The sequence below is a fragment of the Martes martes genome (genome assembly GCF_963455335.1).
Source record: "Martes martes genome assembly, chromosome: 18".
NCBI lineage: Eukaryota > Metazoa > Chordata > Mammalia > Carnivora > Mustelidae > Martes > Martes martes.
Window position 1 is genome coordinate 8,762,233 of NC_137906.1, and position 70,625 is coordinate 8,832,857.

Here is a 70,625-nt window from a genome sequence, read left to right on the forward strand (position 1 = left end):
CCGGGGCGCCTCAGAGCTCTCGGGGCTTCCCGGGGGCGAGTCTCGGCGGCAGAGCCGGCGGCGGGGGCGAGCGAACCCTCCGCGGCGGCTCCCCGGCCGAAGCACACCTCCAGAGCTCTTCCTCCGCCTGCACCGGCTAGGAAGAGCTCTGCGGTGGGCGCCGCCGCCGCACCTCCTGGACGCTTCCGCAGGCAACGCGGGCGGACCCGCTCCGGAGCTCCAGGCAGGTCGTGGTTGGTCCCAGTCACAGACAGAGGCCAGAGACTCGCTGCCGCGCAGAATTGCAGTTTGGTCTGGAGCTGAGGCGCCAGCTGCCCCCACTCGCTGGCTCCCCATCAAGCCCGGCTGGCCGCTGGGCTCGAGTGGTCGGTCGGCGAACCGCTGGTGGAGGAGGACAGTTTTCGTTGTTTCTTGAGGGATAAACTCAAAACTCTACGTGGGGCTCTCCCGTTAGGGGCAGAGTCTTCGGGTCTGCTCTTGGTCTGCTTCTAAGTTGCCGCGGGGCGGTCCACCATCACCTACACGCTCTCAAGAGCAGAGACCTCTCCACCCAAGTCCCTGAGGGCTGCCTAGGTCGCCCATGATTCCTGGCTCCCCCGGGTGCGTACCCGAAAACCGTCTGTCATTAGCTTCTAGGCGGCGGGTTGCTTCTTCCCGCTTTCATGGCCCCTCCCCCATCCTCTGTCTTCAGGGATGAGAAACAGAGAAGACCCTGTGCAGTCCAAGTGTGATATACGACCAACCACATCTCAGCTTGTCGGTGAACTCAGAGCAATGAACACAGTAATTGCCGGCGAACAGCATCAAGTACCTTTGCAAAGCTTCTGGAAAGCGTGGGGGCGGAAAAACGCACTTGACACCTTTCCTTGTTCTGAAAAGCAGTAAAAAAAAAAAAAAAATCACATCTTTTGCACTGTATGATTTAGTTACAAAGGATTCAGAAAGTGCCTAAATGGTCACGTTGTCCATCAGCTGACTGAAGAGAATTCTGGCTAAGGTATTTTGCCCCAGAAAGATGTCAAGACACGGCCTCGGGAACAGTTGCTATTTTTCTGAAGATGACGACGAGAGAGTCGTTTCTGACATTCCGTGGTATTTACTCACAGGTCTGTGTGTAGAAGAGTCTATGCAGGCAGCTAGCCAGCGGCTTTCTTTTATAGTCAGGACAAAAAGAGCGCCAGACCCTGGAGCTGTGGCATGCTCGCACTCCCAAGGTCGGCTTCACAAGCTGGGCCAGGCTACCCTACTTCAGGTACTCACGATTGACACAGGACTTCACCGGAAGCGCAGAAGTCCTGCTGGAACGAGTGCCTCTTCCGTGTTCAGCACCGTGTCCAGTGCTGTCGGGATACAGAGCGATCCCGTGACGATCGAAGCATCTCTCTGGGGAGGGGGCGTGATGAAAACTCGCATACACGAGACAACGGAGAATTAAAAGACAGTCTATGATCGATCAAGCGCTAACTTGTGGAGAAATGCATTTCGGAGTGCGACAGTGCTTTCGGGATTTCGAGAAGGGAGAGAAGGGTTTCGAATCGTTGTTGCCATTTCAGGAGGATTTATCTCAGCGATGAGGATAGAACCATCTACATTTGTTGCGATCCTTTGGAACTGTAGACTGGTGCACATACCCTCTTTCAAGAAGAGCTAGAAATCTTTGGTTTGACACCGATCAGCACAGTCCTAGATTTCTATAGCTTTGGCAGGCTACCAGTGATCATATATATAACTTATCGTATATATAACTAGGTTGAGCAGCATGTCCCAATGCAGTTTATTTTAGCGATTCATTTTTTTTTTTTTTCTTTTTGAGAAATAAGGTATACCAAGATGTTGGCCAAGTAGGGCTTGTTTGCGGAAAGCAGCTTCAAAAACCCCAGTATGGCTTTCCCGGAGCCAATCTTAATCTTTCGATTCTATGTTGTGGTTGCTGAGTCCGAGAGCGCCTTAAAGGTATCCTCATTACTGAAAAGCTGGACGTTTGACTGTATGTGTGCTTTTATCTTGTGTGGATTTTCCATAGGACTAGCTTTTCCCTGCAGGGATCGTGTGGGAGGATTACACGCCCACCAGATGATGCAAAGGCGGAACACTGCTGATGGAACTACAAGGATCCTGAAGTGTGAGTTTTTTTCCTTTTAATCTGTTGAGGCCCTCTTTTTTTTCCCCTCCGTGGGCACACGTCTCTGAAGCAGTTTTGGAAACAAAAGGGGGAAATGGCTTGTTGACGAATTCTGGAACTCTCGCTCTACACACAGCTTTTCAGGAAGGCGCCAAACGCATCGAGGGAGGCGGGGCTGTACTCGGAGGCCCGCTCTCTGGTGTGGATCCTGTGATGCAGAGTGAGGGTCGAGCTCCGCGTGAAGGCCTTGCCGCACTTAGTGCACTTATAGGGCTTTTCTCGGGTGTGAATTCTCCGATGCAAAATAAGGTACGAGTTTCGGTTGAAAGCTTTCCCACATTCACTACATTCATAGGGTTTCTCCCCCGTGTGGATCCTCTGATGTTTAGTCAGGTCTGAGCTCTGGCTGAAGGCCTTCCCACATTCGTTACATTCATAGGGTTTCTCTCCAGAGTGGATCCGTTGATGGAGAATGAGATTCGAACTGTGACTGAAGGCTTTGCCACACTCGTTACATTCATGAGGTTTCTCTCCTGTGTGGATTCTCTGATGCAGGACCAGGTTTGAGTTGAGGCTGAAGGCTTTCCCACACTCACTACATTCATAGGGCTTTTCTCCGGTATGGATTATTTTATGGCGAATAAGGCTTGAACTCCTCGTGAAGCATTTACCACATTCATCACATCTGTGGGACTTCGCTCCTGTTGGAGCTTCTTCGGGGGCGTTAAAGTTTGAACTCAGGCTGAAACTTCTTCCCAAACCTTTACCCTTCTCCCTTGGACCTCTCTCTCCCGCGGTGGGTTTTTTTTCCTTGACCGTAGCTGGCCCTGAATCTTTTTTTTCTCTTCCAGTTTTTTCCTCAGGGTTTCTCTGTTGCCTTTCTACTGTTCTGCCCTGCTGTTCACGTTTTTCTCCAAAATCTTTCTGGAATCTTCCTGTGGGCTCCCCACGTGACGCTGAGTCTTCTGCGATTTCAGCCTTTGAGGTTGACTCCTCATTCTCACTCCTGTTTTCACAACCTGACACAACAGAAAATACAAATGGCACCATTTTCTTTTGAATATGCGGGTTAACCAACTGACGCTGTTTTCCCGGAAGCTTCTACTTGCCTGCAAAATGACCTCGCAGTATTAATCGGAGATGAAATCGGAGAAAAACAGGGGGAATGAACCAGGACAACAGGGAGCAGAGCTAGGGAAGGAGAGGGCGGCCTGAACGGGAGGATAGCAGCGGGAGCACGGGGAGAGGGTGGGAATGCACACACTGGGGGGCGGGGGGGTGGTGAAGTGAAGACCCAGAGGGAGCAGAACAAGTTAGGGAAGGAAGGGAGAGGAAAAAAGTAACATAAGAGGTCACAATTCACGGTTCTAGAATTTGATCATCCAGTAATTAATATAAAGGAATATACATTTAAAAAAATCATGTTCTGTTTCTAATATTAAGTATGAGTTTGAACAAAGGGAATAGAGAGGTCCCTCCTAGAAACGGTAAGTGGTACTAGCCCACAAAGGAAGGTATGTATATAGTTAATAAAGGACAAGTGAATACTCCGGTTCTGTGAGATTTTTAACAAGTCCGCAGTGAGTGGACAGCACAGGAGCTCTGGCCTGGGCAAGTTCCAGGGGTCTTCAGACAGGAGTTTCTCTCCTCCAGCAACGACAGTAGCACCGAGCTGCCAGTGCCCCATTGTCAGAGATGAGGGTGAGGAAGCAGCTGACTGGGGCGTTACTAAATGTAACTAAAACCTTCACTGACAGACCAGGGAGAACACCCGAGAACCGAAAAGAAACTGAAAACAATTCTGGATGTGGCCCATGAAGGAGATGATGTAAAAAACCCAAATTTTACAAATGCAAAGCTGATCCTGTCATTAAACGAGCACATTACAACACTGAAATACATCTTTGTTGCAGTCTGCTAGATTCAGTCTGTCATTATTTTTAAATTGAGTGAATTTTAAATTTTAATTTTAATCTGAATAGAGTAAAATGCACTATTTTATAGCTGTTCACATTATCTAGGAAAAAAAACCGAAGTTACTGCAATTCTCTTCTTTGTTTAGCGGGCTTCAAGAGCCCTTTCCAGGTGGGCCTGCACTACCCCAGAGAGGCCCCTGAACGCAACCCCGGAAAGCTGAGTCGTACCTATGCCCTGACTTTAGTGATGAAATCACCGGAAATACCGAACCAGTCTTAAGAGGAGGAAATCGGTCCACTTCTTTTGAATTCCAAGCCAAAGTCCTTGGTTACTGGGATAATTCCCAGACTGTCTGCAACTAGTGTTTGCTTTTTGAAGTTATCACGGGGTAGGTAATACCCAGCTCAGAAACACAGATCAGTTCTTTGGCTTAATTTTCAGAATCTGGTCCAAAGAGCAAGTACCAAGAAACCACCACTTGATTAGGTCTATGGTTCAATGTAAAACCTGAGGCTTCTTTAGTAACATTCTTTCTTCAGTTCCCTTCACTCACCCTCCCTCTGTCCTCCCGAGGCAGAAGTCTCACTGTGGACATCCCATGACACAACTCATTTGAGAGCCGCTTTGCAGTACGGTCTTCCGGGGATTGAGGGAAGGGGACAAATGGGAATGTCTGTCAATTGTGTCACCTTGTCTTATATGGTTGATGCCTCTGAGAGCTTGTTTTTGTTCTTACTACACGTCCAGGAGCAGACTTCTCCATAGAAGATCACCATTAGGTTTGGAAACGGGGAATCCTGATCGTAAGGGACAACTCAGGAGTTAACACAAAGCTGCCTGGGAGCAGTGCGCACGGGATGGAAGAAGACAGAAAGCCCATGGAAGGATGACTGTTAAGTCCAGGAATGCGGTCCTAGGTTAGGACTAGACTGATGATGATTAGGTCTCACTCAGACCTCTAGAATAGGAAATACAGAATCCATCCCCTTGACAGAGGCGCCTACACTACAACTGATGGGGACTGGAGAAGAACGGCTGAAGAGGTGAGAACTCAGAACTTAAGAGTATTTCTGATTTCGAACAGCAAAAACTACCTAAAAGTAAAAAATCCACTTGGAATCAGGGACTCACGGTATCAGGCTCTGAGGGTTAAGCGAACACAAACGTGCTCCCGCTCTATCTAGCCTGAAGAAAAGGGGCTCAGTAGCCTCTCAATCCTTGGCAACTCTCAAGTGAACACATCAGCGATCCCACAACTAACGAAAAAAAGAAGATGCAAAACAATCTTAGACAATAATCCTGCATCAGTCTTACCCTGGGAAAACACGTTCCCATAATTCTCCTGCCTGTTGTCCCTATTCAGATTCCTCCGGGCCAGGTTCTGACATCCCCATTCCTCCAGGATGAGGGACACGGCCATGTCCTCGATCTTCACCATTGCCTGAAATAATACGAGATCCCCACACTCAGTTCTCCCAAAGCTCAGGGACAATCCCATCACCCAAACTTGGGAGTCAGGGACAGTTGACTGCAAACCTACAGGATGCCGGGAAAGAAAAGGTGATCATGCCAGGCTCTGGTGGATGGGGAGGGCGGGACTGGGGCCACTCTGTGGGAAGGGGCATCAAGATGGTGTTCGGGGTGGAGGGAGCTAAAAGAGCTCCAGGAAGAGAGGCAGACACGAGGGTCTCAGGAAGGCAGAGGGGCCCACCGCTCACCTGGGAATCTGCCGTGAATAGTGCAGATGCCATCGCCTGGTCTCTGGGACTCCCCTCGTGATGAGGGGCAGGAACGTGGGTGGCAGGGAGAGCTGAGGGAGGAGAAAGGAGCTGTGAGTAAAACCAGCTCTGCTCTGGGCCTCCCCTCCAAGAAGGGCCCGGGGCCTCTCTTTCCTGCCCAGCATGTGTGATGTTCAGTGTTCAACTACAGAATAGGTAACTGCAGAGAATCTAAAAAAGAGAAAGTATGACCTCTGCTATTCCAAGTCACAAGGAGTCATAAAAGGGTCCTTAGAATCACGTGGTCCAATCCCTTTCGTTTAAAGAGGGGGAAACCAAACACCGAGAAAGTCAATGACTTGCCTAATGTCACACAGCGAAGAAGAGCAGAGCCAGAATTATAACCCGGCTTCCTAGTCTTCCTTATCTATGGAAGTGGGTAACTTCCAGTCCATGATTCAAGTCTGGCTCACCATTTAATTTTCTCCAGTCCAAGGAACAGCACCAGAGCATCACAATCTCATTCAGTTGTGGAAAATATAACACGAGCGTTAACAATCCTTAGTAGTATTATCTTGAAACACAGGGCACAAAAAGGGGGGTCTCTTCTGGCCATTTTTGGTCCTCCTACTTTTCTCCCTCACTTAGCCACAGTTTTCTGACTAAACGTTCTATAAGGTTCAAATGTCGATGAGACATTTACTAGTTCGCAGAAATGTGGGTCGACGCTGATCTAAGACAAGATGTCTATCAGACGATCACTGACTGACGATCACAAACTGCCATGTGTAAGAACAACTATACAGATTTTTAAACTGCAAAATTAAAATCTTCCCTTGCCAAGCAATATTAGATTTGGAAACGTTACTGGATAAACAGATGATGTTACTGAGCTGCAAAGACATAAGAGAAATGAATTTGAAACTGATTACTAAACCTTGTAACTATTTCAGGCCATACAGTTATAAAACAAGCTAAAGCAAAATGTGCAGAAAGACCAAGTATTTAGCATTTTTACCTTCTGAGAATTAGGAGAAAGACTCTGGAAGAACAGCCCTGAGAGGGACTTGAGGGTAAAGGCTATGGCTGAATTCCCCGCAGAACTATTTACTAAGCGTCAACGGTCCATGCCTGGGTTTCTAAAACTGCTATGCTGGGGACAGGATGCTCTAATCTGGCACTGAAAGCTACCAATATCCTCTTCAATTTTCTGATTCCCTCCGTGTAGAGCATGGAAAGACCTCCCAAACCCTGTACAGGACACGAGCGGGACTGGATGGACAGTGGTGGATCAATCATTGCAACGCACTGATTTACAGATTCCTCCAGAATGCACACAGGAGAATGTTTTCTGAAGTTCTAATATTCCCGCCTTAAATGTCATCACAAATGAACACATTGGTTGAGGAATGTGCCTTTATCAACGCTTCTTGACCAACGGGACTTTTAATATGTTCTTGTTTTTACTGATGGTCTATATACCTACTCTGATTTCTAAATTAGATAAAGTTATTGTTAATATTTCCCTCAAAGGAAAAATAATTTAAACTGATTTTTTTTAAGAAGATTTTATTTATCCATTTGAGAGAGAGAGAGAGATCACAAGTAGGCAGAGCAGCAGGCAGAGAGAGAGGGAAGCAGGCTCCCCGCCGAGCAGAGAGCCCGATGCGGGGCTTGATCCCAGGACTCCGGGATCATGACCTGAGCCAAAGGCAGAAGCTTAATCCACTGAGCCACCCAGGCACTCCTAAACTGATTTTAACATAGGACCTTGAAATGATTTTCCTCCTCATGTTCCTCAAACAAAAACAAAATATTTTTTCCATCCTTTTCTCACTGTTTAAAATTTCTAAAAGCTAGAAAAAGAGGCTATACAACATTTTTATACATTAATAAAATGTATTTTAAAAAATGATCCTTTTCGGGGTGCCTGGGTGACTCAGTGGGTTAAGCCTCTGCCTTCGGCTCAGGTCATGATCCTGGGGTCCTGGGATCAAGTCCTGCATCAGTTTCTCTGCTCAGCAGGGAGCCTGTTTCCTCCTCTCTCTCTCTCTGCTTACTTGTGATCTCTAACAAATAAATTAAAAAAATAAAATAAAATAAAATAAAATGATCCTTTTCAAGGTAACTTATGATATTAACCAGTGTTTCAAAACCCAGGCTGGAAATATATTACCTCTTCCCAGCAATTTTGTGTTAAAAAAAAAAAAAAAATCTGCTGGACATTCAAAATGCTAACAGCTCCAAGAATAATGTAATGTCCACCCAAGTTCACGACATACATTTCATTTACCTTCTCAGTAACATTATCTCCTGAGGTTGGTCTGTAAATTAGATTTTCCCCATATTTAGTAATACTGACAATAATGTATAATGATTAAAAAAAAAAACCAGCATTTTTTTTTTCTTTAAACTACAGGCGCTCAGCAACATAGTAAGGGCACCCCCACCCAGTTGGTTTTTTTTCCCACATGAAACCTTGCTTCTTACCGCGTGACTGTAAGAGGCGAGGTTTCCGAGATGAATGCTTGAAATGGGACTGGGTGGCCTCATGATGAAGGTCAAAGCTCGAGGACTCCTGCACTGGATCCAGAGGCACCATCCCCCTTGCGAGCATCTCAGGTCCATGAACTTGACCTGGCACCTGAGGACAAATAGGGTGGGCTTGTGGGTAAATCACTTTTAAAATAGGAATTTAAACAAACCAAAAGCTGGTAAGCAGACCCATGGAGGCAGGAGCAGGAGGCCGGCACACCTTTCATCATCCAAGCAGAGCAGAAAGTCACCACCACAAGGACGACGAGTGCCAGCTTTCCACTGTAACTTGCTCTTTGCTCCAGGCTTAAGGCCAGGCGCTACTTACAGAGAATCGGTTTCACCTCTTCTTACCTGCTGTCCTGATAAATCAAGCTCCAAATCTTCCAGGAGGGTCACGGCCTCCTCTCCACTATCGGGACGGTATTCCTGCAGCCAGACTTGGAGCTCCTTGGGCAGGATGGAAAGGAACTGCTCCAGCACCAGCAGCTCCAGGATCTGCTCCTTGGTGTTGATCTCCGGCCGGAGCCACTGATGACAAAGTTCCTTCAGTCGACTCAGAGCCTCCCGAGGCCCAAAAGTGTTCTGGTAACAGAAGTGCCTGAACCGTTGGCGGAAAATCTCTGGGTCGGGAGGAGGCGTCTCCTGCAGGCTGGAATCCTGCCCCCACATGTGGTCTTCTTCATCTTCCTCTTCTACCTTCACTATCACGATCCCATCCTTCTCCTGGGCAGCCTGGGGGGACAGACCTGTGGCTTCCCTTGACTCTGCAGTCATCCTTCAGGCTCAGGGGGCGGACTTGATCCAAATAGGGTCTGTGCTCTCCTTCCTGGCCTGGGAGATGTTTGCTGGTATGATTTGGTGCCGTTCCTGACACAGTGAACAAAATTATTAGTACTTTTATGAAAAGTGACCTGTGTTAGCACTTCACACAGAGCTGGACATCAGGCACTGAAAACACCTCTGAAAAGCAAAAGCAAAAGCCTCCAGAGGTGCACTGTTTTCACTGTCACTTTATATATTAAGGTTTTGCAGAGGGGTTCCTGGCTGCCTCGGTCAGGAGAGCAAATGACACTCTTGATCTTGGGGTTGTGAGTTTGAGCTCCACACTGGGTGTAGGGATTACTTAAAAATAAAGTCTTAAAGGGGTGCCCGGGAGGCTCAGTCAGTTAAATGTCTGAGTTAGGCTCAGGTCATGATCTCAGGGTCTTGGGATCGAGCCCCGCATTGGGCTCCCAGCTCAGCAGGGTGTCTGCTTTGCCCTCTCCCTCTGCCCCTCCCCCTGCTTGTGCTGTCTCCATCTCTCTCAGGTAAAGAAAATTTTTTAAAAAGATTTATTTATTTGACAGAGAGAGAGAGAGAGATCACAAGTAGGCAGAGCAGCAGGCAGAGAGAAAGGGGGAAGCAGGCTCCCTGCTGAGCAGAGATCCCGATGTGGGGCTCGATCCCAGGACCCTGAGATCATGACCCGAGCCGAAGGCAGAGGCTTACCCCAATGAGCCACCCAGGTGCCCCTCGGGTAAAGAAAATCTTAAAAAAAGAAAAAAATTGGTTTGCAGAGAGAAACCTCCACTAGGCCAATTCTAGCCTCGGGGTGTCTGCCTGAGTCCGAACACCTAACCTCCCGGAGGACGGCAGATTACGACACCAGCCCGGTGAGAGAAGAGCCTTAGCGGGTGCCAGGCACCAGGCTTCAAGCAGTCCTCGCATCATCTTATTTCCTCTGCCAGCAGCCCTAGCAAGGAGGCACAACCACTAGTGCCACTTTACAGATGGTGTGTTGCACCTGCCATCAACACCCTCCCTTGGTTCAATGCTGACCGGTCCCATGTCACTGAGTGCATCCCAAGGAAAAAGTGGGAGCCTCCCTCCCCCACGCAGAGCTGCTAAAGTGCCCTCGTTTCACGTGCCCACTCTTAGGTACTGTGGTATTTCCCAGTTTATCTGAGACCAGTTATGTGGAATAACAGATTATTTTATCTACATTGAATGAATCCTGCCTTCACAAAAGAGACAAGAACGGGGGCTGGGCAACTGGGTGAAGGGGGTCAAATGATAAACTTCCGGGTCTCAAATAAATGAGCCACAGGAATATAATACACACAGTGGTGACCAGAGTTAGTAATACTGTGTCGTGTTATCTGAAAGTTGCTAAGTGATCTTAAAAATTCTCATCACAAGAAAAAACATTCTGGGTGCCTGGGTGGCTCAGCTGGTTTAGCGTTTTGCCTTCGGCTCAGGTCATGATCGTGGAGTTCCAGGATCTAGTCCCACATCCGGCTCCCTCTCCCTCTGCTGATCCCTCTGCTTGTGCTCTCTCTCTCAAATAAATAAGGAAAATCTTTAAAAAAAAAAATCTTTATGTTAAAAAAAGCAAAAAAAAAATCTGAAATTTCGTGATAGATGTTAACTAGATTTACTGTGATCATTCTGCCCAAATATCAAATCATTACTTTGTATACCTGCAACTCACATATCGTTATATGTCAATTACAGCTCAAAAGAAAAGAAAAAAGACAAGCAGCTTAAAGACTCTGGCAGAGAAACTACAATTTGAGGAAATGCTAATGGTGCAAATACACGTGAAGAAACAAATTGCACAGATGAAGCTTCTATCTACAGAAGGGTCTTACTCACCCAGATTAGGAAGTAAAAACCAAAGTCAATCTAAAATCAAACAAGATGTCAACCAATAAGAAACAAAGTAGCTGCTTTAGGGAGGAAAAAAATGTTACAAAAGACTATTATGGGGCACTTGGGTGGCTCAGTTGGTTAAGCAACTGCCTTTGGGTCAGGTCATGATCCCAAAATTCCTGGGATCGAGCCCCACATCCGGCTCCTTGCTCAGCAGGGACCCTGCTTCTTCCTCTCTCTCTACCTACTACTCTGCCTGCTTGTGCTCTCTGTCAAATAAATAAATTAAAAAAAAAAAAAAGACTATTACGGTAACAGTCCTATGCTGGTAAACAGTCTCCACTGTTATGTAATTTTAACTGCCAAAAATGATGCTCAGTATCCCGGAAAAACCTCATCATCTATACATCTGAAAAACAAGTAAATATTTTCTACTGTTAAAAATCTTCCAAATGAAGAATTTTATGAATCTTAAAAATCTGTTTTTTAAAAACATAAAACACCCTTTGATTTTTTTTTTTTTTAAAGTAGGCTCTATGCCCAATGTGGGGCTTGAACTCATGATCTACAAGATCATGCCCTACTGACAGGGCCAGCCGGGCATCCCACCTTTTGATGAGTTTTTAAGAACAGGTGATTTAAAGGTATGGGAAATGGAGATGTACTAGCTGAATTTCAACAACCAAAATTTAGCACGGTGGACAGGACCAGTCATGAGTTACTAAGCAGAGCTGACAATGTGTTTCTTCCACCTGAATTGATAAATCTTTGTGAGGTTTTCTTTTTCAATTCAACAGCACCAAATTCAAGTTTTAGAGACAGAGCATCCAACTGCTGTACCATCCAAAGCCAGACATTTTATTTATTTATATTTTTGAGATTTTATTTATTCGAGAGAGACAACACAAGTGGTGTGGGGAGGGGCAGAGGGAGAAGCAGTCTCCCCGCCGAGCAGGGAGCCAGACACAGGGCTCCATCCCACGACCCTGAGATCATAACCTGAGTCGAAGGCAGACACTTAACCAAGGGAGCCACCCAGGCGCCCCTCAAGTCAGGAATGTTAAACTAGCAAGGCAATTTTAATTACATGGCTCTCGTGAAAAAGATTATTAATAATTTTGATGGAAAAGGAATCTCATGCATTTAAAGCACAAAAATTATTTTTCAATAGCACAATTTAATGTATTTTTTGTTTTATTATACAAAATGCTGGGATAAGAGTACATGTATACAATTTTTAAAGTAATTTTCACAGATAGGAGTGTGTGTCCAAAAACAGGTTTGGAGATGACTGTTTTTTGTTTCGTTTTGTCTTGAACCGTATGCTTCATGAACTTGCATGGCATCCCTGTGCAGAGGCCATGCTCATCTTCTCTGTATCATTCCAGCTCTAGCGTACGTGACGCCGAAGTGAGCACTGGAGAGGACTGTTTCAATGGCAAAAATCATGACTTTAATCTGAGATTTACCACATAGATTAGTTTTTCTATCTTAACTTTTTTGCCCTTAAAAAAAATTAAAGTCCTTATTAAAGTAGCAGACTATGAGGATGATAAAAAACACTACCTCCAAAAAGGCTTTCTATATAAACTGAGAGAATGTGGGGATTCAGTCATTTTTTCCCATGATCTTTAAGTTGGTAAAGCCCAGGGCAAATCATCCTCCAGCCCTGCCCGCTGATTTCCTTCGACCAGTTCTGCACCCACTGTCCTTGCTGCAGTAAACAGATGTTTTTCAACTTCAGAGCGACTTTCGTAAAGTCCTTCCAGCTACAATCATTCAAATTCCTAAACATCTCCAGATCTACAGTGGGCAGAGTGTCCTCCTAGACTGCGGGGAACACAAAGATGACTCCTATTTTTATATAAATAATTATAGTACAAAGCAGAACGTGCCAACATTTCTGAGGAGGTTTCAACACCAGCGCCAGAGGAGCCAAGGAAATAACTCATGTGTCAACAAGGCAGCTTCTAGCAAGAGGCACCCTGGAGCATCAGAATGGCCAAGACCTCCCTGGGAACGCTTCCTCCACCGGAAGAGGCAGTGAGTTGGCAGGCGGAGAGATCACTCCTAGCTTCTTCTCAACTAGAGGCTAAATAATTCCTACGAGCCTTAGTTTCTCTAATTTCATTCTGCAAAGTCAAAAGAAAGACTACCTTTTCCTGCTACGCCTCCCACGATTACTTTCCACCACCCTAATTCAGGCTCCCCATCTCCCATCTAGACTGGTGACAGGGTCCCCCGGTTTCCCAGCTGCAATCTCTCCCCAGTCCAACACAAACAACAAACCAAGGTTGGTACAATATTGTCAAAGAATGCTTCTGGTCATTCCCTCCTTCTCCTCAATTAGAGTCAGTGAATCCTTCGTTATCTACCAGGTTCATGTTCAAAGAATACACCCTAGTCTACTTTTCCAGTCTGATCTCCCATTACTTTTCTTAGTAGTGACCCCGCTTCTCCCCGTGCACGCACGTACACACACACACACACACACACACACACACACACTTCAGCCCATCTGGCCATTTATGTTCCCTATGCACAAGGTGTGATGTTCCCTCTTCAAGCCTCTGCTATGCACAATTTCCCACCATAACAACTTTGTTGGTCCAATTTGTACTTACTCTTCAAAATGTAGAATCTCTCCTGATATTCCAAATTAAGTAAGATACCTTCCTCTTTTGAACACCCTCAATCTTTCTTTCTTCCTATTTATGCCACGTATATTCTCCTCATATTATCTGGGCTGCAGTTTCTATCACCTCCCAACTAAATTCTAAGCCCCTCGAAGACAGGAAGTCTTCTTTGTACTTACCCGTTAGAGGACCTGGCAGTTTAATTCCAGAAAAAAGAAGTACTCAAAATATCACCTCTCCCCCTGCCACTTATTTCCCTTTAGTGGCAATTAGTGATCAGATATTCTACTAATACCTTAGTCACTAAAACCCAGGATCTCACCTTCCTGGATTCCTCTCCTTGCATGGATTCAAGGAGAACTGAATTCCTTGCTTGGTCTCCAAGCACCAGGGAGAATGATCACGTTCCATCAGGTCCCCCTTCTCTTTGACTCCCTGCCTTCCCCCACCTCCCCACTACTACATGCCCTACCTTACTCTCAGATTATTTTTTACCAAAACCCGATGGCCTTCCAGGCACCACCCCACAGTACCTGGTCTTAGCTTCCCCTCACAATTCACGGCCCATCATCGATTTCTTCCCCTCTCCCGTGTGAGCCTTTTCTAACCACAAAACAAGTATCTCCTAATGAGGCCTTGGATTCTGATCACCATCCTTTTCTCACAGCACAGTCAGTGTCTGGAATTTCCTCTCCCAGTCTTCTCTGCCTTCTCAAATCCTCCTCATTCTTCAGAGCTTAGCTGAAATGCCACGCCCCCCCCATCGTTGTTCAATTCAAGAACATTCGCTCAGAGGCATAACAGTAAGGGCGGGTGTTCGCTGAGTGCTGTCTGTGGAGCAGATATGAAGTCTTGCACGTAACAGTCTCGGCAGACAGTAGCTACAATTATCACCTCACTTTACACTGCCAAAACTAAAGTTTACTGACGTTAAAGAACACACCCAAGGTCATACAGCAATTAAAGGGTAGAGCCAGGATTTGAAATTCCGTCTGTGGGACCCCTCAGTTCAAGCTCTAACCATCATACCAAGCTCATTCTGTCCCAACACGTGCGGTAAGCAAGAGCTACCGTGTACACACAGATTCTTTTCAAGAGGGGGGCTGATGGAGGTGCCTGTGAAGGATGACGACCCAGAACGGGCCTCATCTGTCACCCACTGTTTTCACCAGAGAGCGGTGTGGCTAAGGAGACACAGCAGGAGATGCGAGTAGGAATCATGTCAAATCTAACGGGGCTGCGGGGGGGGAGGGGGTGATCCAACAGGATAACTGTGCAGGACAGGTGCGGAAACTAGCCTAGCATCACAAAACTCTATTTTTAGGAAAAATGTATCCTATCTCAGCTATACTAAGGAGGAAAAAGGAAAGGAATCTTGATCTGTGTCCCATGTAGACCAGAGTTTTAAAGAGTGGGATATTTTGGGGGGTAGCTGGCTGGGTCAGTCGGTGGAGCGTGCAACTCTTGATATCGGGGTTATGAGTTCAACCCCCATGATGGGTGCAGAGCTTGCTTGGGGGGGGGGTGTAAAAAAAAAAAGAGTGGGATACTTCTTGAGTCAGTGGGACTCAAAAGGAAGAGACTGAAGAGGAAGTGAGACCCAAAGGGCAGAGATGAGGGCGCGGGCACATTCCCTCTTCCCCCAGTTGGCAGGTCCTCTTCCCCAATGCTGGACATTTCTGCTCCTGCTCTGGGGAAAAAAAAAGTCCCAACAGCAGTTGAAGGGCTGGGTTTTATTTTAGGTTTCTCAGATAATCTCAGCAAACAATCTTTTTTCCTCTCTCTAAACTTCTGGCCCAAATGCTCTCTGCCAAGCATCTGCCATGGAAAGTTCTTATCTTTCTCTGTAATTTAAATTTTCATGCTCCTTCCTCAACTGGACTAGTGCTAGGGGTATGCTTCTTTGTTTCCTTACTAAAGTAAGCTCTACTCTACGCCCCAAGTGGGGCTCGGACCCACCAACCTGAGAAGAGTCACCCGCTCCACCAACTGGGCCTGCCAGACTCCCTAGGCCAGGCTTCTTTGTACCTCTTGGACCACTTAGTACCATTCCTCGGAACATTAGTTTTTAAGAATTAACTGACTGAATTTGTGGTGTTACTATTTTTGTGCCCACGCCTTCAGCACTCGATACTTCCCTCAAATTTTAGCCCCAGGGGCTACCTGGAAGAGTTTCAATAAGCTGAACCACCACTTACCAGCCGATAGTTTTAGGCAGGTTAATCTCTCTCTGTATTTGTGCAATGGGGATAAAAAATGTTACTCTCCTCACAGGGTTGTGCGGATTACATGAGTTAACAGATATAAAGCACTTATTTTTTTTTAAAGATTTTATTTATTTAACAGAGAGAGATCGTAAGTAGGCAGAGAGGCAGGCAGAGAGAGAGGGGGAAGCAGGCACTTTGCCGAGCAGAGAGCCGCCCTATGCGGGGCTCGATTCCAGGACCCTGAGATCATGACCTGAGCTGAAGGCAGAGGCTTTAACCCACTGAGCCACCCATGCACTCTGATATAAAGCACTTAAAACAGGGTCCAGCATTTGGTAGGCAAGAGAGAGGTGCTTTAATTTTTTCAATAAACAGAGCGGTAACTGTGCTTTACAATTCTCAGCCCGCTTAAAAGACTAAACAACAGGAGAATTCCTGTAATACTGAAAGTAGCGCAGGTTGGAATACCTACATTCTAGTCTCCCAAAATAAGTTACACACCCCAGAGTGAGTTATTTAACCTCTCTGGCACTTAGTATCCTCATCTGTCACATGGGGGAGGGGAGCAGAAAACCACCTCTGGGATCCCTTAGAGCTGAAAAACATTCTGACACCCTATCCGATTTAGATAAGATTACCCCCAGCAACTGGTTTTCACCGAGGATGAATATCAACAATTTTCTTACAAAAAGGGCTTGGAGTTACAAGCTCAGTTTATTTCAAAGGCTGTCTTCTAAACAGGCCAGTCTTTTCCAGGGCACAGTCTTGAAAGTTTAAACAAACTGCATCCCACCCCATCCCGATTTTTGAACAGAGCTTTAAAAAAAAAAAAAAATCTAAGATTTTATGTATTTGAGAGAGAGAATTCGAGAAAACACAAGCAGGGGGAGCAGCAGAGGGAGAAGCAGGCTCCCCACTGAGCAGGGAGCCCAACCGGGGTCTCGATGCCAGGACCCTGGAATCATGACCTGAGCTAAAGGGCTGAAGGCAGACACTTAACCGACTGAGCCACCCAGGTGTCCCCCAATTTTTTTTTTAAATACGAAAAAGCTCCCTTTAAAAGACAGCCACCTACCCGAAGAATACCGAGTACCTTAGAATGACAAGGTAAAATTTAACATAACCACTCACCTGTATTTAGATGCAATATAGTCGGAAAAAATTAAATGTTTAGATCAAGTAGAGAATCAGTAGAAGACTATGTATATTAAGTAGCTAGTTTCCTTGTTTATACATTAACACTGGTGAAAACGGCCTGAAATAACTAACGGGCATCTTGCACAATAATTCAGAGACAACACAAACTCGGAGATATATTCTGGGGCAAATTATCATTCTGGTTCCCTATGTAATGTAAGCTATTTCTCCACATTTGGCCAGCATATATACCAACAGTACTTCGTTGATCTGGTTACAATGAATTCTCCACAATTCCATTCAACAAGTATTTACTGACCACCTCCAATCCGCCTTGCACTGGCCTGTACAATAAATGCTTTCTTTGGTCCCAGGCCATGTAACAGCTACTCTCTATAATGAAAGTATCTTATTGTGTGCCAGAGGCACTGCAGGAAAGGGAGGGGAGGGGCGCCGTGTCAGGCTAAACTGTGACTGAATTTTTCAGTTACACTGACCAAATACTTTCAAAGTTGGAAGGGCCTTTGAGAAAATCAAGTTCATTTTATTCAAAGATGACAAAACTGAGAGCTGAAGAAGAGTACTATATCATCCAAGGTCACTCCGGCCATCAGTCTCCTAGTGGCCTGGTGCAATTTCCACAAACTCCCTTCACGCTTCACCCGCTCCAAGACAAGCAGCGAGTAATCCAGAACTGGGGAAAAGAAAAATCCACCTAATCTTCCGGACAGATCATTTTTAAAGGTCTTCAAAATATTCCGCAGGGCATAAAGCGAGTGGGATGTATAAAATCCAAATCACGTCTTTATCCACTCTAAGCTTCAAATACTCTTTTAATAACCGCTTGGGGGTGGGGGCGGGGTGAGAAGCAGGTGATCTGGAAACACGTAAGCGGCACCTCGAAACGTGTCCACTGCTCAGCCTTCCGCATTTTTCACCTCGAGGTCCTGAAGGACCCCGAAAAAAGAAAAACAACAACAACAAAAAACTCCCCAAACCCTCTCACTGGAATCAAAGCAAATGGCGACGAAGGGAGGGCAGTAATACCAGACAGGGGTCGGCTCGCTCGCGAACCCGGTTCCCAGAAACGTCAAATGACAATGATGACACGGCGGGCGAGGGGCCCGCGGACGGCTTCTCCCCAGGTCTCCGTGCACCCCCGGCCACTAGACCCTCGCCCCCTCCCCGCCTGGGCCCGGGGGGCGGGTTGGAACGGGTTGGGACGTCTCCCGGGGGACGGCGCTTCCAACCGCCGGGTCTGGGGACGGACAGGGGCTTGGGCTCTCTCCACATTCCGCCCGAGCCGCCTGGAGGGGACCCCGGGGCCGCAGCTGCAGAGCCCACCCTCACGCACACACCCTGCGGCGCCGCCCGCCCTCCCCAGAGGCCGGCCCCAAGTCTCACCGTGAGCCCCAGGAGCGGCCTGGGGGCGCTGGGCGAGAAAGGGGAGCTGACTCTGGGGCTCAGGCCGGCCGAAGGGCGCTGCACACGGACCTAGGCCCTCCCGACGCCTCGACACAGACACAATGAGTCACAAAGGCCGGAAGTGTGTCAGCACCTCGCCTTCCGGGACTGCGCTGCGCTTCCGGGTTCTCTCTAGGAGCGCGGGAGGAATTTGCATCTCGGTTCCCGAATCGCTGGACCCCGCTCCCGGCCTCGGTGCTCGGCTCGAGCTTCCAGCCGCGAGGCTCCCCCGCCCGGCTTGTGCGCCGCCGGGAGTTAACGCGGGGGACCGGCGCGAGGCGGGGACAACCAGGCTGCCCGGCTCACACAGCAGTCCATATGATAATTCGATTTCTCCTGTGCTTTCCATCCAGTAATTATAGTTATTATCAAGCAATAATAATTCTTAGTAATTGCATGCCTGTGGCAGAGCGGCTGAAGCAAGGGTGTGTCAACCGAGGACGAGCGAGATGAAGCCGGGGTGGCTGGTTCACAAAACTGCGCTGCTAGCTTCTCTCTGGCCCCGGGGACGTCGGCCAATGGAGTGCCCGGTGTTTTCAAATATTTTGGCCTGTGGACATAGGATGTCCACCATCAACGTAGATATATACATATAGCACGTGTTTTGTCCATGTGGCATATGCTACTACAGCAGTTTGAAAGTCTGAAAACTTTTGCCCTCCGGGTGCTTTCACAACCTACAACAACCCCGGCTTTCACTCTTCCCAGAGAAACTCTCAACCTTGCTTCACTTTCTGTGCTGCAAGCCTGACCGGGCTCTAAAGGCTGCCAATTTGCTCTATGGTCCAAGTCAAGTTCAGGAGAGGGACTGAACTTAGTAGTGGATGCATGACTCCTATCGCTTGGGAGGGATCACTTGAAAAAAAAAAAAAAACTTGAAAACTAAAAAGCAATTACAGGGGGCTCCTGGGTGGCTCAGTGGATTAAAGCCTCTGCCTTCAGCTCTGGTGGGTGGTGGTCTCAGGGTCCTGGGATCGAGCCCCACATCAGGCTCTCTGCTCAGCAGGGAGCTGCTTCCCTATCCACCCCCACTGCCTGCCTCTCTGCCTACTTGTGATCTCTGTCTGTCAAATAAATAAGTAAAATCTTTATTTAAAAAAAGCAATTACAGTATCATTAAATGAAAATCGCAAAGTGGAGAAACGAACTCACTCCTAATCCCTTCCCTGTCACCCCTTTTCCCTCCGCTTTCAGATATATGTCATATCTCTTTTGTTTATATTATTTTTTTAAAGATTTTATTTATTTATTTGACATGACAGAGAGAACAAGCAGGGGGGAGAGCAGAGGGACACAGACAGGCAGGCTTCCCACCAACCGAGGTGCCTAATGCCGGGTTGGATGCTAGAACCCTGGGATCAGGACTGGAGCTGAAGGCAGACGCATAACTGATTGAGCCACCCAGGCGCCCCATGTTTGGGGCTTTTTAATAACCTTTCTCTAAGCTTTCAGTTTTTTAATCTGTAAAACGATGGTAGTTAATAACTGATAATTACAATATTTGATAATCATTGATAATAACCTGTAGCTGATAATGGTGACGCCAACCTCACAATATCTCTGTGAGTTAAATGACTGAATGTGTATAAAGGTCACAGCAAAGCACTTGGCACACGGTGAACACTCAATGTTACTTATCACGATTATTGTTATTTGTATCATCATCTAGACCAGAAGAGGAAATCACAGCATTGACATCAGGATGGGGGTAAAGAGACAATAACCAAAGAAGACACTGTGGTGGTGGCATTACGGGAAAAGCAAAACATCTGTGTCCATGATCATTAAAGACATCTTGGATTATTTCCTAAGGATAGATTCCAAGAAATGAGATTGCTGGTCCCACACGTAGTCAGAGGGTCTACATGAAATCGTGTTGGTGACCCCAACGTTCTACACCTACTGGCAAACAGCCCTGCTCGTGAGATCAGGTGACATCCGCATAAGAGTTTCGACAGAACTCGAAGTACTACTAAATGTAATGATTCACTATTACAAAGAAACAATGTACTTTAGGCCTGGCAGTTTGCCCAGAACAATAAAAGTTTCGGAAGGGCACTCCAGAAACTGTGGGCTCTTGGCTTGAGAAAACTGGTGGGGTTAATTCTGAAGGGACACATCCCCAAGCGTGCTGCTGACACCAGGCACTAGGGCTCTTGGGGTGTTTTCTCAAGTATCTAGTGATTTCCTGTTGTGAGCTTCTCAGGGTTCTCCCTGTGGGAGCCAGGTGGTTGCTGGGTCTAGAATGAGAATCTGTTTGATTCAGTCTGTACCCAGAAACATGAATACGTTGGGGTCACTATAAGCTAAATTTAGCTAGAGGGCTGGCTCACTGATGGAGCATGCAGCTCTTGATCTCAGGGCTGTGAGTTCAGGTCCCATGCTGGGTGTGTAGATTACTTGAAAATAAGCTCTTTTAAAAAATATTTTATTGGGGGGTGCCTGAGTGGCTCAGTAGGTTAAAGCCTCTGCCTTCGGCTCAGGTCATGATCTCAGGGTTCTGGGATCAAGCCCCGCATCGGGCTCTCTGCTCAGCTGGGAGCCAGCTTCCCTTCCTCTCTCTCTGCCTGCCTCTCTGCTTACTTGTGATCTCTGTCTGTCAATAAATGAACAAAATATTTAAAAATATATTTTATTGGGGTGCCTGGGTGGCTCAATCATTGGGCGTCTGCCTTCGGCTCAGGTCATGGTCTCAGGGTCCTGGGATCAAGCCCCACATCGGGCTCCCTGCTCGGTGGGCAGTCTGCTTCTCCCTCTCCCACTCCCCCTGCTTCTCTTCCCTCTCTCACTGTGTCTCTGTCAAAATGAATAAATAAAATCTTTTAAAAATGTATTTTATTTATTTGAGAGAGGGTACGAGCTGGAGAGAGGCAGGGGGAGAGGTATGACCTGATTTCCCGATGAGCGTGAAGCCCGACATGGGGCTCGATCCCAGAACACTGAGAATATGACCAGAGCTGAAGTCAGATGCTTAACGGATTTTAGATGCCCCTAAAAATAAAATCTTTAAAAAAGTGTACTTAGAGATCTTTTTGGTCACTCAGTGTGATTTCAGGCACCAAACCTTTCTCAGGGTGGCCTTGTGCTTAGGAATTTTCCAAGACCCAAAATAGCCACATATTCCCATGGTCTTCTCTGGTGTGGGTTTTACTATTATTCACCTTTTGTGGTGTTGTCCTTTGAGATTCCTAGCTTTAGGCAGAAGACTCAATCCCTGGCTTTGTCTCCTATCCCCCTTACATGTGGCCTATTAAAACCCATATTCTGGGTGCCAGAAATGAGCAGACACTCCAGGGAAAAGTCTCTCTGAGGATGTGCTTATCCCTCTGGATTACGGCTTTCTTGTCATTTCTGGTCTCCAAGGAATTCCCTTACTTTCCCATCAGCTCATTCATGAGTAAGTAGAAGATGGTTTTTGCATGGAACCCATCATTTCTCAGTGCGCTATATGGGGAGGGTTTCTCTGCTCATCTTGGCTGCCATATGGCCAGAAGGGGAAGTCTGGAAGGATATATATTTAAGACTTGTGATTCTGAAAAATTATAGATGGCGTGGCTGGATTAAAACAGGCTTGATCATTATCTTGGAACAGTAGAATGAAAAAGCTCAATCACAGTACAGAGGACAAATACCAGGGGACCAACCATAAGAGACTCTTAATCACAGGAAACAAACTGAGGGTTGCTGGAGGGGAGAAGAGTGGAGGGATGGGGTAATTGGGTAATGGACATTAAGGAGGGCATGTGATGTCATGAGCACTGGGTGTTATATAAGACTGATGAATCACTGACCTCTACCTCTGAAACCAGGAATACATTATATATTAATTCATTGACTTGAACAAAAACAAAACAAAAAACAAAGGACAAATACCCAGAGATACTACTTTATAGAGAAGATAGTGTGTTTATGGATCTTATTCTGGGGGGACAAGCCCTCCATGAGTGCTTGCTGATTGGATGGAAGCCAGGGAAGGGCAGAGTTGGACGGAATTTTTAGTTGGTTGAATTACCAGACCCAAATCATATTAACAAACTCACAGCAACTTTGAATGTACTCTCCAGAGCCAGCTATTCCTGGGTTCTCTCCCATTTCCTGTTCAACAGGATCCTTTTATATGTACTTTATGCAAACTGTTTCCTGTTTTATCAATGTTATGTATGGGAATGTTGGTGACAGAAAGTTGGATTTGTACATGACCCTAAGCAAACAGCGTTAACTTGGACGTCGAAGGAAGAAAAGCAACCCTTGTCCCGACACCCATGCCCCAAACAAGGAATGGGTGAGTTAAAATGTAATAGGGCCGAATGTTCTGCATGCAGATGGAAAAGTCTACAACACATCCTGTAGCACCATCCACGATGGAATATCAATCTGGAAAAAATAAGTAGGAAAGGGCTGGATGTGGAAGACGGAGCTTTTGACAGCAATAGTGGTGAGCAAGGCCCAGGGCTCCTCATGGGCTATGAACTCCGAGTGAGCCAAGAGTGTAGTTCAATAGCAGTTGAACAAGTCTTGGCCATGGACAGCAGGACACAGTCCAAACATGAAGCAAGAGGCATGGCTTCCTCTGCAAAGACTAGGACACCTGCGCACAGGGCTTTGCCTTCCGGGCACCTGGACGAGCCAGAGGGCAGGGAGAAGGAGATTTGCAACACAGGGAAGGAGCCTTGGAAGCTTGTCCTCTAGGGTTCTGCAAGAAGAGCGAGGTTGGCTTGGATTGAAGTGGGAACCCAAGAGGGAGACCGTGTTAGTCGGCTGGGGCTGCCATAACCAAGTACCACCACTAAGCAGCCTCAGCAATGGATACGTATCATCTTAGGTCTGGAGGCTAGAAATCCAAAATCAAGGTGTCAGCAGGCCTGGTTCATTCTGAGGCCTCTTTCCTTGGCTTGTAGATGGCTATCTTCTCTTTCCTGTCCATGTGCCTTCACGTGGCCTTCCTGCTGTGTGTCTGTATCCTTTTTTTTTTTTTTTAAAGATTTTATTTATTCATTTGACAGACGGAGATCACAAGTAGGCAGAGAGGCAGGCAGAGAGAGAGGAGGAAGCAGGCTCCCTGCTGAGCAGAGAGCCCGATGTGGGGCTTGATCCTAGGACTCTGGGATCATGACCTGAGCTGAAGGCAGAGGCTTTAACCCACTGAGCCACCCAGGCACCCCATGTGTGTCTGTATCTTAATCTCCTCTTCTCTTAAGGACCCCAGACCTTCTGAATTAGGGCCTACCCAGTGATCCCAAATACTTGTTTTTTTAGATTTTTATTTTTAAGTAATCTCTACACCCAAGGTAGGGCTCGAACTTACAAGCGAGAGACCAAGGGTCGTGTGCTCTATGGACTGAGCCGGTCACGCTCCCCTGTCCTTAAATAATTTTTAAAAATTGAGATATAATTGACATATAAGATTATATTAGGTGTGTAACATTATATTAGGTGTGTAACATAATTGCAAAATGATCACACCAATAAATCTAGCTAACATCTGTCACCATAGTTACATTTTTTTCTTGTGATGAGATCTTTGAAGATCTACTCTCTTGGCAACTTTCAAATATGTAATACATGCAATTAACATTAGTTGCCATGCTGCACATCATGTCCTCATAACTTACTTATTTTTTAATTAATTAATTTATTTGAGAGAGAGTGAGCGCATGCACAATTGGGGGGAGGAGCTTAGGGAGAGAAAGAGAGAATCCCAAGTAGACTCTACGCTGAGTGTAGATCCTGACACGGGGCTCATTCCCACGACCCTGAGATCATGACCTGAGCCAACATCAAGAGTTGGTCGGTCGTTCAACTGACTGAACCATCCAGGTGCCCCCTCCATGACTTATTTATTTTATAACTTGAAGTTTGTACTTTTGACCCCTTTTACCCATTTTGCTCAACCCCCTACCTCAGCCCCCTCTGGCAACCACCAACCTGTTCTCTGTATTTATGGACTTTTTTTACCCCTTGATTTCACATGTAAGTGGGATCATACATATGCCATTTGTCTTTCTCTGTCAGACTTATTTCACTGAGCATAATATCCTCGAGGTTCATCCCTGTTGTACCAAATGGCAAGATTTCATTTTTTATGGCTGAATAGTATTCCATTGTAGGAGCATATCTATCTGTGTATATAAATATATATACATATAAGTACATTATATATTACATTATGTAATATATATACATATGTACATTATGTATACAGAAATGTAATATATATACATAAATGTACATTATATATATACATCAATAAATTAGGTTATTTCCATGTCTTGGTTATTGTAAATAATGCTGCAATGAACATGGGAGAGCAGATATGTTTTGGAGTTAGTTTAAAAATTTTTTAAAATGTATTTTATTTATTTATTTTTATTAACATATAATGTGTTATTAGCCCCCGGGGTACAGGTCTGTGTTTAAATTTTAAATGTAGGGATTCTGATCCATATGCTTAGAACAGTGGTTGGACTGTAACAAGGTGACCCAGAGGGAGGAGGAAGCCCAGGCCAGCTCGGTTTTGCTCAGTCGGGACCACTGGTGATTCTCCTGCAGGGGAGCTGCCCCCTCTTGACAGGCCCATTCACATCAGGGAAGGATGTAAGGGGACCCACCTGACCAGTGGGTCCCAGCAGAAGGTCACTCTAGAAGGTCACTGTAGGGTTCAGATGGCGCTGGTTCTAATCTTAACTGTACTGTGTTCTCTCAGGCTAGTTATGTTACCTCTTGGAGCCTCAGTTTTTCTGCAGAACTGGGATTATACCAGCATCAGGCTGCAACGAGGCTCTAGCTGAACGGATCCACGTCAGGCCACAGGCAGAGTGCGTGCCCTGCTGTGAACCAGGTGGCTAGCAGAGCCTCTGTTATCAGGATTATATTTTCAGACTCACACGGAACACAAGATGGGTGGAGGGCTCTGGACTGTTGAATGACCCATGGGCTTAGGCTGCACGTGTAAGCGCATCCGCCAGCCCTTCCTGCCTGTATGTCAGCAACAGGCAGCCCCTGTCTACCGCACGCAGAGGGGGCAGGGTCGTAGGAGAGCTCACTACAACTCCAGTGGCTCTGGCCAGCAGCCAGCCGGAACAGGGTGGCCTTCCTTACCCTTTAAGAACCAAAGTAAAGAAGACACTGATACCACTGGGCAGTGTTCCCAGGTCTGGCCTTTCATTTGCCCAAGGCATATGCAAATTTTGCACGACCCTCTTTGAAATTCTGGGACTCAACCTGAGGACATAATACTAAGGCTTCTCCGATCATCATAGGAGAATCAATCACAGGCAGACTGAGAGTCATTATAACAGTGCCTCCCCCCCGGGGGGCCCCTGGGTGGCTCAGTGGGTTAAGTGTCTGCCTTTGGCTCAGGTCATGATCCCAGAGTCCTGGGATGGAGCCCCGAATTGGCCTCCAAGCTCAGCGGGGAGTCTGCTTCTCCTTCTCCCTCTCCCTCTGCCCACCCCCACTCCTGTATCTCTCTCTGCTCTCTTTCTCGAAAAAGAAAAAAAGAAATAAAAAATCTTGACAGGGCCTCCCCCAAATTGCCTTTGGTATAGGGCAAATGGCAGAGGAGAAAGATACACACATAGAGATGCATCTCGGAGTCAGGCCAGAGCCTGGAGAGCCGCTGAACCAACCCCAGAGCCCAGAGCTTCCTCTAAACTTCAGAGCAGTCTGTCAAGGGAGAGGATCCTCCCCCTTGCAGGGACCTTGCCGGGTGAGGAAGCCCACTGGAGGAACTGACTTCAGGGACCTGCCATTCCCGGCCAGGTGATCCCTAAAGCTTCCGGTTCCAGGAGTCACAGCCCGATTTTAACAATCGATGACAGGCACTGAATGTCAGGAAAGACTAAGGAAGGATCCAGGAGAGAGTGAGTTGGAATTTCTGGAGGAAGCGAAGCGAGGACTTTGCATTAGGAAGAATACTTGAACACTTATTTTTTTTTAAAAGATTTTATTTATTTGTATGACAGAGAGATCACAAGTAGGCAGAGAGGCAGGCAGAGAGAGAGGAGAGAGGAGGAAGCAGGCTCCCCGCTGAGCAGAGAACCCGGTGTGGGGCTTGATCCCAGGACCCTGAGATCATGACCTGAGCTGAAGGCAGAGGCTTAACCCACTGAGCCACGCAGGCGCCCCTACTTGAACACTTATAAATAGCATCTTATCGGGAAAGTAATGACAGGCAGGTTGGTTGGAGGGAGGATGGCAGGCCGAGTGAGAGGCATTGAACGCAAAGACAAAAAGAAAACCGAGCAAGTTCGGTAGCTTGGGCAGAGATGAGCGGAGATCGGGTGGGGAGGAGGAGCTAACTTCGGCACCGGACTCCTCCGTGCGAATGGATGTCCGTGTGTACGCATGCAGATGTGCTCTGCGAGCTGCAAAACTCAGGAACGCACCAGTCGTTCTAGAAAGGTGGTCACTGAAGGATAAGCTGGCAAGAAGAGAGGAGGGCCAGGGTGGGACAGTGGGAAAGGAGAGCCCAGAAGGCGGGGCTGGTGGCTGAGTCAGGTGCAGGGGCTGGGCTAAGGGTGGCGGGGACAGAGCGGAGGAGTATTAATCAGTCACACATGTGACAGTAGTTTGGCTTGAGCTGGACTTAAGGGACAGAGATGAAGAGAGAAAGGGAGGAGGCTGGGTAGTTTGGTGTCTGGGGTTATCAAAGGGAGGATAAAGGGCTGGGAAGAAGTAGCCAGGATGGTAGGTGGCACCCAGCTAGTGGCTTCAGGGAGACACGGTGGGGTTTGAACGCAGGGAGCCACAGCCCAAGAGGAGATGGGGGAAGGAACGTGGAGGCAAGTTTCAGGGATTCTGTACCTCGCATGCTCTCCTCCATGAGTCTGTTGGTGGACATGTACGGTGTGTATGTTACACAGAGTTTCATGCGGTTGGTCCCCAGGCTCTCCATCCTTCTGGCACCCACAGAACGCCCCATCAGGGTAGCCCGAGACAGACCAATGGTCCTTGCACAGGGCCCTTGAGGCTCATTGCTAAGGCTTCCACCGTGACCCCTGCCATGATGTGGTTACAGGTTAGAACAAGATGTCTGTACATCTCGATTTATAGTTAAGTGGGGAGGCGGTGGAGGGGGGTACTCCATGAAAAAAGAGCGTTCAAACTTGTAGTCACTTGGCCTCTACCTCTTGCTCGGTGTGTGGTTTTGTGCAAGCAACTTGACCTCTCAAAGTGTCCATTCCTTCTCTTTTGGCCACAGCTACCTACTCTGCTCTCTTGAGGATCATGGTGGATATGACAATGCTTTATAAATTATTTTTTAAATTCATTTTTTTAAAGATTTTATTTGCTTGTTTGACAGACAGAGATCACAAGTAGGCAGAGAGGCAGGCAGAGAGAGAGAGGAGGAAGCAGGCTCCCTGCCGAGCAGAGAGCCTGATGCGGGGCTCGATCCCAGGACCCTGAGATCATGACCTGAGCCGAAGGCAGAGGCTTTAACCCACTGAGCCACCCAGGCGCCCCTTAAATTCATTTTTTAAAGTAATCTCTACACCCAACGTAGGGCTCAAACTCTTGATTAAGACTGACTGAGCCCAGCCAGGCAGCCGTGACCATGCTTTTTAAACCACAAGTCACCTTATAGGTGGCAAACATCACCATTCTTTACGTGCTGAAAACTGCCTTTCTCCCAAACTTGCAAAATGCAACTGAAGGAAAGATCCTGGACAATTTGTCTGGTGTAGGTCTGGATTAAAGGGGAAAAAAAAAACCCTAAAACAAAAAACAAAACCCAGTGCTGTTTTTACATTTTTTTTTTCCCAAATTGTCCACATTCACGCTCAAAGAAGAGACACCCATCTCTTCAGAAAGCCTGTTGTCAGGGGGTTGCCTCCCTAGAGACCTTAGAACACAGCCCGTGGTGACCTGCAAATGCCCCCCCCGCCCCCCCCCGCCAAAAGGCTCTGCTAGAGAAGAGCCAGATGGCCAAGGCCACCTCCCTCCCTGTGCAAACATCTGTCACCCAGCAGAGTAAACAGGCCTCCCTGGGTAAGAGGAGCCCCCATGCTGCTTCTGTGTGGTGTAGCCCAGAAACAAGGAGGCTCAGCCAGGGGCTCTGCACTGGGGCTCTGTCTTCAATCCGGGCCCCCAAGCAACAGGGTCATCTGTTTTGGCTCCTTCTCTGTGTAAACAGGGCTGGCAGCCCATGTGGTTTGGGGAGGCCAGGCCCTGCTCTCCCTCCTTCCCATGCAAACACATTACAAAGAATCTTTGTAACTGTCCAGCAGAGTGGCCCAGCCCAGAGGAAGGGAGCCTGCATCCGGGAGGGGGTGAGGGGAGAGGGGGCTGCTGGGGGGGTGGCAAGGGGAGGTGGCCGAGGGATGGTGCCCAGCAACTCCCCATACTGTATGATGTGGGGGCATCAGCTTTTCTGTGTCTAACCACCAGAGGAAAGGGTCTGTCGCCCGCAGCAGAAACCATGGGGCTAAGAGAAAGGGAGGGGGCGGGGGGGGGTGCTGATATCCCGCTGTTCCAACACCTTTTTCAAAAAAAGGACTAAGCCCGGGGCCCCTGGGTGGGGCTAAGCCCTCCAGCTCAGGATAGAAGAAAGAATATTAATTGGAAGGTTGAGAAAACAGATTATATTCCTGCCTCCACCCTGCAATGAGCTGTGTGCCCTTTGGATGGTGCCTTAACCTCTCTGAGATTCCTTGCCTGGATAAATTAGAATTATACTCTCTGCCATTCGTTGAGCCCCCTCCATGTGACAGGGACTTCATGGAAGTTTGTGTATGAATCCACACTGCTACCCAGCGAGGTCGGAGTGGTTATTCCCACTTTCGAGATAAAGAAAGTGAGACTCGGCAAGCAGAACAGACTTGCACAGAAAAACACACCAAGTGGCAGAAGGAGCTCTTCTCTCTGCCAAACTCCATCCTGCCCCTGCAACTCAGAAAGGTAGGACAGCTTTCCTTGATGTGAAAGTCGAGACTAGACAGGTACTGGCCTACCTAGAACTGGCTTTATTGCTGGAAACAGAGGCTCTGACTCAGATAAGCCCGTGGCCCGGGAGTCAGGGCTCTGGCTCTGAGCCTCCACCTTTCCCAGAGATCTCCTCCCCCGGTCCTCATTTATCACCTTGGTTAAAATCCAGGGAAAGAGAACAATCAACAACTTGTTCCACCCCGCGGAGAACTTGGCAGCGGGTCTTGGAGTTCCTGTTACCACAGCTTCCACTCCGAGGCATTTCATAAATGTCTAAATTTCCATGCGTGGGGGAGGGAGAAAACCTGTAACGCTTATACCTGCAGACAAAAATGAGCACTGGGAGACTTCACTAAGGGGAAGAATAAGACAGGTTAAGAGGATTTTTTTAAGACTTATTTATGTATTTGAGAGCCCATGGGTGGCTCAGTGGGTTAAAGCCTCTGCCTTCCGCTCAGGTCATGATCTCAGGATCCTGGGATCGAGTCCCTGCATCCAGCTCTCTGCTCAGCAGGGAGTCTGCTTCCTCCCCCTACTTTGCCTGCCTCTCTGCCTACTTGTGATCTCTGTCAAATAAATAAATAAATAAATAAATAAATAAATAAATAAATAAAATCTTAAAAAAAAAGACATGTATTTGAGAGAGAGAGAGAGAGCGAGCGCACGAGTGGGAGGGAGAGAGAATTATCAAGCATACTCGTGCCTAATATGGAGTCCGATGGGGGTCTCGATCTCACGACCGGGGGATGATGACCTGAGCCAAAACCAAGAGTCAGATGCCTAACCGACTGAACCCCCCTGGCGCCCCTAGGTTCAGAGGATTTTGACGATAATCTCTTAATGATGATATTCTAGGAAGGGGGGGGGTCCTTAAACTTCTGCCCCTGGGCCAAAATCAGCTCACCACTTGTTTCTGTAGTCGGACAGCTAAGAATTCTATGTTTTAATTATTGAGAAAAGGGGCACCTGGGGGCTCAGTTGATGAAGGGTCTGCCATTGGCACAGGTCATGATCCCGGGGTCCTGGGATCAAGCCCCGCATCGTCAGGCACTCTGCTCAGAGGGGACCCTCTTCTCCCTCTCCCTTTGCCTCTCCACCCTGCTGGTGCTCTCTTTCTCTCAGATGAACACATGAAACATCTTAAAAAGAAATTGTTGAAAAACAATAAAAAGAATTGTGACATGTGAAAATTATATTAAATTCAAATTTCAGTGTCCATAAATAAAGTGATTCTGGAATGCAGCCACGATCGGTGGTTCACAGAGCGGCTGCGGTTGCTTCTGCCCTGCGGTGGCTGAGTTGGGTAGTTGTGACATCAACCATGTGGCCTGAAAAGCCTAAAATATTCACCATCTGGCCCTTTCCAAAAAAAAGTTTGCCGTCTCCTGTTCTAGGAAGAGGCACGTGCTTGGGGGGGGGGGTGTGCCACCATCCTGGAGGTAGATATTCATTGACTCCCTTGTTTTCGATGTAGCACCCACCCCTCTTCTGGGCCTGGTGTCCCCAGGGCCAGCAGGGTCTGGTGGGTAGCCTGAGGGGCGTGGCCTCTCAGACCCACCGTCCCTCCATTGGTCCCGCTCTCCCTGGTCCCACCCTTCAAAGGTCAAGCCCCCATCCCCCAATCCAGAGTGCTGGCATCCAGCCAGGCTTGGGCTCCTGGGGAGGGAGACTGGATGGTACCCGCCCCCCTCGAGACAGACCAAGAGACAAGATGAAGACACTGACAGTTGGGAGTCAAGTTCCCACCAGATCCTCTAAGGGAAGCTCATAGGGGACAAAGCCTGCCCACACGCAGAGCCTTGCAAGGGAGCCTCCCCAAGTCCCACGCCAACATGTGTGAATGGACAGCCAAGACGTTTGAGGAAAGCCCTTATTTTAAGGCTGGGTGTGGTGAGCGCCCCGCTTGGGGCTGATCCAGAAGACAGGACACCACGTGACAGTGCCGTCCAACGTGTTTTACTGGGTGGACGGTGCACAGGATTGCATGAAAGGGACCTTGCGGACACAGCGGCAGCATGGGGTGGGGGTGGGGAGTGGGAAGTAGGGCAAAAGAACACTCAGAGAGGGGACTAGGAGAGAGGACTTGCCTGTCTAGGTGAGGTCGCCCAGCAGCACAGTGGGGGGTCTTCTGGGTCCGGGAATCCTAAGAGCAGGATTGGCTTGGGGGCTTTTATTGCCCTGGGGTTGGTCTTATCTAGAGCTAACTGGTGTTGGCTTTTGCAAAGCAGGCAGGCTCTCCATGACTAAAAATACGTTTGGGTGTCTATGTTCAAACCAATAGGATGTGTAAGAATTTGAGTTAAGCACTGGTGGGCTTTGAGCCTGCCTCGAGGTAAACAACCCAGGGGCCATCTTTAGCCCGTTTCTGTATCAGCAGTCCACAGCAAGAGAAAAACCGGGAACCGTGACAGATGTGGGAGCAAAAGGGAACATTTAACCAAACCTCTGCACTTCTGTCTGCAGAGATAGGAGAAGAAATTGCAGGATGCTCTATAAAAGGAACATTCAGAAAACAGAAGGAGTATCTTGGGAAATAATATTAGGCAAAGATGAACGCTTAGGAGAGGTGAAGGAAATATGCCAGCAATTAGAATGAAAAGGACTTGGGGAGCCTGGGTGGCTCAGTAGGTTAAAGCCTCTGCCTTCAGCTCAGCTCATGATCCCAGCGTCCTGGGATCGAGCCCCGCATGGGGGCTCTCTGCTCAGTGGGGAGCCTGCTTCCTCCTCTCTCTGCCTGCCTCTCTGCCTACTTGTGATCTCTGTACGTCAAATAAACAAATAAAATCTTAAAAAAAAAAAAAAAAAGAAAAGGCCAAGGGGTTGGACACATGAGTGAAAAACATATAAAGAATGAGAAGTCAACCCAGGAGCTCCCATAGCTGAGTTTCAGAAATTTCGGAAAGAGAATGGAGGAAGCGAAGTGGGGGGAAATCCTCAATAAAAGAATTTAGGAAAATGTCAGAGAAATCCAAAACAGGTACAGCCTGCTGCATGCTCAGTGAAAATGAATTTGGTGGAGGGGGTGCCTCGGTGGCTCAGTCGGTTAAGCTTCTGCTTCATCTCAGGTCAAGATCCCTCACTGGGCTCTCTGCTCATCGGGGAGTCGGCTTCTCCCTCTCCCTCTGCTCTTACCCCCTCTGGTGCACATTCTCTCTCTCTCTCACTCTCTCACAATTAAATAAATAACATCTTGGGGCACCTGGGTGGCTCAGTGGGTTAAGCCTCCACCTTTGGCTCGGGTCATAATCCCGGGATCCTGGGATCGAGCCCCGCATCGGGCTCTCTGCTTGGCAGGGAGCCTGCTTCCTCCTTTCTCTCTGCCTGCTCTCTATTTGTGATCTCTCTCCATCAAATAAATAAATAAAATCTTTTAAATAAATAAATAACATTTTTTCTATAAATGAGTTTAGGAAAGAAAGAAATAATACCTACTCATCGCCGTGACATTTACTATCCAAAGGTTTCCAGAAATTAAAAAAAGAAAAAAAAAAAGAGGTCTTGTATGGAGAACTAAGAATCAGAATGCTCCCGGATTTCTTAATGGCAATACTGAAAATTAGAAGACAAAATCCCAAGGAAAAATAGTGTCCAAACTAGAATTTTATACCCACACTGGAAAAAGGGTGATGAGAGCAGAAGGACATTTTCAGATATGCAAGGTCTCAAAATATTTATTTACTCGGGGGCACTCTGTCTTGGGAAGCTTATGGAAGGATGTGGGTCACCCAAAGAAAGTGTACTTCGGAGAGATATGGGCTCCAGCAGCAGGGGACCCAACATGGGGTGGGGCTGGGGCTGACGTTGGGTCTAGGGCTCCCTGAGTGCTGCTGACCGGAGACAGATGTCCTGAGGCGACAGGTGTGAGGGAGCTGGGACGGCAGCCTGCGCATTTTGGAGCAGGAAGAAAGAGCTCTAGGATTTTTCTTCTTCCCCTTCTTCTTCCTCTTCCTCCTCACTGCCACTCCCTCCTCATTTCTTTTTTTTTTTCCTTTAAAGATTTCATTTTTTAAAAAGATTTATTTATTTATTTGAGGCAGGGAGGGGCAGGGGGAGAGGAAGAAAATCTTAAGCGGACTCCAAGCCCAGCATGAAGCCCAACATACGATTTGATCTCGTGACTCCGAGATCATGACCTGAACCAACATCAACAGTTAGACACTCAACTGACTGAGCCACCCAGGTGCCCCGAAAAGATTTTATTTTTGAGTCATCTCTACACCTAACATGGGGCTCGAACCGACAACCCTGAGATCAAAAGTCACACGCTCTATCCACCGAGCCAGCCGGGCACCCCAAAAGAGTGCCAGGATTTTTTTAAAGAGTAAAATATATAGCTGTGCTCGGGATATAGATCAAATTGTTCTCAAAACCTAAAAAAGAGGGGCGCCTGGGTGGCTCTGCCATTAAGTGTCTGCCTTTGGCTCAGGTCATGATCCTAGGGTCCTGGGATTGAGCCCTGTGTCAGGCTCTCCGCTCAGCAGCAAGCCAACTTCTCTCCCTCTCCCACTCTCCCTGCCTTGTATAGCCTCTCTCTCTGTCAAATAAATAAATAAATAAATAAATAAAAATCTTAAAAACAAAACTAAACTAAACTAAAAAAGACATTGTACCCCTATGGAAAAGGACTTTTTTTTTTCTAAAACCCCCCTCCCCCATTTTTTTTGTTTTGTCATTGGTGTTTGGCAATTAAAAAAAAAGATTTTATTTATTTATTTGACAGAGAGAGTGGAAGCACAAGCAGGGGGAGTGGTAGGCAGAGGGAGAGGGAGAAGCAGACTCTTCGCTGAGCAGGGAGCCTGATGCGGGGCTCGATCCCAAGACCCTGGGATCATGACCTGAGCCGAAGGCAGACGCTTAACCGACTGAGCCACCCAGGGGCCCCTTAACTTGAAATAATCTTTATGCCCAAGTGGCATATTTTGTGCATCTCCCCCTGCACCCCTGCACTGCCCTGGAAGTTCCACATGTTACAAGTTGAGCTGGTAGATAGCTGGTCTCACTGAGCCAGTCTCAGTCCCGACGATAGGTCAGTTTAGTTACACTCATTTTAAGAGGCGGTATCATTCGGCAATTTTCAAAAAGCAACTAAGTCCTTCAGGTTTGCCACGTCATTTATCATTTGTGCATCTACTTGGTAAGAGGAAGAAGACAGAGCTTCTTGGAAGGAATATTCTGTCATCTCTGGCTGTTCCCGAATGCGAGATCATACTACCCTTTATCTCCAACACCTTAATTTTCCTCTTCTACATTATGTAGCAAAACTTCCCCCCAATGCGCACGGCTCAGGGACTTTCCGGACAGGCTGGAGCTTGTTCTAAAAGGCACGCGCAGGTCTGGGAGACGTGCTGTGCCTCGCAGCCAGCCTCCGGAGCCCTGATGAATTCCTGCCATGCCCTCCGCTGGTGGTTAAGCATCTGAAAGACAGCTCTTGTCTTCATTCTCGGTAGAGAGGAAAATTAGAGCCTCTATCTGGAGAAGGATTTTAGCGAAAAGAGCCCGAGCCTTGAACCTGAGCTGGCTTGACTCACTGGGCGAGCTGTCTGCCCCTCTGTTTCCTCATTAATGTTCCGGGCATGATGATGCCAACCTCCCAGGGTTGTTCTGGGTTTTAAAAGTGATCGTGTCATGGATACAAAGTATGGAGTAGCTTTCCTGGTTCCCAGCAGGTGCTTAACACTTTGTGGCTGTTAATGTGCGTTACTGCTACACAGTTTCCAGGGGGGTTTCCTCTGTCTTATCTCACTGATCCCTCAAGTATTTTTTTTTAAGATTTTATTTATTCATTTGACAAAGGGAGAGAGATCACAAGTAGGCAGAGAGGCAGGCAGAGAGAGGAGGGGAAGCAGACTCCCCGCTGAGCAGAGAGCCCGATTTGGGGCTCGATTCCAGGACCCTGGAATCATGACCTGAGCCGAAGGCAGAGGCTTTAACCCACTGAGCCACCCAGGTGCCCCTGATCCCTCAAGTATTATGTCCTATTTAAAAACAGATAAACCAGGGCTCAGCGATAGGCTAGTAGTATAGGATTGCTCCTTTGGGGCATAGCCTGACTGGGCAATGTTATAACACAGACAGAGCCCTTGGGAAAGGAACTTCCTTCAAAGAGCAGTCATCTGCCAGTGTTTTTTTTTTTTTTTTTTTTTTTTACCTCCAGTCCCTTTACAGCAGCAGAACCCCGTGGTTGAGAACAGACTGCGATTACAGACCTGCTCCCACAAAGAGGGCGTTTTAATGTTCCAGGTGGGACCAGTGGGATAAGCGATGACAGGGGACAGAGTGGATTCACCGAATAATGTTTTTATAACCATTGCCCAAAAGGAAATTGGAAAACAAGTGTGTATGTGTCACTTCAGTCTTGTAAATACACTGACTACATAAATGGGGTCAGAAATACCAGGGAAGTTTGCAATAAGGTTTGAGAAATAAGCACTAAGTTCCAAGCAAAGGACAGAGTTTATTTCTTTTATTTTTAAAGAGGCTCGGGGTTCCTCTTTGAACATTACAAGGTAAATATTTGTGTCAAACCATGTTTTTAAAATGGTGGGCGTATGGAAAGGGTTGTGCCAAGGGTTGAATTTTAAACAAATTCAGACTTCTTGAATCACTAGAAATAACTTTTAAAAACCCGAGAGACTATTGTAGTAAGTGACATGAAAGCAGGATTCATGTTTAATTGAGCAAATTTTCTGAGTATATGAGGTTTCAGCTTACATTTTCTTTGAAAAGAAATGTACAGAGAAACTAAGAAACTTATGTGGGTAGGATCACTTCATGTTGGGCAAAGAACCCACAATGTCCCCGAAGACGTCACTGTGTAAAGGTTGTGTGTCATGTTGACTGAGGCAGGAGAAATGAGTTAAATCATGTCCCTACAGGAAAGCGTCATAAATTTTAGCCAGATTCCATGCAGAGTGATTAAAAGTGTTATTTCTCAAAACATTAGCAAGAAGCCAATAAATGCGGGTTGCGTGCAGAAAAAAATTACGTCCGACAGCAAAGTATTACAAGAGTAAAATACTAACATATAAATGGTTATTTAAAATAAATGAGGTGCTCGTAGCCGCCCCCCTTCCCCCGCCCCCCCCCCCCAGTCATTTCACGTGGGTGTTTGTGGCCTCTCTCTTCCCAATATCTTTGTATCTCTGGATAATCCTTGGTCAAGTCATCCATGATTAGTGTTATAGTGAAATTCACAAACGAGGAAAGAGTGTGAGATGGTAGAGGGCAGCACCTTTCCTAAAGTAAAGGCAGGTGATGGAAAATGTCCCTGTGGCAGGGACACAAGGAGGGGACTTGTGTGCCTGTGTGCGTGGCTGCCTGGCGTGGCACAAGGGAATAGTTAGCAGTGACAGGCAGGAAAGGGTGGCACTGAGGACAGGGGTGGGGGTGTGGAGTGGGGGTGTGGGGTGTGGGGTGGAGGGGTGGGGGGTGGGTGTGGGGGGTATGGGGGGTGTGGGGGTGTGTTTCCATGAGGTGGTGACAAAGAGGTGCCAGATTAGCTGTATCCTGCTTAGCTCCTGCTTTCGGGTCAGAGCCTTCAAGGGTAGTGGATGGGCAGGTGGGGGTGGGGCTGGGGCAGGGGGAGGGTGGGAGAGGAGGAGGCAGGTGCGTCTGGCTGCTGTCCTCAGAACACGCCATTTAGGCGCTGGTAACTCGAGGACTCCCTGTATAGTGTATACTTCAATCTCATCTGCCCACCCTTCTCTCCCACACGTTTTCCCGGTTTCTGATCACTGCGCATCTCCGCTCTAGAAGCAAAAATTATTATCCATCATACCCGCTCCTGATCATTTAAGAAAAAAAAAAAAGTAGCTTGAGAGGTTACGAAAGGACCAGAAGAAAGCGGGATAATCTGCTTCGCTAGAATATGTTCCTGGGGGGTGTGATTCGACGCTTGGTAAACGGGGAGAATCGTGTTAGCGAAATGGCAAGTCTTGTTGTTTCTGTGCAAGTTTTCTCAGCATGTTAACGTCTTGTGCTGCTAGGCAACAGCACGGAAGCAAAGCACGGGAGGAAAGCTGAATTCGGGCAAGCGGTGGGCAACTTGAGGACAGCACACACCCTTCCTCCCTCCTGGCAGCTCAGGTAGCTACCTGCTTTATTTCGGAAAGACTTATTGCCCGGTTGGCTCGTGTCCGTGTCTCCCTAACTCAAAGGCCTCAACCTCACCTCTCCGCCTGTGAGTCAAGCTATCTGCTCCTGTTTGATTATACCCCTTTTTTCTTTTTAATTTTAAGTAGGCTCCGTGCCTAACGTGGGGCTTGAACTCATCACCCCAAGATCAAGACTTGCCACTGACTAAGCCAGGCAGGCACTCCATACCTGCCTTTTTTTTTTTTTTTAAGATTTTATTTATTTATTTTAGTGGGGGGAGGGGTAGAGGGAGAGGGAGAGAGAATCCCAAGCCAACTCCTCACTGAGCACATGGAGCCCAACTCGGGGCTCTACCCCACTACCGAGATCACGACCTGAGCTGAAATCAAGAGTTGGATGCTTAACTGACTGAACCACCCAGGCCCCCCAGCTTCTTTTATTTTAAACGATCTTCCCAGTTCTACTGGGATATAACTGACACACTGTATTAGTTTAAGGTGTAGGATGTAATGATTTGATACATGTATACATTGCAAAATCGTCACCACAATATCTTAACATTCACCACCATACATAGTTACAAAAATTTTTTTCTTGTGATGAGAACTTTTAAGATTGACTCTCTCAGCAACTTTCAAATATACAATACAGTATTGCTAACTATAGGCACCATGCTGAACATTACACTGCCGGAAATTGCCTTATAACTGGAAGTTTGTACCTTTTGACCACATTTACTCATTTTCCTCAATCTCCAAGCCTCTGGCGATCACCAATCTGTTCTGTTTCTAGTTCTTTTTTTTTTAGATTTTACATATAAGTAAGATCATAAATATGTCTTTCTGCATGTGACTTGTTTCACCTAACATAATGACTCAACGTCCAGTTGTATTGTTGCAAACAGGATTTCCTTCTTTTTTATGGCTGAATAATACTCCATCATATATACGCGTGCATGCGTGTGTGTGTGTGTGTGTGTGTGTATCTCACATTTTCTTCATCCATTTATCTACAGGACACTAGTTTGTTTCCATGTGTTGGTTATTGTAAATAACGCGGTGATGAACACATGGGTATAGATAGCTTTTGGAGACAGTGATTTCATTTCCTTTAGATAAATACCCAGAAATGGAATTGCTACATCATATAGTAAAAATAGGTAGCTATTCAGCAATGCCCACAATAGCCAAACTACAGAAAGATCCGAGATGTCTACTGATGAATGAATGGATAAGGAAGTTGTGGGGTGTGTGTGTGTGTGTGTGTGTGTGTATACATATACATACACACACACATATATGTATGTACACACACACACAAGGGAATAGTATTCAGCCATCTGAAACGATGAAATCGTATCATTTACATAAAGATGGATGGAACTAAAGGGTATGATCCTGAGTGAAATAAGTCAATCAGGAGCGACTGGGTGGCTCAATGGTTAGGCAAGTGCCTTCAGCTCAGGTCATGATCCCAGGGTCCTGGGATCAAGCCCTATATCGGGCTCCCTGTTCAGCGGAGAGCCTGCTTCTCCCTCTCCCTCTGCCTGCCCTTCTGCCTACTTGTGCTCTCTACCCCTCTACCAAATAAATAAATAAATAAATATCTTTAAAAGAAATAAGTCAATCAGAGGAAAACAATTATCATATGGTTTCACTCATATGAGGAATATAAGAAACAGTGCAGAGCATCATGGGGAAAGGAGGGAAAAACGAATGGGAGGAAACCAGAGAGGGAGACCAAACCGCGAGAGACTCTTAACTATGGGAAAGAAACAGGGTTGCTGGAGGGGAGGTTGCTGGGGGGAATGGGGTAACTGGGTGATGGGCATTAAAGAGTGCACGAGATACAATGAGCTGTGGGTGTTATATGCAACTGATGAATTATTGAACTCTACATCTGAAACTAATGATGTTCTATATATTGGCTAATTGAATTTAAATTAAAAAATTAAAAATAATAGATAGCTATTTTAAATTTTTTGAGAAACCTCCATACTTCTCTATTCTTCATAGCGGCTGCACCGATTTACGCTCCCACCAACAGTGCATGAGGCTTCCCTTCTCCACATCCTCACCAGCTTGTTAGGTCTTATCTTCTTGTGGATAGCCATTCTAACAGGTGTGGAGTGATGCCTCATTGTGGTTTTGATTTGCATTTCCTAATAATTAGGGCTGTTGAGCATCTTTTCATGTACCTGTTGGCCATGTGTAGGGGGTTTATTCTTTTAATTACTTATTTATTTTTTTAAAGTAATCTTCACACCCAATGTGGGGTTTGAACACATGACCCTGAGATCAACTGTCACATGCTCTACCGACTGAGCCAGCCAGGCCCGTCCTTTATTTATTTATCATTAAAAAAAAAAAAGATTTTGTTTATTTATCTGACAGAGAGAGATCACAAGTAGGCAGAGAGAGAAGGGTAAGCAGGCTCCCCACTGAGCAGAAAGCCCGATGCAGGGCTTGATCCCAGGACCCCGAGATCATGACCTGAGCTGAAGGCAGAGGCTTAATCCACTGAGCCACCCAGGTGCCCCCTATTTATCATTCTTTAAAAAATATTTTGAGGGATGCCTGGATGGCTCAGTCGTTAAGTGTCTGCCTTTGGCTCAGGTCATGATCCCAGGGTCCTGGGATCGGACCACATTGGGCTCCCTGCTTGGTAGGAAGCCTGCTTCTCCCTCTCTCACTCCCCCTGCTTGTGTTCCCTCTCTCACTGTGTCTCTCTCTGTCAAATAAATAAAATCTTGAAAAAAAAAAAAGATTTATTTTGAGAGAGGGAGCGAGCTCGAGCCCGGGGGAAGGACAGAGGGAGAGAAACTTTCAAGCGGATTCCCCTGCCCTGGCCCCACAGTGAGGGGCTGGATGTGTGGGTTGATCCCACAACTCACGAGATCATGACCTAGCCCAAACCAGGACTTGGACACTGAAGCAAATGAGCAATCCAGGTACCCCTTCCTTTACTTTAAAAAATATATATTCCTGTACATTATAGTATCCCTTTACTTACTAGGAATTCAATGTCTTTTTAAACTGTGCCAACATTTTATTTTATTTTGAAGTAGGCTCCACACCCAACATGGGGCTTGAACTCACCACCCTGAGATCAAGAATCCCATGCTCTACTGACTGAGCCAGCCAGGTGCCTCTGTGCCAACATTTTAAATTAGGATTGTTACTGTTTTCCCTGAAGTTCTGATTACAAATATATATATATATATATATATATATATATAGAGAGAGAGAGAGAGAGAGAGAGAATGTGAGTGGGAGGGGCAGGAGAGGGAGAATCTCCAGCAGATGCCATGCTGAGCACAGAGTCCAACATGGGACTCAATCTCAGGACCCTGAGATCACGACCTGAGCCAAAGCAAAGAATCGGATAACTTAACTGTGTAACCTAAGGCACCCCCAAAATATATAGTTTTGAGGAGTCTCCCCAACTCTATTAGCCTTGGTCCTATTTTGAGTGATTTTGGGAGGGGGGCATGAAGATTTGCAGAATATCAAGTTCTTAGGAATGCAAAGATCACAGTTCAGCAGAAAGTTCTGTATATAAGCCCAAAGAAGAAAAAGAATACACTTGACTTCAAGCCTGAAAAAGAAATGAAAGGAGAAAAAAAAAAAAAAAAAGAAAGGAGAAAGTATAGTCAAAGAAACAAAAATCTTGAAAAGGCAGAACAGAAACAAAGACACCAAGACACAGACCTGTACCCCTGAAACAAATAATACATTATATGTTAGTAATAATAATTAAAAAAAAAAAGACACCAAGAAAAGTGCCAGATGTCTGGGCTGATAACAAGAAAAAATAAGGAGGGCCATTACTTCAAATCAAGTGCGGAAAGATATAGGACTATCCTGTCCTATCCCATCTGATCAGATCCTGTCCTATGCCATCCTATCCTAGGAGGACCTTGAGAACCTGCCACACATTTCAGGCAGGTGCTTATAGTTATTACCTCATTCACTGGTCCCTATTAAGTACTATCATTATCCCTCCTTTAGAAACAAGGACCTGAGGGTCAGAAAGATTAAGAAAATTGCCCGAGGCCACACAGCCTGCTAAGTGGAATTCGGATATCGTTTTGCCACACTACCGCTAGAAAACAAAACCAGGTGTTTTTATTTATTTTTATTTTTATTTTTTTTTTAAGAGTCTCGGCTATTTCCAGCAGACGGGTTTTACCAATCTCCAGGGCGGGGCCTAGCGGTCATACACATTCTGTAATCTCCACAACCCATCACAGAATAAACATTTATCAGGATGGTGTTGAAATATTCACCCCTCTCCCGGCAGCTCCCCGCCCCCGCCCCCGCCCCCCCCCCCCCACCTTTGTGCTTTCGCTCCAGCCCTAACTGGAACGTTCCAGGCCGGTAGGTGGTTCCACAGCTGCGCTCCCAGCCCCCCTCGCACTAGCAACCGCCTCACCGAGTTTCCCCGCCCGGATGTCCGGAGAGCTCCGCGCCAGCTCGGGTGCGTCTCCCGTCGGGTCAGAACGCACGGTCCAGGGGCGCCTGGGTGGCTCAGTGGGTTAAAGCCTCTGCCTTCGGCTCAGGTCATGATCTCAGGGTCCTGGGATCGAGCCCCGCATGGGGCTCTCTGCTCAGCGGGGAGCCTCCCCCCCCACCCCGCCGCCTGACTCTCTGCCTACTTGTGATCTCTGTCAAATAAATAAAATCTTAAAAAAAAAAAAAAGAAAATAAAAGAACACACGGTCCATGCCCGTCCCTTCCCTTGCTAGGGTCCCCAGGCTGGGACAGACAAGAACCTAGTGAGTCCTCACTCCTCCTCCCGCCCCTAGCCCAGAGCGCGGGGTGCTAAGTGTGCCTTGAACCATGAAAACGCGGAGTCGAGGGATCCAGAGCCCGTTTCGCAGTTCAACAACCGTTTCTTTTCAAGAGGACCCGCCCTGCGCAGCAACACGGATCAGGCAGGGAGCGGGTTTGGCCCGAATTCTGGGGCAGAACGAGGGGTCAAACCGCGGGCCCCACCCCCACCGCATCCCTAGTCTTGGAAGGTTCCTCGCCGGCCCGCGGCACAACGGGATGGCGGGGCCGGTACGCGGGGACAGGTAGAGACGCGGCCCCCGCGGCGGACAGCCGGGCCTCCTCAGGGGTCCCCCAGGTGACGCCAAGCCCGGCGCCGCGCGTCCGCCTCGGCCCCGGGGGGTGGGGAGCTCCGAGCCACGCGTCAGCTGAGACCCCTGCGGCCGAAGCTCAGAGCACTGACCCCCCCGGGCCGCCGTCACCCGCAAACACACAAAGGCCGGAAGTGCGCCCCCGTCGGCCTGCGGCGGCGCCCTCTCTAGGACCCGGGAGGTCTCGTCTCTCGGTGGTTCGCCAGGCTCGCTGGACGTCCGGACGCTGGACCACGCCAGACCCCGGCCGGTACTCCCAGGGGGGCGTGTACCCCACCCAGGGGCAGCAAAATGAGTCAAAAGGAAAAAAATGGAGATCGAATCCAGGAACTCACCTGTGGGAGAGAATGTCCACTTCGCATGTATCCAGGCCTGCGTTTCAGCGGAGGGGTTGGAGCGCCCTGTATTTATTTATCTCGCTGGCTTCCCGCAGAGGAGGAGCAAACGAGGCCTGGAGAAACTTCTCTCCGGCGCAGGGTCTCCCGGCGACAGTTGAGTCAGAACCCAGGACTTGTGCCACCGCGGGTGGGTGCTTGCCACTGCCTGGGGCCGCCTCTCATCCGAAATGAACACTCTGGAAATGTAAAACCTACGTGTTCAGAATGGCAGGAAACATCGAACAGTTTCAAAATCGATCAAATGGGGGAAAAAAACCCCACAAAAATTTAAAAAGATTAAAAACAAAACAAAGCACCACGATCGACCAAATGGAGTGTGCAAGAATTCAGAGAAGACCATCTCCTACTCATGAGGATGGCTACTAGCACAAAAAAAAAATTTTTTTTTTTGTGCATGGCTGGTGGGGAGGTAAAAACTGCACAGCCGCTGTGGAAAACAGTGGACAGTTCCTCAAAAGATCCAGAACAAAGTTACCATGCGGTCCCGCGATTCCACTGCTGCATGCCCCAGAGAATTTAAACCAAGGGTGTGAAGAGATATTGTATACCCATGTTCATGGCAACATGATTTACAGTAGCCCCAAAGTAGAAGCAACCTAATGTCTACTGACCAATGGATATAAACAAAATGTGGCCTATACCTACAATGGAGTATTACTTGGCCCGAAAAAGGAAGGAAAGTCTGACACTGATCCTACTGTGGTAATACATTTTGCGATATACAAGTGTATCAAACCATCATACCGTACTCCCTGAACTTACACTATGTTATATGTCAATTATACCTCAATGGAGGTAGGGGGATCTACGTATTTTCTTAAAAAATTAAACAAATGGGGTGTCTTACTGGCTCAGTCAGTAGAGCATGCAACTCTTGATCTCAGAGTCGTGAGTTTAAGCCCCATGTCGGGTGTGGAGTCTATACTCAGAAAAAAAAAAAAAAATTACATTGGAGGAAAACCCAATGAGCCACTCAAATCAGGACCCTCCTGAAAATAGTAAATGTGGCTAAAGGCACACAGGCATTTATCAGGACTTCTTACACATCTGAAAATTTTACGTTAGTCAGAAATCCTGGCACACGGGGGGGGGGGTGCTTCCAGTTGTCACTCAAGCCTAAAGAAACATTAGAAAAGCTATCCTGGAGAAAAATACATTTAAAGAAGGTTCGAGACTTCATTGGAGCGACGGGAAGCACCTGGGTGGCTCAGTTGGCTAAGCGTCCGACTGCTGGCTTCAGCTCAGTCTCAGGGTGCCGGGAGGGAGCCCCTTGTCGGGCTCTGTACTCAGTGTAGAGCGGTCTTGGGATTTTCTCTCTCCCTCTCTGTCCCTCCCACTTAGGCTCACGCATGCGTGCTTTCTCTCTCTCTCCCCCAAATAAATAAACCTTAAAGAAAAAAAGGACTGGGGCGTCTGGGTGGCTCAGTGGGTTGAAGCCTCTGCCTTCAGCTCAGGTCGTGATCCCAGGATCCTGGGATCGAGCCCCGCGTGGGATTCTCTGCTCAGTGGGGAGCCTGCTTCCTCCTCTCTCTGCCTGCCTCTCTGCCTACTTGTGATCTCTGTCAAATAAATAAATAAATAAAATCTTAAAAAAAAAAAAAGACTTCATTTGGCTTTAAATAATTTACAGCAGAGGAAAACGGTCACCCAAATATGTGAGAAAGCCTTCCTTCCTACCTCAGCTCTTGCCACAGTAGGACTAGAAATGCAGCTTTGTGAAAAATCATTGCATTCTGTTTGATCAGCAGGGGTTTGGATTTGGCAATGTTCTGCCTTAAATATCTTCTTTGGCTTAAGATTCTAGTCCTACTTTTACCAACAGGGTAGGCATTAGCCCCCACATGTGGCTACTGAACACTTGACATGTGTCTAATCACATCTCAATCAAGATGTCCTTTGATGTAAAATACACACTGGGTTTCAAAGACTTCATGTGTAAAAAAGGAAGGTAAATGTAAGATATATCAATAACACTTAAAATGAATAATTTAAATATATTTTTAAAGATTTTATTCATTTATTTGACAGACAGAGATCACAAGTAGGCAGAGAGGCAGGCAGAGAGAGAGGAAGGGAAGCGGGCTCCCTGCTGAGCAGAGAGCCCGATGCGTGGCTCGATCCCAGGACCCTGGGATCATGACCTGAGCCGAAGGCAGAGGCTTTAACCCACTGAGCCACCCAGGCGCCCCTAATTTAAATATTTTAATTAATTTTAACGTGCAAAGTATATCACTGAATAGCTTTAAAATAATTTTAAAATGTGTATGTGGAAGTGATATTTTGGACATACCACGTTAAATAAAATACAGCATTAAAGTTAATTCCACCCCTTTCTTCCTGCTTGTCAAAATGTGGCTACCAGAAAATTTAATGTTTCGTACGTGCTTGCATTATATTTACATCAGGAAGCACTATTTTAGTTCTTTGGGTCCTGATGGGCTAAACAGACTCATGACAACAGCAGCAGAACTGCAAGCTTGTTGATAGCCGATATTTTATTTTATTTTAAAGATTATTTATTTGAGAGAGAGAGCTTGAATGCATGCAAGCGGGAGAGGGGCAGAGAGAGAGAGAGAATCACAAGCAAACACCCCCCCCCCCACCGCCAGCTGAGTGCAGAGCCTGAAGAAGGGCTTGATTCCAGGATCCTGAGATCATGCCTTGAGCTGATCATGACCCCGCTTGTGCTTTCTCAAATAAATAAATAAAGTCTTTAAAAAACAACAACAAAACCCAAGAACATAAATAATTTGCCTAGAGTGCTCACATAGGAACTGTAAGATCCAGCAGCGACTCCGGAGCTGACTAACTCCCGGCTGGTGTGTCCTCTTAGCGGCATGAAGCAACTTCAGACAAATTTGCAGTAACCAAAGCCAAAAAGCCTTGTTTGGAAACCTGAATGCCAGCCTTTTACTTTTTAGGCGAAGCTATTCCCAAGTAGAGAACGAAGATGGAGAACTTCCCCTGCTTTCAGGAGAAAGATCTACTCAGAAAAGTAAACTCAACCCAGAAATTTCCCTTCATTAAAAATGGACATTAGAGGGGCGCCTGGGTGGCTCAGTGGGTTAAGCCTCTGCCTTCAGCTCAGGTCATGATCTCAGGGTCCTGGGATTGAGCCCCGCATCGGGCTCTCTGCTCAGTGGGGAGCCTGCTTCCCCCTCTCTCTCTGCCTGCCTCTCTGCCTACTTGTGATCTCTGTCTCTCTGTCAAATAAATAAATAAAATCTTAAAAGAAAAGATTTTATTTATTTATATGAGAGAGAGAGTGCAAGAGGACAGAAACAGTAGCGGAGGCAGAGGGAAAGGGAAAAGCAGACGCCCCTCTGAGCAGGGAGCCCGGTGTGGGGCTCCATCCCAGGACCCTGAGATCACGACTTGAGCAGAAGGCAGCCACTTTACTGACTGAGCCACCCAGGTGCCTCTGAAATTTCCGACTTTTTAAAGGTTGAATAATATTCCGTTGTACCAGCTAGACCACATTTTGTTTACCTAGTCCCTCTTCTATGGACACTTGGGTTTTTCCACCTTTCTTGACCTTTAAAGAAGGAAATGACATGATCTCACCTGTTTTGTCAGGGTGTCAAGGATGTTAGGAAAGGCCAGAGACTGGGGAGGACTGCACACTACCCCAGGGAGGCATAGTCCGACAGGAGCAATCTGGGTGGAGAAAAGGATGGGAGTGAGAGCGTGTTTTGGGTTTGGTGACATCTAGGCTGTCTGGGACGAAAGGGAGGGGACAGGAACGAAAGGTCTTAGTTTGGATGGTTAGGAGGGCAAGAATGCCCTCAATGGAGATGGAGAAATCAGGAGGAGGGGGAAAGGGAGGAGCGGGAGAAGAGAGAAGAGGAGAAGGGGGGAGGGGGAGGATGGAGGTGGGGAGGGAGAGGGAGGGAGGGGGGAAGGGAAGAGGGGAAATTGTTCTGGTTTCCTCTAGGGATGGGTTGGAGGGGGAAGTTCACGCTGGTATTTGAATTCGCGATTCTGAGGGGTCTTCAGGATATTCAGGTGGAAATGTTTGGGGGGGGGGCAGCTGAGAAAACAAAGTGAGATGACCTCCTAATTATAAAAGGGATCAGCAAACATAGTTGAAGAGCCGCGCCGACCAGGCTTCTCATCAGCCCTACAGGTTCTTAAAGCTCCTGGGAGAACCTCTCCCAATCCGTTAGCATGGTACGTAGTGCCCTCTCGTGGCAATACCGTGCAACTGCAGTTGAGCCTACCGCCTAGATAGAAAATACCTTTCTGAATCCTGACAGGGGCCAGTTCTGCCGCTTAGCCTGAGAAGGAAATCTGACATTGACACTGACTCACCCAAGTAAGGACTGGGTGCTCAAGGGTCCAGGGAAGCGGACTGCTCCCTCAGCAGGTGTTGTGAGCTTAGGAGGTACCTGTGGGACAGCAAGGCTGAGAGAAGGCAAGACAGTTAATGGGCTGGAGTGAAGTGAGAACACCATGTATTCGGAAACTATTTTGGGGTCACCCTCATGCTCCTACATTTCCTTTCAACTCTCAATATACAGTTATTAATATTTAATTTTCCAGCCAGGCAGCTTTAGTTAAAGGAAATTGTCTGCCTGGGTAGTCCCTAAGCAGCATTACTACCTGGGAAACATTTTGCTTTTGCTTTGGGCTTCTTTCTTCTTCTTTTTAAAAAAAAACCCTATTTATTGGCTATCAGACACATGAAAAAATGTTCATCATCACTAGCCATCAGGGAGATTCAAATTAAAACCACATTGAGATACCACCTTACACCAGTTAGAATGGCCCAACTTAGCAAGACAGGAAACAACGTGTGTTGGAGAGGATGTGGAGAAAGGGGAACCCTCTTCCACTGTTGGTGGGAATGCGAGTTGGTGCAGCCACTTTGGAGAACAGTGTGGAGATTCCTCAAGAAATTAAAAATAGAGCTTCCCGATGACCCTGCAATTGCACTACTGGGTATTTACCCCAAAGATACAGATGTAGTGAAAAGAAGGACCATCTGTACCCCAATGTTTATAGCAGCAATGGCCACGGTCGCCAAACTGTGGAAAGAACCAAGATGCCCTTCAACGGGCGAATGGATAAGGAAGATGTGGTCCATATACACTATGGAGTATTATGCCTCCATCAGAAAGGACGAATACCCAACTTTTGTAGCAACACGGACGGGACTGGAAGAGATTATGCTGAGTGAAATAAGTCAAGCAGAGAGAGTCAAGTATCATATGGTTTCACTTATTTGTGGAGCCTAACAAATAACATGGAGGACAAGGGGAGATGGAGAGGAGAAGGGAGTTGAGGGAAATTGGAAGGGGAGGTGAACCATGAGAGACTATGGACTCTGAAAAACAACCTGAGGGTTTTGAGGGGGCAGGGGGTTGGGAGGTTGGGGGAACCAGGTGGTGGGTATTAGGGAGGGCACGGATTGCATGGAGCACTGGGTGTGGTGAAAAAAAACAATGAATACTGTTACACTGAAAAGAAATAAAAAATTTAAAAAAAACCCTATTTATTTGTTTATTTAACGTAGGCTCCACACCTATCATGGGGCTTGAACTCACAACCCTGAGATCAAGACCTGCCATGCTCCACTGACCCATCAACCCCGAGGAAAACATCTAGTCTTTCCTGGGCACTTTATTTGTACTCTTTTTCAAGAGATTGTGGTTGGGTTCCCTTTTTTCTTTACTATTTCCCAACTATGTGTTGTTGGTATATACGCAATCTATTGACCTTGTGTATTTGCTTGTCGCCCACATTTCTGAAGTCTTTGACTTATTTCAGGGAATTGGCCAATGATTTTCTTGAGTGTTGTGGGTAGGAAGGCAGAGAGTCTGCTAATAAGTGCCAATTCATTTCATGGTGGTTAATATTTGAACTTCTCATTTCCTCTTGTGTTAAGGAATTAACTTAGAAGTTCCAGAAAAATCCTGAATAATTGTGGAAATAGGGATTCTGTTTAATTCTTGACATTAATGGGAATGTGTTAATGTTTCATGAAGTAAGGTAACTCCCTGAAGTTGGCAGTGGGGTTTGAAGTTCAAAGCCAAACGCAAGCCCTTGAACCAGAGCAGGCGAGAGCGGAACGGGTCAGGTCTGCAGAAGGAAACAGAGTCTGGGGCAGCCACCGGCAGGAGCAGGGTCAAGGGGGCTTCACGGGAGCGTTCAGTTGCATCTTTTCCTCTCTCTGCTGGCTCTTAGTTTAGGAATGATCGATAACAGTTATTCACCGACCATGTCGAAAGCATTTCTGCTTCTCGGAGCTCTGCTGTTGTCAGGGATATAAATCCAGCCACCTTGGCTTCCTGCGTTCCAGGGGTGCGCGTACGTTTCCTCGCACTCAGGCGTGGGGGAGACCCCGCCCGGGTGAGCACGACCAGACCGCACCTTTGCCTCTCCACCACGAGGGGGCGCGTGGACCACGCCGAAGCCGCGTCTGGAGGGCCGGGGAGGAGAAGGGTCTGGAAGGAGCAGCTCATCCGAGAGTGTGCAGGCAGGGTGGGGCCCGGTAGGGGGAGGATGCCAACGTGGGGCGAAATTGGGACCTTAGCTTGCAGCTCGGGCTGGTGGGAGAGAAGACAGAGATCTGAGCCGTAAGAACGAGGAAGGACGCAGAAAGGACTAGCACGGATTGGTTTGGAGGCTGGCTCTGGGGGGGAGTTACCCTGGGAACCCGGGCAGGGACTGGGAGTATTCTATTCCGGGTGGGTCATCTTGAAAATGTGTCCTCAGATGAGAAGCAGGAAGCTTCCAGGGGCAGTAGGGATCAGGTGCAGTGAGAGCCATCCAGGGGGGCTGAGGCTGCAGGCTGCGTGAGACACAGCCAGCCAGGAGGGGACCTCCAGAAATGACTCAGATCCAAGACCTGGGATTCGAATTTGAGTCACCGCTCCGGGCTTCTCCGCCCAGCTCATAGCTAACCCCTCGGCAAACTCAGGGCTCATTGGGTCCATCTGCGAGTCCTGCAGGCTTGAACGTATCCTGAACCCTGGCTGCTTGCTGCCTTCACAGCTGCTCCCATCCCAGTCCATTCCAGTGCGAGTCCTTCCCCCGGACTTGTTTCTGGTCTCCCTGTTTCCATCCTTGTGTCACCATTGTCCCTTCCTCACACAGCAGCCAAAGCGATGTTTTAACACCCTTAAGCAGGGGTACCTGGGTGGCTCAGTGGGTTAAGCCTCTGACCTCGGCTCAGGTCATGATCTCAGCATCCAAGAATTGAGTCCCTGCTCAGCAGGAAGGATGCTTCTCCCTCTCTCTCTGGCCCTCTCCCTGCTCCTGCTCTCTCTCGCTCTCAAATAAATAAGATCTTAAAAAAAAAAAACAACAACAAAGAACTAAAGCAAATCCTATTGCCATCTTGGTTAGAACCTACCAGGTGAAGCCGTTTGCCGTAGAAACTCCTTCCCAAGGCTAAACATGACTTCCTTGCAGGATCTGACTGCTACCAGCCTTTCCCACATCTTCTGACTCTCCTCGTGTTCATGATGCTCCCCCCCACTGGTCGTTATTCTGCCTTTCAAACACCATGATTGTTCCTGCCCTAGGGACTTGGCATTTGCTGTGCCCTCTGCCCCAAATTCTTTTTCCCCACATACTCCCATCTTTGATTCTTTTCCTTTCACTTGGAAAAGGAACAAACAGGAGAATGGTCTGGGATGCTGAGATGGTGTGGTCATTGGCTTTACTCATTGTCTTTCTGGAAATCTTTCCTGATATTTCTGAGAGACATCACAGCGTGGACGAGTCTATATTGGAACTAGTGATCATGGTGGTGGTCACGGGAGGAGGTAAGATGTGGGTTGAACCGTGATGGGGGGTATTGTTTCAATAAGCAGAAGTGGGGTAAACGCCATGCAGGGAGGGGAGGCACCCACTTGTTCTGCTTGGTCTTTATTAGAGTACCAAGCAGAAAATTAATACTCAATATAGAATTCTTGAGTGGGGGCGCCTGGGTGGCTCAGTGGGTTGAAGCCTCTGCCTTCGGCTCAGGTCATGGTCTCAGGGTCCTGGGATCGAGCCCCGAGTCGGGCTCTCTGCTCAGCGGGGAGCCTGCTTCCCCCTCTCTCTCTGCCTGCCTCTCTGCCTACTTGTGATCTCTGTCTGTCAAATAAATAAAATATTTAAAGAAAAAAAAAAGAATTCTTGAGTGAATGCACCAATACATGAATAAAGGAAATGGAGAACTCTAAATGTATCTGTTTGTCAAGTTCTAGTGACAAGCCAGGTTGAAAGGCAGCATTCAGCCAAATTGGAGAGGACCTTAACAGCAACTATGGTTAAGTCCTGTATCCTGGTGACATCTCCTGCGTAAACCCGAGCCCTCCGTCCTTACAGTCTAGCTGGTGAACTGTCTCCAGAGGAGTCTTCTGGTGACTGAGTGACTGAGGAATGGCCAAGGAGAGAGTTTGTGGCAATGAGGTCCTCCTGGGGTGGGGCATCTTCAAAGAGCATTTGAATTGGTTCTGCCTGCAGATTTGTTGCTGGCTCTCTCTCTCTCTTTTTTTTTTTTAAAGATTTTATTTATTTATTTGACAGACTGAGAGAGATCACAAGTAGGCAGAGAGGAAGGCAGAGGGGGAGGGCGAAGCAGGCTCCCTGCTGAGCAGAGAGCCTCATGCGGGGCTTGATCCCAGGACCCTGAGATCATGACCTGAGCTGAAGGCAGAGGCCTTAACCACTGAGCCACCCAGGCGCCCCCATTGGTGGTTCTCTGTTGGGCGGGCAGGAGGTGCTCGTGGAAGGATCCACATTTGCTCCTCTAGGCCCCTCATCCTCCCTGGTGTGCCCATTGATGCCCACAGCCCATCCCCACCATCACTCATGTCCCTTGTCAGGCCCCTGTGGCCCTCCCCTCAGCCATCTCATGGCCCACTGGTCAGGAACAATCTTTTCTCTCTTCTTGGCAGCTGTCTTGGACTTCACTTCCTCCTCTGAAATCTGAATCCCTCCAGGAAACTTCTCTGGGTGTCTGAGTGACTCTGGGTCCCTCTCCCCTTCCCCCACAGCTGGCCAGGACTGGGGTCTCCAGAGGTTCCCTCCCCCTGCCCACCCCACCCCATCTCTCCTGCTGTGGTGGGGTGGGATCTCGCATTCCATCCTGCCTTAGCCTGGCCTGTTCCTGTGGACTTTGGGTTTCCTTATTGATCTGAAATTCTTCTCCAGTCACGTGGTTTTCTTTATCTGTTCGCGGCTATGTTTTCCCTTCTTGACTATGTGGATTGTTTTTGTCCACAGCCTCTACTGTTCGACCAGGAGTTTTGTTTTTTGTTTTTTGTTTCTTCCCGTCCGGTTCCAGAGGAGAGGAATGTGGATTCCGCACAGACTGAGGAGTTATTTCCTCGGCTTTGATTTCCGTACTGGGTCAAAGTATCAAAAATAACAAGTCGAACCTTCACATTCAGGCTCTCAAGAAAGATTAAGGGTTGGCTCAGAGTTCTGGACGCTCGGGGCGATTTCCTTAAGGAGCCCAGCTTGGAAGCCGGGGCCAGGGAGGGAAGGAAGTCTGCGTCACGCAGATGGGCTTCATAGAAAGGTCAGGTGTGGGAGCCCTGCTGTGTCTTTTGGGGTTTTCAAACCTGTGGAGGGTGGTGGGTCACTGGGTTAAAAAAACAAAACAAAACAAAAACACGTTTAAGTGAATTTGGAAGGAAACCAATTAGCTATGGTCTGGGGAGTTTCCAAGGCCCAAAGGTGTGCAGAAGGTGGAGCCCCTGGAGTGGAGGGGGGCTGCCTCTCAGGGAGGAGGTGGGTCTGGGCCACTGAGGCACAGAAGAGACGTGGGTTTGTGTTAAAGAGGGTCTACGACCTCACAACAGAGGAGACGTCCCCAGTGGGCTCTTGAACGAGGCCCGAGGGCCCAGCTGGTCCACGCCACGCACAGAGGGACCCCCCCCCGCCCCCCCAGGGCAGGATGCTTTGAGTCGATATCAAGAATTTCAGATAAACGAACGCTTAGGAAAACAGGACGAAGGGTCATATCTACTCCCATTTTTATATCATGTCCGTTTAAAAATACCTTTCTACACTGGGTGCTAGGCAAGGGGTTACTGTGGATTTGATTTGACAGATCAGATCATGGGGCTTTGCAAGTCAGTTCAGCCCAGAGTCAGCTCAGGGGCTGGTACTCGAGTCTTCCCTCCTCCGAGTGTCTGAACTCACCACCAGACCCCTGGCTCGGACCCCTAGCTTGTCTCTGCCACCGTGAGGAGGGGTGGCTACTGTCCCCGGGGGCCCTCGGAGCCCTCAGCCCTCGCTCCCGGCCACAGCACGGTGAGGGGCTGGGCCAGGCTGCTGTGCTTCACGAGGCAGGAGTAGGAGACCAGGGCTCCGTCCTGCGGGGAAGCTGACATTACCACCCAGGACTGGTAAGTGCTGTTTCCACTGGGAAGCACGTCTCCCCCCGACTCGGTCTCCTGTGTATCGTCCCCCTGAATCCAGTGCAGCTCAATTTCTCGTGGGTAGAAGCCGTCAGCCCGGCACTTGAGTGTCTGAGTTTCTCCTGGGGTCCCGTGGCTGGTGATGGACACGGAGGGGGGATCTGTGGAGGGACAGAGCGTGGATAGCGAGAGCCTGCTCTCGATGATCCCCTGCTCCCTCCCCTCTCTGGGCATCAGTGATGGGCAGAACTCCAAGCTCTGTGTCTGTCTCCCCAGGGAAACTTTGCGAAGATCAGGGAAAGCTGGGGGTTCCCAGGAGCCTCCCCGTTGGATCGTGGCATGACCGCCCGCCGCCCTCAGGCTCCCCTGTCCCTCCACCGTATTGACATCTGATGGCAGGAAACTGTGACTACCCTCCCATACATTTTCTTATTTATTCCCAAACTTCTGAGTGAGCTTTGAGGCTCCTTCCTCCCCCAGTCTCAGCTCCAAGCCTTAGTTCTGCCTGTGGCTCTATCCATCAGATCCCTCCCTGCTCTGTCCCACAGGACTCTCGTTCTCACTGCTTCCCAAACCCAAGGCTTGCGACAACCAGGCTGTGACAGGCAGGCATTTCCCACACCTGCCTTCATGCACGGCTCAGCCTGGAGGCATCGTCCTAGAGACACCACTGTGGGATTGGCCGGAGATGCTCCCCCGGCTCCCAGCCTGAGGTCACCTTGGTCTTTCTCAGCTCAGCATGGGGGAGCAGGACAGAGGGAGCGGGGTACCTTGTCGGTCCAGGTAGGTCTTGCCGTGTTGTAGGAACCTCCGCAGCATCGCCGGGCACTCCTCTTCCAGGTAGGCCTTGGCCCGCAGCACGTACACTTCTTCCGCCTCCCACTTCTGCTTGGTGATCAGAGCAGCGGGGTCCTGGGGGACCCAGGCTGGGATTTCTTTGTTGAACTCGATGAAGTTCCTTCCGTCATAGGCGTACCTCCAGAATGCTCCGCTGCTTTTGTTGTTCCGGAGCTCACAGCCAAACATTCCCTGAAAGGTGTGAGACCCTGCACCCTCCCCGGCCACCCCCCCGGGGAAATTAGTCAGCTTGGCACGCACTGCACTGCGTTTTCATAACTTTCCCTCCTACACAGTTTGCAGAAACAACAGGAAGCAAGGTTTTGGAGATCTAAGCACGTGGTCCCTATATTTTGGCGAACGGGTTATGAGCCAGTCATAGAGCAGAAGAGGGAAAGGTGCTTTGGTTTGGTGTTTCAGGCCCTTCTGGGCTGAAATGCATCCTTCCTGGCGGGGAGGGTCAGGGAGACCAGACCACACACCATGTTCCCAGCCCCCCTTCCCCCCCCCCAATTCCCGCTGTCATTTCATTTAGTGAACTGCAAATACCCTGGGGGTTCTTAGGAACCCGACAGAACCACCCCGAAGTGCCATCTCCAAGTTAAACAGAAATTATTTGGAGTTTTAGACAGATTACCAAATCTCTCCTTTTTTTCCTCTGTTCTAAGTGGAGCTGATGTCACCACATGAGTAAACTCTTTCCTGGGGTTTGCTATCCTCATCAGGAATCTCGGAGCCCCCTCTCTGCCCAGGGAGCCACAAGTCTTGGAACCTGGCCTCCTCTGGGAGGGGGACACGGCCGGTGGGGACCTGATATCGATTAGTGCTGTGGGCCCAGGCTCTAGATTTCACGTTCCCTGGGCTCAGACTGCAGAGCTCTCTGCACCCCGACCTGGCTTGAACGTGAGCGTTTAACCTCCCCCCTGCTTTGGTCTCCTCAGCTTGCAAACAGCAGCGGCCATGTACTGGTTCAGAGGGTTGCTGGGAGCATTACCAGCGTCAACACCCGTGCCTGGCACACAGTAGGTGCTCAGGAAATGTTCATGATTCTCTTGCACCCTCTGTTCCTCTCTTTACCCTCTTTACTGGTAATGACTTGCTTTAGCATTTTTATTCCAGCCGATCAGATGTCTGCTGGGGTCCTTCTTGGGCCCCTGTGCCTCGCCCTCTCCTACTTCTGATGCACAGTGAGGGCCATTTTCCTTACCAAGCCTTCCCATTTCTTATCCTTCAGATTTGTGCATGGCTCTGGCCTCCTTTAGAAAATTTTCAGATTCCACATAGCTTCTTAGGCATTTTTGTGCTCAGAAACCCACCTCTCGACCCTCACCCTATGGTGATTTAGCATCAAGAGTTCACCAGCCCATGACTGGCTGACTCGGGAGACCAGCGGTGGGGGGGTGGGGGTGGGGGTGTCCCGGTTCCCCATCTTCCTCCTACCACAAGTCCATGAGGCCTCCCGAGTCTGTTCCTTACAGACAGGAGCGTCTTCAGGGCTCCATGCAACTCTATCAGTGTGTGGTTTTGAAGTCAGTCCCTGCTGAGCTCCCAGTATGGGCCACGGTTTGTGTGAGGCATTTTCTCTCAATCATTCAATATATTTCATTGGAGCAGGTTATTCGTGGCTATCCCAGGTGATGGGACGATCAGGGAGACCAAGACCGACGAGGTTCTAGCCTTCATGGAATTTGCAGAGGTAAGTTTTATGGAATCTTTTGGAGGTTCCGGTTCGCGGGTTCAGACCAGGTAATTAAGAACATGTTCACTGTCAAACAGCTAGTGACCGGCCGGGCCACGATGCGAACCAGATTTGATTGACCCTAGGATTAGCTCATTCCCTCCCTGACATCCCTAGGCAGGGGAGCCTGACGAATCCTAAAGCAGGATCAGCCTCAGGCAGGTCGGAGTGTGGGGCGGAGAGGTGACGCGTGCCTGGATGAGCGCTGACTCTGATGTCACTTTCTCAGAGACCTGAGGCCTGGGAGTGAGGATAGGGATGGGATGGGGCAGGAGGAGAGCAGACGCGCTGTGGGGTTGGGGGGGATGCAGAGTGCCTGCGAATTTCTACCCTCGTCTCTGTTATTTCCAACCTGCTGACCCCTTTCCACTTACCCCTGCAGGGCTGCCCACTGAGCTAAGACCCCCCACCCCAGCAGTCCGCTGTTCACTGACCTTCTTTGTCCTTGTAGTAGTCCATGATGTCCTTCAGGGTCACCATGAAGATCTCCTCCCTGGCCTTCTGAAGTTCACTCTCCTTCTCCCAGTCCTCTATTCCTTCCATCTGGCTCCACGGGTACTGGGGGATGGCCTTCCTGTCTTCACTGTCATAGTGAAAGAAATCCTGGTCATTGAGGTAGGCTGTGGCCTGGAAGCTAGGGAAGCCGTCCCTAGGCCTGGAGAGCCCGGTGTAGAAGAAGCTCAGAGAGTAAGGCCCTGAAAAAGAGGAGAGGACTTTGAGGTGTGGGGTCCATGCAGGGGAGGCCCAACGTGGGGCAGCAGAGGGCCAGGAAGGGGGCCGTGGCCACTGGGCCCCTCTGGAGGCTCACTCAAGTGAAAAGGGCCCTACGTCTATCCTGGGGATGGTCCCTTAGGTGCCATTCTGTGTTTTCACTGCACTGTTTCTTCTTGACACATAACAAGATAATATTTCTCAGCCTCCTTGTATAAATGTTGGGATCATGCTATTGAGGTCTGGGGATGTGAGAGGGAATGATGTCTTTTTTCTGGTCTGAGGCCCTATGAACTCATTTGTTCATTCTTTCATTCATTCATTTATTTATTTTTAAGGATTTTATTTATATATTTGACAGAGCACAAGTAGGCAGAGAGGGAGGCAGAGGGAGAAGGAGAAGCAGACTCCCCACTGAGCACAGAGCCCGACATGGGGCTCAATCCCAGGACCCTGAGATTATGACCTGAACTAAAGGGAGACACTTAATTGACTGAGCCACCCAGGTGCCCCTGTCTTTCTTTTATTTATGTGATGACTGTGGAGACCTCAGGATGAAAACGGAAGTCCCAAGATGCAAACAGGCCAGATTCCTGAGTCACCCCAGGGAAGACAGGACAGCTGCCTTATCTGTATTCACTTTACACGAGCAAGAAATAAAAATTTGTTAGGGTAAGCCACTAAAAACTTTGTTACTGGAGCATAACCTAGTCTAAGACATAGAATTCGAATGCATAGGAAGAGTTTACCAGAAAACTCAGGAGATGACCTAGAATGGATTGGCACAGGGTAGGACCAGGATCTGGATCTCAGAATTCCCAGGGTTGCTACCTTGCATTTTGGCAGGGACTTGGAGAGGGGGGAGCATTTCCAATAATTAATTTGTGATACAATTCACATTGGTATTAATAATGTTGGAGGTCATATGGCAGATTCCTAGATCAAGTGCTGAAATTATTCTTGGTAACTAGTTTCTAAATGTGATTAACTTCAGACCTTGTGTAAAGCAAATTACCCTTTGCAGTGGGTGGGCCTTATCTAATCAGTTGAAGGCCACAAGAACGAAGCCCAGTTTCCCAAAGAATTCTGCCTTTCTGCCTTCAGATTGCCTTTGGACTCAAGGCAACAATACTGACTCTTCTCCACATCTCCAGCCTGCAGATTTCAATCGTGCTAGCCAGTTCCTTAAAATCAATCTCTTTCTCTACATACATCCTCTTTGGTCTGTTTCTCTGGAGAACCCTGACTAATACAGATTTTGGTGTAGGACGCGATTAACATTTTATTTTATTTTTAATTTTTTAAAGATTTTATTTATTGATTAGACACAGAGAGAGAGATCACAAGTAGGCAGAGAGGCAGGCAGAGAGGCAGGCAGAGAGAGAGGGGGAAGCAGGCTCCCCGCTGAGCAGAGAGCCCGATTCAGGGCTCGATCCCAGGACCTGGGATCATGACCTGAGCTGAAGGCAGAGGCTTTAACCCACTGAGCCACCCAGGTGCCCCACTGATTAACATTTTAAAATAAAACATATATTCTCATAGTTTTTAAGTGTCACAAATTTCAAACATGCACAGTTTACTTTCCATTTCTTCATCCTGAAATTGGTGGCCAAGAAACAGCCTCGTTTTCCTATTCTACTGTTGACTCTGGTGCTTCCCAGATTCCAGCTGCCTTCTTTCCCCCTAACTTGCCTTCAGGACTAATGGGCAGCACTGTGGTCTGATGGCAGGGGGGAGGGGACAGATTTCCTTCTACAACCCTCCAGTTAACCTGCCTTCACATCTGCCACTTAGGGTTACTCCCCCTTTCTCTGTGAGCCTGACAGACTCATCCAGCCACTGGAAGAAAGGAAGGAACAGGATGTTCTACTTGTGTGGCTCCTGCCACACAAGTGTGGCACACAAGTCTGCCACACAAGTCTGGCTGTGTGACCCTGGACAGGTCACTTTACCTCTCTGGTCTTGGTTTTGCTCATTTGTAAGCTAAGGGTTTTAGCTTTTGATTCTCTAAGGCCTCATTTAGCATGAGTCCAGAGGCTCCCTCAATCCTTCTTGAGGTTTGGGAGCTGAGTTAGGTGACAGCCTGGGACACCTCTTCCCACTGTATCCCTGGGAATCCCCGCTGCACTAGAGGCCCTTCTCCAGCCCGTCTGTCCCTCAGAACCACCCTGGCTTCCTTACTCACCAGCTTGGGTTTCCTGAGGGACTGCAGGCCCCAGAAGGAGTAGCAGGGACAGCAGGACAGACAGCATTGTGTCCATGGTGCCTGACCGGAAGGTTCTGGACTGCCCTGGTGGTAGAGCTCGGAGCAGACTACTTGGAAATAAAGCCAGGTGTAGTTATGGGAATGGTCGGGCTGTGAGCCCAGCCTGGGAAAGGTGACTTCGCAGCCAATGAGCCTGCAGGACAGACTCCTCCTCTGACAGTGACAGAGAAGGGTGCACAAGCCACTCTGGGCAGAGCTGGCCCTCAGCCAGTTCACGGAGGGTGTGTAGACTGAGAGGCACAACAGCTGGCTACAGGCTGGGACTTTGTGCGTCCCCCAGGTGACAGAATGCAAATGGATGAGGGAGGAGGGAAGGGGGGACTGTTAAGTGGCAGATGCCTGGGGTGTGTGTTCCTTTCAGTGGGGGGACTGGGGGTGTTGTCAGACCCCCTCTGGAAAAGCTCTGCACATGGCCAGAGCCCAGGCTTGGGCAGACCCCAGCTAGGGTGGGACCCCCTCTCTCTCACACCCAGCACACTGGAGGTCTGCACGGAGCACATTCACATCTCTGGCTCCCTCCCTTCCTTCCTTTTCCTTCTGTTCTCTCTCTCTCTCTTTTTTTTTTTTAAGATTTATTTATTTATTTGAGAGAGAGAGTGTGTATACTTACACATGCGGGGGAGGGGCGCAGGGAGAGGAAGAGGAAGAGAACCCCTAGTAGACCCCTAGCTGAGCACCAAGAGCCGGACATGGGGCTTGATTGTACAGCCCTGAGATCGTGAAAGCAAGAGTGGGATGCTCAACCGACAGAGCCAGCCAGACGCCCCTGCCTCCCCCCAACCCCTTTCTATGCTTGGGGAACCCAGGGCTTTCCATCATGGAGGCAGAAGTAGCCCGATTCCCCTTTGGGCTCGGTCCAGCAGACGCTGGTGCCCTGGACGCTGAGGCTGGTATCAGTGAAGCAAAGAAGAGGGCAAGGTGGGCGGCCCTTTCTGGGGAGCTCAGCAGCGACTGTCACTGCTGTGTCCTGGGAGCCGCGGGGCTACAAGCTGTAGGGGTTCCCACGTCCGGCGAGGGGGTGTCATTTGTCCGTACATCTGGCAGCAGTGTGTGTTCATAGGACTTGCTCTGTGGTGTGATTTTTCCCTGTGCTTCTCCCGCCTAACTCTGAGCCGGGGTTTTCTGGTCTCTCCGTTGATTCTGAGGGCTAACCGATCAGTCTGTTTATTCTCTGCTTCAAGTCAGAGTTAGATTCCGTTTCAGCAACTGAGGATCCTGACTGATAATGAAATTGGGACAGGGAGATGAAGGGAGGGTAACCGGACTTGATCATGGGGCCAGACTGCGGCGGAATGAAGACACGAACCAGATGTTTCCAGAACTTTCTTGCAGGGTGTGGTTTTACTCTGCGGAGGGCTAAACACCTGACCGAGTTATCGCTTGTGGTCGGCCAGAGGGAAATGCTCACTGAAGGCAAGATTTTAGGTCCTAAGCAGCTGCTACCATAGGACAGGGCGAAGGGCTTAAGGAAATCAGGGACCAAAGCCTGGGAAGGTAGAGTCTGGAAGTGTTGGAGAGCCTAAAGAAAAAGAGTGTAGATTCAGAAGCAGGAATTACTGACTTCAAGCACAGCCTGAAAATCAGGCAATTTTCTATGACAGTGTGGAGAGAATCTTTTGTCTTTTGCAATTGCAAGGATGAAACAGATGAAAACCCAACACTGATTAATGATTAGAACCGAACAACAGAAAATCAGGTTGCATAACCTAATTACAAAAACCTAATAAATGTTTTTTCTTAAAGATTTATTTATTTATTTATCTGACACAGAGAGAGAGAGAGAGAGAGAGAGATAGAGAGCACAAGTAGGCAGAATGGCAGGCAGGGTGGGAGGGAGAAGCAGGCTCCCCGCTGAGCAGGGAGTCTGATGGGGGACTCGATCCCCAGACCCTGGGATCATGACCTGAGCTGAAGGCAGACACTTAACTGACGGAGCCACTGAGGCACCTCGAAAACCTAATAAATCTAATAACCAAGAGGGGTCAGGACTTTCCTGCCGCTCTCCTATGATGGATGCCCATAAGACATTATTAGAGAAGGAACTCAAATCTGGAAGTCAGGAAAAAGGCAACATGGGAGATTGTGGTTGAACAGGGCATGGAACAGGGTGTGTGTATATACATACATATATATATATATATATGTATACATATATATATATATATGTATGTATATACACACACACACATTTTAAATTTTTATTTAAATTATTTATTTATTTAAATATTTTAAATATTATTTAAATTTTATTTTTAGGGGCACCTGGGTGGCTCAGTCAGTTGTGTTCAATTAAGCGTCCAATTCTTGGTCTCAGCTCAGGTCTTGATCTCAGGGTTTTGAGTTCAAGGTCCAGGTTGGGCTCCACGCTGGGCATGGAGACTACTTAAAAAATATTATTTTAGGGGCGCCTGGGTGGCTCAGTGGGTTAAAGCCTCTGCCTTCGGCTCAGGTGGGATCGAGCCCCGCCTCAGGCTCTCTGCTCAGCAGGGAGCCTGCTTCCTCCTCTCTCTCTGCCTGCCTCTCTGCCTACTTCTGATCTCTGTCTGCCAAATAAATAAAAATAAAAAATATATTATTTTAAAGTAGTCTCTACACCCAATCCAGGGCTCGAACTCACAGCTCCCAAGTCCTGAGTTGCATGCTCCATCGACTGAACCAGCTAGGTGCCTCCGAAATGCCAAATTCTGTTGGCTGATAAAGGACAAATTGTGTAAGGACAGGAATAGTGTCTGTCATGTTCGTTTTTCTGTCCCTAGTGCTTGGTCCAGTGCTTGACAGAGAGAAGACAATCAAATAACACCGACAAAAATAGATCAACGGATACTTGAGCAAAGACAAAAAGAAATGGTGCCAGACCTATGTGAGGGTCACTAAGGTCAATTTGGTGCAAATTGGGCGCATGAAGATTGAGGGGTTGGGCAGGTGGGATGACAAATTCAAAAGGGAGGTTAGAATCAGGTCCTGGAGGGCCCCAATCCAACGAGTATCCAATACCATCCAGCGAATGAGTCACGTCCCACTCCTGCGTCTTGTCCCTAATAGCCTGTGGGCTCTGCAAACCCCACCCTCTTGCTCAGTGGTTTTAGGCCTTTTCTGTCATCTCCCCCCTTGCCAGTTAACCTCAAGATAATTTTAAATTTTTTTTAATTTAAAACTTTATTTTCTTTCAAGATAATTTTTTCTTTTTGAAAGTAGTCTCCACACCCAGCATGGAGCCCGGCGCAGGGCTTGAACTCAAGACCCTGGGATTAAGACCCGAGCCGAACTCAAGAGTCAGATGCTTAACTGACCGAGCCACCCAGGTGCCCCTCAAGATAATTTTATTTTATTTTTTAAAAAAGATTTTATTTATTTACTAGAGAGATGGAGATCACAAGTAGGCAGAGAGGCCGGCAGAGAGAGAGGAGGAAGCAGGCTCCCTGCTGAGCAGAGAGCCCGAGGCGGGGCTCGATCCCATGACCTGAGCCGAAGGCAGAGGCTTTAACCCACTGAGCCACCCAGGTGCCCCTCAAGATAATTTTAAATGCATAAAATAAAATACGGAGGATACGAAGGAAGCCAATTACATGGAAACACAGGTCTTCCCATGTACACTTGGGGCTGATGGGCTGTTTGCAGAGTGGTCCCCCAATATAGAGCAATATGCAATTCCAAAGTGGCTGAGGAATTGCTAAGAAGAAGACAGTTTGTGGCAATGAGTTCCTCTTGGGGTGGGGTATTCCCAGAGCCCACTTGAACTTGGTTCTGCCTGCAGGAGAATCTGTTGCTGGCTCTCTCTCTCTCTCTCTCTTTCTCTCTCTTTTTTAAAAGATTTTATTTATTTATTTGACAGACCGAGAGAGATCACAAGTAGGCAGAGAGGAAGGCAGAGGGGGAGGGGGAAGCAGGCTCCCCGCTGAGCAGAGAGCCTCATGCGGGGCTTGATCCCAGGACCCTGAGATCATGACCTGAGCTGAAGGCAGAGGCTTAACCCACTGAGCCACCCAGGCGCCCCCATTGGTGGTTCTCTGTTGGGCGGGCAGGAGGTGCTCGTGGAAGGATCCACATTTGCTCCTCTAGGCCCCTCATCCTCCCTGGTGTGCCCATTGATGCCCACAGCCCATCCCCACCATCACTAATGTCCCTTGTCAGGCCCCTGTGGCCCTCCCCTCAGCCATCTCACGCCCCACTGGTCAGGAACAATCTTTTCTCTCTTCTTGGCAGCTGTCTTGGACTTCACTTCCTCCTCTGAAATCTGAATCCCTCCAGGAAACTTCTCTGGGTGTCTGAGTGGCTCTGGGTCCCTCTCCCCTTCCCCCACAGCTGGCCAGGACTGGGGTCTCCAGAGGTTCCCTCCCCCTGCCCACCCCACCCCATCTCTCCTGCTGTGGTGGGGTGGGATCTCGCTTTCCAGTCTGCTTTAGCCTGGCCTGTTCCTGTGGACTTTGTGTTTCCTTATTGATCTGAAATTCTTCTCCTGTCATGTGGTTTTTTCAAATTTGTTCAAGGGGCCAGAAGTTGCTTTGAAATACCACTGGCTGAATTGTTTCCTTCTGAGTTATTTGGTTTCTCTTCCATGACCAAGTATCAAAGACAGTATTTTTACATATTGTGCACCCAATTTGGCATGAGAAAAACTAGGAACGAGAGAGAGGAGCAAAGGTCCATGGGGCTTCACCAGGCAAGTTTCTCCCTGGGGAGCTCAAGGTAAGGACAGGATCTGAACTTGGGCACCTTCCTTGAGGCTCAGGAGTGAGCTGGCAATGTCCTTCCCTGTTCTTATGCTTGTCCTGAATGCAGAGCTTTTTTTTTTTTTTTTTTTTTTTTAAAGATTTTATCTATTTATTTGACAGACAGAGATCACCAGTAGGCAGAGAGGCAGACAGAGAGAGGAGGAAGTAGGCCCCCGGCTGAGCAGAGAGCCAGATGCGGGGCTCGATCCCAGGACCCTGGGATCATGACCTGAGCCGAAGGCAGAGGCCTTAACCCACTGAGCCACCCAGGTGCCCCAATGCAGAGCTTTTAAGAATTATTTTTAGTGGGTTGGGGCACCTGGGTGGCTCAGTGGGTTAAGGCCTCTGCCTTCGGCTCAGGTCATGATCTCAGGGTCCTGGGATGGAGCCCCATATAGGGCTCTCTGCTCGTCAGGGAGCCTGCTCCCCCCCCCCCCCCGCCTACTTGTGATCTCTCTCTCTCTCTCTGTCAAATAAATAAATAAAATCTTTAAAAAAAAAAAAAGAATTATTTTTAGTGGGTTAAGTAGGATTCTGAGGAACATCATTCCATACTATGAAACCCTCTTTCTCTTCCACTGGGTCTTTGACATGCTATGTCCCCTCTTGTCAAGCTTTCTTGACCCTTCTCTTGCTCATTGCTGGTGAGTAGAACACAGGGAGCACTGAACACTTAGTCCCGGTAGCAGGTGATCTCTCCGAGCATGTCAGGGCTGTCCTCCTCCAGGCAGGCCTCAGCCACTTGACTGGGATGTTCTCTGATTCCCACTTCTGATGGGCGTCCAGGTCTACAGGGTCCAAGGGCGCGCAGGCTAGGATTTCTTTGTTGAATTGATGAATCCGTTCATTGTGGTAGGCAGATCTCCAGAACACTACCCTGCTTTTTAAATTTTTTACTCTAGAGCTCTCAGTTCAAATTCTGCAGAAGGAGAAAGACCCTGAATGTAGCCCCCCCGCCCCCCCCCCCCCGGCCCCACCGCCGGCTAGTCTGGCCTCATTTCCTGCTTTGTTCATGGCATTGTTTCCATCTCTGTTGTGTTTCTTAACATTTATTTTATTAGTGATTTTAGCCTATAAAGTTATAAAAGCAGTTGACGGTTGAGTCCATTTTTTATTTAAAATAAATTTCCAGGGGTGCCTGGATGGTTTAGTCAGTTGAGCATCCGACTTGTGGTTTCAACTCAGGTCATAATCTCAGGGTTGTGAGATTTAGTCCCGAGTCAGGCTCTGCGCTCGGCGTGAAGTCTGCTTCAGATTCTCTTTCCCTCTTCCTTACTCTCTCTCTCTCTCTCTCAAACAAATAAATAAACAAATAAAATCTTTAAAAAATAATAAAATAAATTTTCAGTGGGTGCCTGGGCGGCTCAGTTGGTGGAGCACGTGACTCTGGATCTCAGGGCTGTAAGTTTTTTTTTTTTTTTTAAGATTTTATTTATTTTTTTGATGGATGGAGATCACAGAGAAGCAGGCAGAGAGAGAGGAGGAAGCAGGCTCCCCGCTGAGCAGAGAGCCCAATGCAGGGCTCGATCCCAGGACCCTGGGATCATGACCTGAGCCGAAGGCAGAGGCTTTAACCCACTGAGCCACCCAGGCACCCCACCTTTCTATGTTCTTATTCAACGGCAACCTTCTCACCAATCATGTTAATCTTGTCTCAACACACTCAGAGAGTCACCAAAGAGAAATGTGGGAGCGCCTTTTGGATGCAACCCTGCCTCACCAGTAAGAGCAATCCTTTTGGGAGCTGCAGAGCTCACACCAACAACTGGTTAACCCAGCACAGAGGTCAAAGGTGCTTTTGGGCAGGGCAATCTGCTTGAGCTTCCTGCATGTTCTTACAACGCCAAGCCTTGTGTGATCTTTATCTGGGCCATATCCCAGGGCAGTGTTTGCAGTGAGTGGCCTTAAGAGATGACCTTTGGAAAAAGATGGGATTCATGACAACTCACTGGAAAAGCATGCATTCCTCAAGGTCAGTGTTCCTTGACTGTACCACAAGCCTACTGCCTATGGAGCATCCGCTTGGATCCTTTAGAGTTACTGTCTGGGATTTAGGGGTGCAGGGCAACCCTGGTCAACATGATGCTCATACTGCTTGCCTTGCCACGACCCACAGTCCTTTGTCTATGTCCCAGAGTTCTCCTGTCTTCTGCCAGTATTCATGAAACAGTAACAGGTTAATTTATGGGCTCCAGTAGGGTTAAATCCCAAGCTCTGACAAGCCCTTGCCTCAGGGGACGGTCCCCTGTCCCTCCCATCTGCATTTGGATCCCCGCTGGCAGAGGCGCTTCTGCGTGCCAAGGTGACCAACCCACCTGTGTGCTCCAGTCTTGGTAGAGGGGGGTTGGGCAGGGAAGGCCCCTGTTGCACTGATATGCTGGTGCAATTTTGGGAAAACTGGTCTACCACTGCAGGGCAAACAGGGCGATCCAGCCCACACTGCCTCCAGGAGCTCCGGTGGACCTGTACACCTAGTGTCCTCACTTCAGTAAGGTCCAAGCCAGACATTACCACTCAGATGGGTTTCTTGAGTCTTAGAGGTGATATCCCATTTGCCACAAGAGGGAGCTTACCCGTGGCTGGGAGAGAGAAATCAGACCTGCGGACGCTCCTCTGTCAGTTGTGAATATTGAGGGAACCAGACACAACGATGTTCGTAGGTATTCCAAAACCAAATAAAAATTATTTTTAATCTTTATATTATTTGCAATTTTTCTTTGCATTCAACTGAAGAATTCAACTGTCCAGTTGTGGGGTTGTAGAGTGATTATGTGAGCTCCTTTATTCTTTTACTATCCCCCCCAACCCAATTTCCAGATGTCCTCATCGACCCCACCCATTTTCAATAACACTCCGTTATTTTATCCTCTCTGAACAGCCACTCTCTGGGATCAATATAATCCCTACCTAGGGCTGCCTCTTCATGCCTCCTGATTATTCAAAACAGTAACGCTTAACATGGTGAAGGTTTTGCTTAGTGATCCCGGTTTCATGGACAGCCTGTCTGGGTTTGATCCCAGCTCCACCACCACCTACTAAATTTGCGACCTTCAGCAAATTACTTAATTCCTCTGTGCTTCAATTTCCTCATTGCTAATTATAGTAACAGCTTTGTCACAGAGGTGTTTTGGGGTGAGAATTAAATAAGATCACAGGTACCTGGGACATAGTCCTTGCTTGATAAATGTCATCTATTATAATCTAGTGTTTTCCTCTTCCTCTCTTTATCTGTCACCTCTGTCACTAATGACTTCTGAACTCAACTTTTCTGTCCCAGGCAAAGTCCTTTCCAGTCCTTTGTGCCTTAATCACGCCTACGTAGGAGACATAGTCCAGGCTCTTTTCCTGATTCATCCTCCTGGAGATTCTCTGCAGCTATGGGGATGTTTTGTTCTTGAATCCCACTCTTTGCCCCTAATTTTGTGCATTGGTATCAACAACTTATGGGGTCTGAGGAACTGGCCCCTTGTCTGGCTTGGCATCGTACAGTCTGTATGACCCACAGACACGATGCATTCTGAGCCTGCTTCCTCTTATGTAGAATAGCCTGGAGGACCCTTTGGGTTCCATGTGGCTGTAAGAGGTGATGGAAAGGAACCCATTCAGGGAAAACTCTGAATGGACTGTGAACTCTGGACCGTGTTTAATGAGAAGACTGTAAATCCTGAGCAATGTCCTTGGCAATGGGGGAACAGGGTGGGTCAAGAGAAATGCCATCCCTTGTCCACATGCACCTCACACAGGCTAGTTTTTAAAAATTGGAATTCTCACAATAACCATAAGAGGAGTTGTTGATGCAAAGTAGCCCAGATGATTAAATCACTTGATTAAGCCACTGTGAAGTATCTAGTGACGAGCAGAGCCACCACATGAACCCTGGTCAGAATGACCCCAAAGTCGCTCACTTTCTACCCACCAACCCTGCGCAGGGGTGAGTCTGATGCTTTTTTCTAAAGTGGGATCAGCCTCAGATGGGTAGGGGTGTGGTCAGATCTACCTGGATGAGTGCTGATTCTGACACCGCTTCCCATGAGAGAGCCGAGTCTGGAAGTGAGGAAGGGAATATGACAGGGAAGGTGGAAAGGAGATGCGTTGTGGGGCGGGGGGCGCAGAGTGTCTGCATATTTCTACCTGTGTTTTTTGTTGATCATTGAGGTTCTGATATTTCCTTCCTGCTAACTCCTGTTTTCATGCCTACTAGGGATTGCCCCTTGAGCTTGTGGAAATAGCATAGCACTCAGTCTACTGTCATCGTCTCTCCTTGGAATAGTCCATGATATCTTTTTAAAAAGACATCATGGTCTTATGAACCTGGTCTTATGAACTTGGCTTTATTCCTGTCCTCCATCCCCACCACTTGGCACTAGGGCCCAGGGGCTTCCTGCCTTTATAATCATGGAGAAAGGAGGTCTGATTGTTTGCGGGGGGGGGGGGGGAGCCCAAGACCTGGGGAAGACTTCAGTAGATCTGGAAAGTCTTGTATAAAGGAAGTCACAGGTGGGGCGCCTGGGTGGCTCAGTGGGTTAAAGCCTCTGCCTTCGGCTCAGGTCATGATCCCAGGGTCCTGGGATCGAGCCCCGCATCGGGCTCTCTGCTCAGCGGGGAGCCTGCTTCCTCCTCTCTCTCTCTGCCTGCCTCTCTGCCTACTTGTGATCTCTGTCTGTCAAATAAATAAATAAGTCTTTAAAAAAAAAAAATAAAGGAAGTCACAGGTTAAGGACCTGCTGAAGTGGAGAACACTTTGAGGTATGGGTCAAGTGTGAGTCCCACTGTGGGGCAGCAGAAAGTCAAGGAGGAAAATCTTGGTCTTTGGGATCAACAGCTGTTCATGGCCTCTGGTCTCCGGGCTTTTCTTCCTGTCAGCCTCCCAGCATTGCATGTTTGAATAGGGCAAGAGCTTGCAAAGCTTTATATGCTACAAAGTTCAGGAAGGAGAATCTTCTAGAAATGCTGGTAATGAGCCAGATGGGATGCAGCATGGAAAAAAAAATAAAAAACCCAGGGTGCTGCCTCTGTATCATCAGTTCTTTGAGTAAACTTGCTGCTAAGTTGAATTCTTGCCATACTGGTGAGAAATGCATTTGTTGACTATTTGTAAATATTACGGATTTTTTTTTAATATTACGGATTTTTAATCTTAAGAAATTATTAGTTTATATTTTTGTTTCCTCCAGAGTTTCATGTGATGATGGGTGCAGGACTGGCTTAGCTCTCTTCTCTCCAGGCCAGGCAGGATCCCAGGTGCAGTGCTGCTGTATTCAGTTCTCTGAGCAGGGGTTTTCCTTCTTGTCCTGCCGCCTTCCATCTGCTGACCCCTCCTCAGCCCTTGCCCCTAGTTGTTTCTCACTCAAAACCAGATAGAGACATCCAGCTGTGGACAAGGAGGGAGGGACAGAGGAAAGGTTTCTCCGGTCCTAGTGGATACAGAGATGCCAGGCCTCCACACTTCTTTCTACTCCCTACCCTTGGGAGATCCCTGCACGCCGCTGCTCCAGGTCAGGGCACAGGCCATCAACATATGGCTGGGGGAGGAGGCTGGTCTCATTTGGTGGGAAGAGGAGGGACAAAGAGCACACTGTCTGGCGGAATAAAGGAGTGGGATGCGAGCTCTTTTTTACCCTCAGGGGCTTCTTTCCTGGCACCAATCCTCAGAAACTTATTGTGAAAGAGAAGTTTGTCTGGGTGCTTTAGCGTCTTATCAGAAGCTTAGAAACAACTAGGCAAAAACCCCCTCTCCCCAACCCCCGGCACCAAACTTAGCCTCCTCCCCTGATACCCACACTGACCCGGGCACTGAGGACATTTATAAATGGAGCCATTGAGGAATCTGGAGAAATTCATCCAACTTTGAAAAGTGCCCCTATTCCTTAGGCTCTGTGCACCTCCCCACTTTCCACCCCCACTTCAGACATTTAGACAAGGACTTTGGTCACTTTGGTCGGACCATCTGCAGAGCCCTGAATGCAGGGTCATAGCCCTTGGTTTCCAAGGAGATGATCACATGCTGTGAGCAAAGATGTGCTAAAGGTACCTAACTCACTGCTAAATTAGGTGCTAAAGCCACCTAACTCAGTGCTCCTTCTTGAGAAGCTATTTGGCAGAGAGGGAAGAGTCTGACCCTAGAGCCACCTTTAGCTCCCATCCTGACTCTTCCAGAGCAGCAGGAAATGAAAAAGAGATCAGAAACACAAGAGAAAAGGGCAGTGGAACTAAGAGCTGTTTTTTTTTTTTTTTTTTTAAAGATAAATCAAATGAACAAAACTTTAGCTAGGCTTCCAAGAAAAAAAAGAGAGGACTCCACAAAATTACAAATGAGAAAGGACACACTACAATGGATACCACAAAAATACAAAGGAGCATAGGACACTATTATGAACAATTATATAACAACAAATTGGACAACCTAGGAAAAATGGATAAATTCCTAGAAACATACGAGCTACCAAATCTGAATCATGAATAGAAAATCTGAACAGCAGATCAATGGTAAGTAAGGAAATTGAATTAGTGACCAAACCCTCCCCCCAATATTAAGATCTAAGACCAGATGGCTTCACAGGTGAATTTTACCAAAAATGAAAAAAATTAATGCCAGTCCTTCTCAAACTCTTCCAAAAAATAGAAAAGGAGGAAATACTTCCAAATTCATTTTACAAGGTTAGCATTACCTCAATAGCAAAACCAGATAAGGATATTAGAAGAAAAGAAACTATAGACCAATATCCCTAATGCATATAAATGCAAAAATTCTCAACAAAATACTAGCAAACCAAATTCAACAGCAAATTAAAAGCATCAGACACCATGACAAAATGGGATTTATCCCTGGGATGCAAGGTTGGTGCAATATATACAAAGCAATAAATGTGATAAAATTACATTAATAGAATGAAAGACAAACACCATATGATCATCTTTTTTTTTTGATCATCTTAATAGATACAGAAAAAGCATTTGACAAAATTCAGTGTGCTTTCATGACAAAAACTCTCAAAAAATTGGGTACAGAAGGAACACATCTCAGCATAATAAAGGCCATATATGATAAACCCTTGGCTAAGATCATATG

At 47.9% G+C, this 70,625-nt stretch overlaps 2 protein-coding genes across 5 annotated transcripts; both read right to left on the reverse strand.

The window, feature by feature from the left end:
* Positions 1 to 1,810: 1,810 nt before the first annotated feature.
* Positions 1,811 to 43,107, reverse strand: ZKSCAN1 (zinc finger with KRAB and SCAN domains 1). 4 transcript variants are annotated; one of them, XM_080829919.1, is made up of 6 exons: positions 42,869 to 43,107; positions 8,647 to 9,162; positions 8,248 to 8,401; positions 5,758 to 5,849; positions 5,354 to 5,480; positions 1,811 to 3,141 (listed from the first exon to the last, which is right to left on the reverse strand). In XM_080829919.1, exons 2-6 carry the CDS (start codon positions 9,067 to 9,069, stop codon positions 2,249 to 2,251), a joined length of 1,689 nt encoding a protein of 562 aa, XP_080686045.1. In that variant the 5' UTR covers positions 9,070 to 9,162; positions 42,869 to 43,107; the 3' UTR covers positions 1,811 to 2,248. The 4 variants fall into 4 exon arrangements, with proteins under 4 accessions (XP_080686045.1, XP_080686044.1, XP_080686047.1 ...); XM_080829918.1 differs by lacking the exon at positions 42,869 to 43,107 and adding an exon at positions 18,311 to 18,441; XM_080829921.1 differs by lacking the exons at positions 5,354 to 5,480; positions 5,758 to 5,849 and having other exon boundaries at positions 42,869 to 43,007.
* A 9,781-nt stretch (positions 43,108 to 52,888) lies between these two features.
* Positions 52,889 to 58,911, reverse strand: AZGP1 (alpha-2-glycoprotein 1, zinc-binding). Its single transcript, XM_080829707.1, has 4 exons — positions 58,764 to 58,911; positions 56,302 to 56,562; positions 54,063 to 54,338; positions 52,889 to 53,453 (listed from the first exon to the last, which is right to left on the reverse strand). The coding sequence occupies exons 1-4, from the start codon at positions 58,837 to 58,839 to the stop codon at positions 53,131 to 53,133; spliced, it is 936 nt and encodes a 311-aa protein (XP_080685833.1). The 5' UTR covers positions 58,840 to 58,911; the 3' UTR covers positions 52,889 to 53,130.
* Between the last annotated feature and the right edge of the window lie 11,714 nt (positions 58,912 to 70,625).

Bases quoted from the DNA above. Each gene is read 5' to 3' on its own strand.
- AZGP1 (XM_080829707.1), bottom strand. From the start codon at position 58,839: ATGGACACAATGCTGTCTGTCCTGCTGTCCCTGCTACTCCTTCTGGGG. The intron at 56,563-58,763 runs GTGAGTAAGGAA...CCTCTTTTTCAG, and splicing joins CCCTCAGGAAACCCAAGCTG to GGCCTTACTCTCTGAGCTTC. The intron at 53,454-54,062 runs GTACCCCGCTCC...GTCCCTCCACAG, and splicing joins GACCTACCTGGACCGACAAG to ATCCCCCCTCCGTGTCCATC.
- ZKSCAN1 (XM_080829919.1), bottom strand. From the start codon at position 9,069: ATGACTGCAGAGTCAAGGGAAGCCACAGGTCTGTCCCCCCAGGCTGCC. The intron at 5,850-8,247 runs GTAAGAAGCAAG...CTCCTCCCTCAG, and splicing joins TCGCCTCTTACAGTCACGCG to CTCTCCCTGCCACCCACGTT. The intron at 3,142-5,353 runs GTAAGACTGATG...CTGTTGTGTCAG, and splicing joins TGGGAACGTGTTTTCCCAGG to GTTGTGAAAACAGGAGTGAG.